General features: G+C 52.5%; 1 protein-coding gene across 1 annotated transcript; it reads left to right on the top strand.

The window, feature by feature from the left end:
- The first annotated feature begins 18358 nt into the window (after positions 1 to 18358).
- EDN3 (endothelin 3) lies at positions 18359 to 39440 on the top strand. Its single transcript, XM_081097733.1, has 5 exons — positions 18359 to 19033; positions 19657 to 19903; positions 35559 to 35732; positions 35934 to 36011; positions 37974 to 39440. Exons 1-5 carry the CDS (start codon positions 18982 to 18984, stop codon positions 38008 to 38010), a joined length of 588 nt encoding a protein of 195 aa, XP_080953859.1. The 5' UTR covers positions 18359 to 18981; the 3' UTR covers positions 38011 to 39440.
- Positions 39441 to 60948: the final 21508 nt, after the last annotated feature.

Raw genomic sequence — 60948 nt, 5'->3', positions numbered from 1 at the left:
CTGTGCCTGGCTGGGCTCCTCATATGTCCTGTGGGGACAGCAATACTCGGTTGGCCTTTGTCAACAGGTCCGCTTCCATTTAAGGTGATGAGCTTTAGGGTACACCGGGACAAAAAGAGTCCCAGCCCTCAAAAAGCTCCGCGTTAGCATATGGTGAGACTCCGACGGACCAAACATGTCAAAGGCGCCCTGCAATGGGGAACGCAGTGTGGACATCAGACTTCCGAACGAAAGGCCAAGTGGGCCCCTCGGTCTCTCCTGCCGCGTTTCCTCACCAGCATGGCGATCCCACTGCAGTTTCATCTCGGAATGTACGAAATGGGCTCGTGGGAGGTTTTGCTTGGCCGGCCTCGCAGAATGAGGGACACTTCTTCTTTTTGTAAGAAATGGGAATTTTAAAATGGCAGTCTTTCCACTGAGATGCCTCAAGGTGAGTGTGAGTGACTCTGGGAGACTCAGGCCCCTCCTCGTCCCCCTGTTGCATCTCAGAAGACAGCTCGGCTGCTTGTTTTCAGGCCGCCGGCCTGCCCGGGCCTGCGAGGCTTCTGGAAAGGTCCCAGAGCCGCTTCTCTTGGGTCCTTTTGTGGCCGCGATTGTCCAATTGAACCCAAATGAGCGTTTGAATTCTTTGGGCTGAGGTAGGAGTGGTGATGGGTCTGTGTGGGATCTGTTTTTTGTTCTTTGCAATGATTGGAACATTTTCATCATATTCTCCTCATCAGTAAAGAGCTCACAGCACATTTGGGATCGCGGGTGAAAGACGGACACCAAAGGAAATCCAATTATTTTTATTTTTAAGTACAAGGGGAGGATGCTGGCTTCGCATGGTGCTCTGCCCAGTCTCTGAGGATTTCTGCATGTTCCAGTGCTTACCAGACACCCTCCCAGCGTAGTGCTGATGGGCAAGTCTGCACGAAACCTCTCAAACAGGCATCGGACCACACGTGTGTGTGCTTAAGCTCCAGGAGTTTTAAATGTGCGCTGTGTATAAGTTGCATTTATTTCCACCCCTGTTTTCCACGGCAAAGTTCACACTTCACAGACCATCAGCGCCCTTGAGTAAGCCTAGGAGACAGCCGAAAATCAAAGGACTCCAGGGAGCCTCTTCTTCCACCTCCACTGACAAGAAGGAATTCTTTGGGGATCATCGATGCCTCCGGAGGACGAAGGTGGGGCAGGGAGTGCAGGCTTGAATTTTTGTCTGCGGACATCTGTTCCGTCTGAATAGCGTTGGGGTGAGGGCACCAACTATTCTCAAGTCCTTCAGGTTCCAGCCATAGATGTTAGTTACTCCAGCCAATGAGTTCCCTGTTCTGCCTGAACTTATTAGAGTTGGGTTTTGTCTCTTGTCATCTAAGAGCCCTCTCTGGCTTCCACACAGAGCGGAGAGACATTTGTTAAGGGGTCAGTTGTCTGAGCGACTGAACGCTTTCAAACACACCACCCAGAGGACCAGGATTCCCAGCTTTAGCCCAGTGACATCTACGCTCCTTTCTGGGGGAGGGAGGGTTGTCCTTGCGTGTTGAAGGATGGCCCTGGATGATGGTATGATGGTAGCCAACATCCCTCCCGAAAGCTGTGACAATCAAAAATGTCCCCAGAAATGCCACGTGTCCCCTGGGGAGCAAATCACCCCTGATTGAGAACCACTGACGTAAACAAACCTGCAGTAGCTCATTTTGAAGAATGGATTGACCAGCTCCTATAAAAAGAAGCGTGTGGGTCAGATGAGAACGCCCCAGACCAAGGTCAGGCGGAAGCCCAGCCCTTGCTTTTGTGTCACTCTGGCTTTGCAAGAGGTGTGCCACTTCAGAGGTCAACGCTGGAGCTGGTCCCGCCCAGTAACCTTCCAGGAGCTTCTGGGAGGCAAACTGGTTTCATTCCCCTGGGCACGTCAGTCACCGCTCACCTGCTGGTCTGCTTTGGTCATTCAAATTCTTGCTGAACACTTCTCGCCCTGCTCAAATTTGTGCCCTGTCTCTGCCTTTCTCTTTCTTCATAATGAAAGGGTTTCTGGTAGGTAGGAGTTTGCTTATCTTCCTGATCGCACTTATTTATTTAGAATGTCGCATTCCTCTCGAGATGACAAATTCACTTTCTGCCCAAGCTGTGTGGCTGAATGTTTATACCAGAGCCTACAATTAATTGGATTCTGTCACTAGAACATGCCTCTCCTTCCTGCGGTTGGCAGGTGTGAAATCTCAGCGATGGCCCTGCCAGGGGCGGTGTCCGCGCCTCAGCCTGAGGGCCGGCGTGCAGGCTGGCCCTTCCGTACCTTCGTTTTTAATTGGCCTTTGATGTTGGGCAGATCTTCTCTACTAAACAGTCATCTCCTCTGTTGAGTCTGGACAGCGTTGAACATTCATTACACCACAGAATTGGTCTCGGCTTACTTCAGAATTATGAGTTCTCAAAGCTTATTTAGACAACCTCTGGCCTCCCTCTCAGCTTATGTAAGTATTTTCTCATGAGACCGAGCATCGCTTCCCCGGGCGTCCAAGGCTACATCGAACCATGAAATCTTACTCATAATTCTATTGTGAGAGACAGAACCAAGGCACCACGTCGACACCTCCCCCTCAGAGGTGAAGAGCAATGCTGCCCACATCCCATGGCCTGCCCAATGTCGCCCACTTTCCCGGAACAGCGTCGAGTTCCTGCCTCTGTGGAAAGGGACCCAGGCGAGACCAGACCCACAAATCTCAGAGCAGACGGCTCTTCCTCAGCTTAGCTTTTACTTCCTTTACTCCTGCTTTATCCAGAGTTTGTGGGTTGTTGTTGTTTTTATCCCCTGAGACATATTTCCAGTGATGTCCCTACCTCCTTCCCATTCTGAACACACAAACTTCAGAGAAGACAGTGGTCGAGAGACAGTGTCAGGCAAGGAGAGAGACAATGCGATATTCCTCAGTGACACATTAGCAGGCTGAACTGAAACAAATTGAATTATCCAGCGCGGGAAGACAGAAAAACAGCGACTAGCTGCCCAATATGCCACGTTTTTAAACTGGTTTGATGAAATCGATAGGTGATCTAGAGGTCCTGCCTGGGTGGATGTGTGTAAACATATATTTAAAAGCTGATTTCTCAGGGAAATCTAAGAGACTTATACAGAATAAATATTTAAGGCAAACAAAAACCACTGCAAATAGCAAATCATTCTTGTTTCCTGTTTCTGACAACTCCATGGAACAATTTACCCTTTAATTTGCCTGAACATCAAAAGAATCCCTCAATTTGAAATATTTCCCCAGATGTCAGTAAATAACGGATCTTTTCCCAAACAAAGCCCAAGCTAGATGGAAGCCTTTGCTTCTCTACCTATTGGCATTTCACATTAAAATTCCCCTTACGAGAGAGAAACTCGGCAAAGCAAGCCTGGTTATGGTCAAAGGCACAGTAACCTTAAAGGCTACAAGTTGGGTAATGCCAACGTGAAGGATGTGAAACCATCTGGGGGGCCTCAGTCCCAACCGGGCACAGACGCCCTCCCTCTGCAGGCTGGGGCTGGGGTGGCGGTATTTTTTTGTCTTTGTGTGAAGAGGCCATGGCCCCCGGGGGACAAGCCTCCACGCATCTGTTGAAACAACATGACCCAGGTTTTCAATGTCCCGCCCGGAGAAAGAGTTTGTTCTGCAGCCAAATTGCATAGTTTGGGCCGTCTCTGCTGGTCCCAGAGAGCCTGCTGGCCACTGGTGCCGGGCTCGCGAGACCCCAGAGCACACTGGGTTCTTGCCTCCCAGTTGGTTACCCCATAACCTTTCTTGCCTTTTCTTTCTCCTGGCATTTTGTTGTCAATAAGAGATTGGGACCACTTTTTTTCACTTGAAACTTTTATTATCATTAAAACTCCTACCTCTGCCCTCCCTAAAACAGCTTTTGGAAAGATGGCAGCTAACCAGCGTTTCCTGAGCACAGCCAGGTGCCTCGCTCTGGGCTGGGCGTCACGTGGCAGCACTACAGGGGCCGGAGGACGAGAATCGCATGTCAGGGGCTGCTCGTGGGGGCACATGCTTGGCTTCCCCCACCCTCTGTTTCGGGAGTGGGTGGGAGAAGGACCCTGAGCGGGTCCCTGCAGGCCAGCTCTGCTCCGAGAGGCGCTAACAGGAAAGGGAAAGATTCGTCTCCCGCACTTTGGCAAAGGCTCCCGGGTTTCCGTCTCTGCCCGTCTGACCTTGGATTAAAGTGCTCTGCAAAACCAACTCACTGGCCGCTATTGCCATGAGTAACTTTTTTTGTGGGGGACATTTAGTAACTTTTCCTGTGTTTTTTTTTTTTTTAATTTATTTTTTAAAACTGTGGTAAAGTAACATAAACTGTACCGTTGTAACCATGTTTAAGTGTATAGCTCAGGAAGAACATTCCTGAAGAGCATTCGCACTGCTGTGTGGCCATCACCGCCATCCATCTCTGGAACTTCTTTCATCTTTCAAAGCTGAAACTCTGTCCCCGTTAACACTACTTTGCCATTCCTCTGGCCCTAGCCCCTGGCAACTACTATTTTACTTTCTATCTCCAGGAACTTAGCCGCTCTAAGTACTTCGTGTGAATGGAATCATGCAGTAGTTTGTCCTTTTGTGGCTGGCTGATTTCCCTAGCATAATGTCCTCCAGGTTCATGCATGTTGTAGCAGGTGTCAGAATTTCTCTCCTTTTTAAGGCTGAGTGCTATTTCACTGTATGGATGGACCATGTTACTGACCCATCCATCCATGCACATTGGGTGGCTTCTACCTATTGGCTATTGTGAATATTGATGCTGTGAATGTGAGTGTGCAAATATCTCTTCAAGGTCCTGCTTTCAATTCTTATTTTCTGGGGTTTTTGTTTGTTTGTTTGTTTAGTAGCCATCCTACTGGGTGTGATTTGATATCTCACGGTGTTGATTTGCATTTCCCTGATGATCAGTGTTGTTGAGCATTTTTTTAATGGACTTATTGATCATTTGTATATTTTCTTTGGAGAAATGTCTAGTTAAGTCCTTTGCCACTTTTAAGTGTTTGTCTTTTTGTTGAGTTTAGGGTTCTGTATATAATTTGAATATTAATCCCTTATCAGATGTATGATTTGCAAGTATTCCTCCCATTCTGTGTTGCCTTTTTACTCTATTGATAGTTTCCTTTGACGCACAGTTTTAAATTTTGATGAAACCCTAATAGCCTTTTTTCTTTTGTTGCCTGTGACTTTGGTGTCATATCCAAGAAGTCATTGCCAAGACCACCCACGGTCATGAAGCTTTTCCCCTATGTTTTCTACATTTTCACCCCCAGCACTTCTCTATGAAAAACATGCTTTTTGTTTAAAGTACAGATGGGGGTTGGAATAGGAGAGAGAGCTGGTTTTGGGCTAGAGGCGGGGTCTTTGGGAAATGACCTTCTAATTTTGGGAGTGAAACTGAGGGCTGCTTACCCTCTAATTTCAGCTGCTGAAAGGGCGTGAAGGGTTCCCTTCATCATATATTTCAAAACACTTCCATGTCCATCTCCGTACCAAGCTTCAGGCTCCAATCCTAGAAGGCACTGAGTCTTTTCCAACACCCTCCTTCCGCCTCCCACGTTTCATATGTGGCCATGCAGAGGAGCTCTTTTGTGCTCCTGCTTAGTATGGCTGCGGGGTGGGGTGGGAGGGCACAGGGTGCAGTGAGAGGCTACTCCAGAGAGGCCCTGGGGGAGCAGCGGTCCTTTCAGGGCTTTGAGATGGCCTGTCTCCGAGCTGTCTCCCCACTGTCTTCCGAAGGGCCCCTAGGTCTTCAAGCAGCCACAACACATCAAAGTTTTCAATTTTGTATGCAACTCCTACCCTTCACCAAAGGCATGACTCCGGGGCTGCTTCAGAGCAGATGCCTGGGAGCACCTGGCCTCAGGTCTGTTGCTGGGAGAAGCAAGGTTCGCTGGGCTATGAGAATGGAGGGGTGTTGGTAGCACTTCACCGAGGCAACTGGGGTCACCACCCAGGCAGCCCTTTGGAATGAAGGCAAGGCAGGCCTGCCTGGCCACACCCTCACTGATGATCAACCAGCGCCCGCCAGGGTGAGGCCAGCCTGGCTGTGGTCCAGAGGGACACTGAGTGGAAATCCCCAGGACTGATGAGGAGAAATGCAGCAGCCAGGTGCTTGGAACTGTTCTTCCATTGGCTGCCCAGACCCACTAATTTGCATGGCAGGGATGATCCCTTTACAGGGTCTTCTCTCTCCTTCAGGTCTCAGCACCAAGGGCCATCTCAGGGGGCCTTCTTCAATCCCCCAGACAAGGCTGCATTGTCCTGTTCTATTACCTTGGGCTCATTCTGGCAGCCATTGTCACAGTTGTCATTGTAGACAAAACTCAATGGCACTCCACCCAGAGGCACTCCACCCACAGGTGGGCTGTGGGTCTCCAGTGTTATCATTCTCATTATTGTCATTACAACAAAAATAATGACAGATTATATTTGTTGAATTATGGTGTATATATCATTGTACATAAGTCAGTCATTTCACTTAAAATCCTCCCAACAACACTGTGAGCCAGCCAGGTGTCATCATTGTCACCATTTTCCAAGGAGGATGCAGAGATTTGAAGAGTTAAGCGTGTTGAGTAACCCTGGGCCTGGGCTGTGATGCAAGCGCCCTCACCCATAGCCAGGTTGCGTGCATGTTCCATGGGGTACGTGTGATGCACAGGCCCATGACGTCAACACTGATTGCATAAGGACCAAGCCACTCCCTAGCTCTGTTTCAATCCCCATTGCCTCCAGGACAGTCTCTCTGACAGTAGCATATCTTGAACATCTCCCTAATGCCTGCTTACCTTCTTTTTTGCATAAAGAGAGGACCAGCGAAAAGCTGAGAGTCTGGTGCACAATTCTACCTGGTTAAACATTTGATCATCATGTCCTTGGCTTTCCTTATATTTAATTTTATAATTACTTTTTCTGTATGGCACGTGAGACTGGTTTCCATTTGTGTAACTGACCTCGGCTCTTTCTAAAGCAAAGAAATTGAGGGGAAACATTACAGGGTAAAAGAAAGATATTAAGTGAATAATGGTAAGGAAGCACCCAGCTATCACAAGAATCATGTGGGTGGTGGGATGTGTGACAGGCTCCCCAGACTTACAGCTGCTCCCCAGACTTAGCCTTGCTCATCGCCCATTCAGGCCCGGGACACCCCAGGACACCACGTAGACCTGATTGCATCTGCCCTGCATTGAGCTCTGACAATTCCTTTATCTCCCTGACAAATCTCAGGCTCTTAAGGAGCAAAAGCTCTGTCACACTCCTGCATGCCCCTGGACACCAACACAGTGGGCCTGAGTTGACGGCCATTGATGGATTCATCTCTTTCGGCTTATCTGCTATCATGTGACTGTACCTGACTTGAACATTTGGCACAAAGTAATCATTTATCCAGGGTATTGAGGAAAAGGCAGGTGTGGCTCAGAGTTTTCTTATTACAAGCATCTCCAGGCCTCTTATTCCTTCTTGAGATATGGTGGCCACAGGAAAGAGGGGATGGCTGGTCTGCCATGGGGAACTTTGAGCTGCTGAGAAGGTTGGAGAACATAGAAAGGGATGCAACCCATGGTGACCTTTCTAGAAAACTTGGTGTGTAACTAGGACTGGTAAAATATATACATATTTATATCTTAGTTTATTTCATAAAACAACAGCCCCTGTAATGATGGTGATGACTCTTGCCGGCTGGTTGAATCAATTAGAAAATATGGATGTTGCAAGTAAAAGACAGATTCACACTGCCGTACAACATAAAGGTTGGTTGCTCAGACGCAGGTCTGATCCTGGGGGGCTGGATCCCATGCCTCAAATGGCATCACCATGGACCTGATTCTCTGTCTCTCCGTTCTGTCTTCCATGGCGCGGCCTTCTCCTTAGGATCAACAGTGGGAAGATGGCTCCAGGAGTGGGGTGTGCTGGTTGGGTGTTGGAGCCAAACAGGCCTGGATTTAAATCCTGACCATCCCCCCACAGCTGTGTGACCTTTGGCAAGTCACTTCCCCTCTCTGTCTCAGATTCCTCATCTGTGAAATGGGAATAATGGCAGTGCCCACTTGGCAAGGTTACTGTGAGGATTAAATGGGAGGGAGCAAGTAGGCCTGGGATGTGTTTGCAGAGCACTTGCTAAGTGTCAGACCCTGTTGCAGGCACTGAAGCCACAATGGTGAACACAGGGACCTGGTCTGTGCTTTCTAGCAGCATTGTAGGGGAAAGCAGACAGCCACCAGGCTATCAGTAGAAATCAGAAGAAATAGGCATTTAGCCACAACTCTGAAGAGCGTTCTATGGGAGAATCCAGGTGTTCCTAGCGTTAACGTAAAAAACATTCAAACTTGTAAAGAATTTTTGTGAATTTATTTGAGCCAAACTGTCCATAATTGCCAAGAAGCAGAATCCCAACACATTGAGATAATGCTCCGGGGAATGGCGCTTTCACCTTGTTTTATACATTGCAACCAGAAGAGACATACGTGGGTTACAGGAAATCCATTGGTGATAGATTAGGAAGGTGGGAGAAAGCAAAGTGGGGAAACCTCTGGGATTGAATAAAAAGTAAAATGACAGACACATGCTTCTTTTACTTAGGTGGGTGCAGGACAGTTAATAGTCAACAGTTAACAGATAACAATGAGGGAATCTGTGGTGTGTGCCCCATGGCACCATTTGTTGTGCCCCGAGGGGTCCCGAAAAAGGGAAGTTACAAGTTACCCTGACAGTCCACAGGATGCAAAAAGACAATAGGCTCAGAAAAAATGGAAGTTGACCTGTGTCAGAGAAGATATTGGCCTAAGACATGACTACCACTATAAACTGCTTTCTAATTAAAAGGTTTTAATTTCAGACCATCCTTTGTAGTTACTTTAGGTCTCTGACTCTGTGAGGCCACCATGCAAGCCTTCCCTGAGCTGTTCAGGTTAGCATGTGGCCCCTTTCGTCCACACTAGGAACAACAATGGAGACCCAGGTGGCATTATTGTCAGATGATGCTGTGAAGAGTAACTCAGACTGATCTTATCACCCTTCCCGGGAGATGCCAAGTTCTTCCCACCTCTCAGTTCCCTCCATCTTGGATTCTTTCCCATCTCTTTGTGTGGCTTAGTTTTGTCCTTCAATTCTTTAGGTCTCTGCTCATATGGCATGTCCATCCACGCCATTCAACATAGGGCCCTCTCCCTGTCTCTTTATCACTCTATACTCCTTCCCTGCATTCTTCATAGCACTCGTCCCCACCCAAATCATGTTAATTCATGATGTGTGTTTTTATTGTTCACTGTTGGCATCATGGAGGCCTCTGTCTCATTCAAGGTCCTCATGTCAGCACTACTAGTTCTGGCTCGAATGGTTGTTGAATGAATAAAGGAACACACTTAGAACCCCTTTAAATGTAGGTTCATTGTGATACCAGTTGACATCTCCGGAAGCTGAGAGTTTAATCCTAAGGTTAAAATAAAAGTACCACGCATATTTATGCCCTCCCCTAACCCATCACTGCATTTGGCAGGAGACTTTGCGACAGCTCAGAGCTCCATGTGTCTGAGAAGGTATTAGGTCCAACTCCGCCCTCTCTGGATTTCTGCACTGGAGTTATGGCTCACAGACTCTACTGGATTGCTCTTTTGTTCCATGGGTGTCCTGCTGAGGTGGCTTCTCTTGTCTTTTAGAAGGAAATTGTTTTCACACGACAAAATGTGGAGCTCATTAAGAACTCGATTGCGAAATTTCTTTCAGAAGAAAACGCATCTGTGCCATAACTTGGGAAGCTCTGCGGAGTGCCTTCCTTAGTCTAACTTTGGAAGTTCCAGAATGAGCCCCCGCCCCGTCCCCTGAAACCTCTCCTCCTTCATCCCTTTTGTTTCCATGTCCTCTCATCCCTCATCTCCTTACTTCTCCCTGAAGTCTGGGTAGTTCCCCAGGTGTGAGGGAGACCTAGATGAGGAGAAAAAGTGGGCAACACACCAGGGGACTTAGGCAAATGCAATATATCTTTTTTCTCTGACCCTGGGAACAAAAGTTTAAAATTTCCATGTAAGAAAATACAGCTAGCTATTTTTGGGGGGCAAACACACAACCTCAATAACAATGAATCACCTGTACTCCATAAATTCCTGTATTTTTAATCTTTGATTCTGATATTTGCCATGTTGGCAACTTAGGTTTGGAGCCCAGATTTGTGTTCAACTCACTTAACATTTACAGATGTCTCATGATGAAGACATCATTTTGGACAGGTTGTGGGACTGAAGTTCCTCCCTGTGGTAGATTCCAAATGAGCCTAATTCTTCACGCCTCCCTCACCACGCCCTTGACCATGTAACCTTGCTGGGCCTTCCCGAGTCACAAGGGCTTGGCCATGGGAGTTGCTTTGGCCAATGGGATGTTCAACAGGAAACAGGCTATGCACTGGTCTCCTCTCTTTGGAGCCCCGTCCATTGCCATGGGGAGGACATGCCTGGGCTTGCCTGCTAGAGGACAAGGAACACATGGAGTAGGACTGAGTCATTTCCATTGTCTTGGCCAAGGTCAACCTGGATCCTCCCATAGCCAGTTAATCCTTGGCTATATGTGTGAGCCCAGCAAGCTCACAGAGCTGCCTAGGCAATACATGCTTTATTGACCATTGTTCTGGTTTGGGGAATGTTTGTTAGTGTGACAATGAATGATGGAAACACCACCCTCAAAGGTCTTCCATCTATTGGGAGAAATCATTCTTACAAGTACTACCACTGGTGAATAACACTTATTAAATGCTTATTCATTTTGTTCCAGGCCTATAGTCAACACATTCCTTACATTCTCTTATTTAATCCATACAGTAACCCTATTAGGCAATTACAACTATTATCCCCATCTCAAAGATGAGGAAATTGAGATCCAGAGAGTTGAAATGATTTGGCCAAGGTCACACAGTTAGGCAAGATTAGGGGAAGTCGGGTTTCAATCCAGGTCTGTCCGAGTCCAATGCCCACAAGTGTTACTATCATGTTTTACCTCAAGTCTAAATGTTTCAGCAGCTATAAGAGGGTCAGAAGTTATTCCCTTTAAATAAGCAAATTAGATAGAACTTTCTAGAAAAGGCAGCACTTGGGCTTTGAAGTGGCTCTGGGCAGGATCCATGCAATGAAGTGAAGGCATTGGAGAAGTGCTTTTGTGAATATCTTTGCTTTGCAAACAGATTGAAGCATTCGACAGCTGCTGGCATCGAGTTTCCCAAACCCAGCGACTGGTTGCAATGGGACACATGAACGATCCAGTTGGCAAAAAATTCCTCTGATAAAAGTCAAGGCTACTTCAAGGTGGGTGAAGCGGGCAGGTGTGTTTGTGGCATGTTGACTTAACTCGCTCAAAAGTATCTCTCCCATTAATCCGCCAGGATGCCTGAAATTCCCACCTACGGGTAAGGCATTGACGGCGCCAGTCAGCACGCACACGTGTTGTTGGAGATAAGCTGAGAGGGTGTGTGTATGAGAGTGGCCTGGGCGGGGACCCTGGGATGGGGAAAGCATGAGTTGGAGGCATTGCTGAGGAAAACAGGCAGAGAAATGTGAGGCAGAGATTTTCAAACAAAGGCGGCTTCTGAGAGGGCAGATGCTGTTGAAGATGCTGCCCTGGGCCGTGCTGTCAGGAAGCAGCCCAGCTGTGCCAGGCAGCTCGAGGCTCGGGCGGCATGGCACTGATGTTTGTATAGCATGCTGACTCGGGCTCGGATGGCCCCCTCTTCTGCTTTCTCCGTGTTGGCTCCATTCTTGAACAGACTTTTCTCCTCCTGGTGACAAGATGGCTGCCAACACCTGCAAGCTTTCTTCTGACCTCTCAGCAACTCCCTGGAAAACCAGAAGGGCCTCACATGGCAGTCCCAGACTCAATCCCATTGGCGTGGATAGGGCTGGGCTCAGCTCACAGGCCTGTCCCTGAACCCATCGCTGTATTCAAGTTGTGCCCATTTCCTCCAGCTGCTGTAACAAATTATCACAAACTTCGTGGCTTAAGACAACACAAATGCATTGTCTTATGATCCTGGTCTGCCTATCTCACAGGACATGCGATGCTCTGATTGGTTAATCCAGAGACACAGGCCTGGCCCTGGGAAAGGCTCTTCCCCAGGGCAGCAGGATGCTGAAGGGCCAACAGCAGCCAATGTCCACAACGGATACCATGGAGCTCTCGAACAATGCTTGCTAGACTCACTGTCAGATTTCCTTTTGAACTGGCCAATTTCTTTGAGCCCCAAGCGCATGTAACTGTCAGGGCTGAAGTGTGGGACGCACTGTGATCATTTTATTTCATTGGGAACTTTATATACAGTTTATGCTGCTTTTATTTTTTTGAATATATATTTTTATTGATTTCAGAGAGGAAGGGAGAGAGATAGAAACATCAATGATGACAGAGAATCATTGATTGATCAGCTGCCTCCTGCATGGCCCTCACTGGAGATTAAGTCTGCAGCACGGGCATATGCCCTGACCATGAATTGAACCGCGATCTCCTGGTTCAGAGGTCGACACTCAACCACTGAGCCACACCGGCTGGGCTATGTTGCTTTTAAAGCCATGAATTTGGAGCCTGGTCCCTCCTCCAGTTGCATCTCACTGGTACAATGAACCACATGATGATGGGGAGGCACACAGCTGAGACCTGGAAAACATGGAAAAGCACTTAATTATATGGTTTCTGAGTTGGTCCCGGGTTTCTACCGGGTAGGGTAGGCAGGAGGCAGAAACTCCAGAATAATAGAAAAGTACAGACTGTATTATGTTACTCTCACTTAAATCCCCTAAATTTTAAGGAAAACAATCTTCAAAGGAGTCATAAAACACAGGGAGAGCCACTTGAGGAGATGCTTACCCAAATACATCACTGTGTTCTTAAGGGCTGGATTTTGAATCAAAGTTGGAGCTAGAGGTACCGTCTCAAAGATACAGCTGCACATCTGCCAGCTTGGAAAAAGTTGATGAAAAATAAACAGAATGACCTAGCCATGCACTTGGCTAAGGCCCAGAGTGTCTTGATCTATGGCTTCTCTTAGGGGCACGTTGATGACAGAGAGAGTGAAGGGCCATCAAGAGTGTTGGCCGACTTTAGAAGAGGAAGGGGGAGGGCCATTCACTAGTGTCCTCTGCACAGAAAGCACGGGCCATCATTCCTCCACATGACCTTTCATCAGAGATTATGTGACTAAGGAAACTAGACCAGTGGAGAGGAATGATTCGTCACTGATACACAGAAAAAGCCAAGTGTGATTATAAATAAACCCAGGGTACCAGCTCAAGAACCAGTCTAATGGCTGTGAACTCTGACCCTCGAATTGAATAGGACTGAATTTGAATCCTGACTTTGTCACTTAACAGCTGCTGACCATCGGCCGGTCACTTTAACCTCGTGAATCTCAGTGGGGTTTTTCTTCATCTATATAATGGGGATAGTGATAGTCTGAATTTTGTTGAGTAGTCACAAGGGCAAAACAGTCACTAAAACCCTCACTGCCAGCCTGCCCTTGAATCATGTGAATTGTATGTTTCTTTTGCACACCGCTTAGCCTGGAGCCCAGGAGGACTGGGATTGTTCACTTGAAAGTGATAGAACCTCATATACACTCACACAAAAGAGAAATGATGAGCTATTACAAACAAAAAGTGTATGGATAGTGTGGATTTCAGGCCCAGCTGAATCCAGGGGCTAAATCAGGACATCAACCCAGTCTCCTGACCCCATTTTCTTCTGTATTGAGTCCACGTTTAGGCTGATCTTGCTTCATGGTGGCACATTTCCCTTCTTCTCTACAATTTCACTGAACAGGGAACTTCTTTCTCAAGTTCCAGCAGAAGTCCTGAGGTTGACTCTGATCTCATTCAACTTGCTCCTGCCTGAACCAATAGTTGTGGCCAAGTGGAGGGGATCTATCGACTGGCTGGCTCTCAGTCACAGACCTACCTTGGAGTCCCACCCACCTGACCACATGGGCCAAGAGTGGGTGAGTCCCCAAAGAAGAACCAAAGTGCTGCGACCAGAAAGCAGAGAGTAGGTGCTGGGTGGGCAAAAGTAGCCAGCGTCTTCGACAGCGGCCTTAAGGTTAACGAATCAATCAATGTGGCATTAAGTGGACAAATGGGTGCGGACGATATTGACTCGCAGTCTGATTCCCCCAAGTCCTCCTTTCTCCCACATCCAACCAGGTGGCTCCAATCGCAAGAGGACAGGACCAAGTCCTGGGGTTCCCAAGGCAGTGCCAACGGCGTGGAGAGGTGTCCCCCTGTCTGTTGGCCCTTTTCTTCATGACAGTAAAAGTTATCAGAAATCATCACCGATTTGGATATTTGAAATTCCTCTGTACCTTCAACTTGCCCAAATATATAGTATGTTTTATTAATTTCCACAGATTCTTTTCAAAAGCTCTTTTCAGGAACTATGAGCATTCTCTGGTGCTGTCCACTCTCCTCCTGCCTTCGGGGCCTGTAATCAAAATGCTCTGCTCCTCATCCTCCTTCCCATGTCCTCCCTCTGTCTCTCCTCCCCCTCCCCCTGCCTCTCCCCCTCCTCCTTACCTAGTTTCCTTTACATCTGAGCTTTCCAGAGTTCAATTGTCAGCAAACCAGCTTTGTGATTTTGCCAAGTCTCTGCACCACCTTTACAATAGCTACTTCATATTTCAATTCAGGTTATTTTTATTTTGCTTAAATAAACCCATGTAATTTATTTTATTTGCCACACATGAAAAACCAGCATCACTTGTCATAAATGAAAGGTAAATATAAAAGTAAGTAGAATGAAATAAACAATGTTACAGAAGTAGAACAACAAAAACCAATTCTATTCAATGATTGTCAAGGGGCTTGAATAGACATTTCTCCAAAGAAGATATACCAATGGCCAATGACAAGATGCTCAACATCATTGATCATCAGGGAAATGCAAATCAAAGCTACAATTCGCTATCACCTCACAACTGTTGGGATGACTACTACCAAAAAACCTTCAAAATAACAAATGTAGTGAGGATGTGGAGAAATTGAAACCTTGGTACACTGTTGGTGGGAAGGTAAAATGGTGCAGCCTCTATGAAAAACAGTATAGGGTTTCTAAAAGAAATTAAAAATAGAATTATCAAGTGATCCAGCTATTCCACATCTGAGTATGTACCCAAAAGATTTAAGAGCAGATAATTATAGACTTATGTTGATAGCAACATTCGCACTAGCTAAAGTGTGGACGCAACCCAAGTAAGTGCCCATCAATGGATGAATGGATAAATAAACGTGGTCTATTCATACAATGGAATATTATTCAGCCCTAAAAGGGAGGGACATTCTGACACATGCTAGAACATGGATGAACCTTGAGGACATTAGCTAAGTGAAATAAGCCAGACACGAAAAGACAAATACTAGATGATTCCACTTATATGAAGTAGTTAGAGTAGTCAAGACTATAGAGACTGATGCAAAGTAGAATGGTTCCAGGAGCTGGGAGGAGGGGAGAATGGGGAGACACTCTTTAACAACTATTGATTTAGGTGCAGTTTCAGTTGTACAAAATGAAAATATAAGGAAATGGATGGTGGTGATGGTTTAACAACATCACGAATGTATTTAAAACCACTGAACACTGGAAATGGTTAAGATGGTCAATTTTATATTTCAGGTATATTGCCACAATAAAAGAAAATGGTAGACAGAAGTTTAGCTAGATTCTGTGGTCTGCCCAAGGCTCTAAGCCGGTGGCCTGTTCTCTCTTAGCACAGAAAGGGGTTCTGTGAGAGGTTGTTAAAGACACAGCCAGCCAAGGTGTCCTCCTGGGCACAGTCCGAAGGACTGGACAGGAGAGAAGGAAAGAACTTCGTCACTGTGCGTGGGTATTGGTGACTGTCATGGCGGGTGCCACCTCCAGGCATGGCACTCAAGGTGCTGTGAGGACCAATGAAAAGTCTGCCTCCTTGGACGATCTTGTGGACCATGTTCTCTTCCCTGGACTTCCTGCTTTCAGCTGGGTTAGAAGACTCTCGGGCAAGGCCAGTGCCATCCCAGCTCTGCAGCCACCTGCCTCACAGGCTCACTCAGCGGGTGTCGGTGTTAGTTTGAGCTGCAGGAGGCAGTGGACACAGCGCGTGGCCTAGCAGCTCTGACATCTCATGGTCTGAACACACCAGGAAATGTCTTCTAGCCATTTTTCCCTTTTAGCTGATTAGTGTATTTTCTCTTTTTCCAGCCATCCTCCAATCTAATATTATTTTATATTGTGTGTGATGGATATTTTAATTCCAAAGAAATCTTACCTAATAATAGACAAACATGTAAATTAACCATCCCTCCACTACACTCACCAGCCAATCAGGGGAGTATGCAAATTAACCCAACAAAGATGATGGTTAATTTGCATATGTAGGGGCGAAGTGGCAGAGTGAAGACTTAAGGCTCCATCCGGAGCCATGAAGACTGAAGGCTCTATCCGAAGAGAAGGCCTGGGTCCCGGGTGCCAGAGGAAAACCGGTGCTGGCAGCCAGGGGAAGGGAAGGCCTATTGCACGAATCTTTTCTTGCAACAGGCCTCTAGTCTATATAATAAAAGCCTAAGCAACTATTACGGCAGAACAACCAGAACGACCGGTGGCTGTGGTGTGCATTGACCACCAGGGGGCAGATGCTCAACGGGGAGCGCTGCTCAGCCAGAAGCTGGGCTCATGGCTGGCGAGCACAGCAGCAGTGATGGGAGCCTCTCCCACCTCTGCAGCAGTGCTAAGGAACCCTGAGCCGAGAGGTAAGGATCAGTGAGTAGGTGGGTGGTAAGGAACAAGGGGTCCCAGACTGCGAGAGGGTGTGGGTCGAGCTGAGGGAACTAGGGCCCCCGCCCCCCCCACCCCCCCACCCCCCCCGACCCCCCAGTGCACGAGGCCTCTAGTAGATAATAATTAAGTGATCCAAATCCTAGTCCAGTGGAGAAGTTACTCACAGAAGAAACACTTTGGGGTTTTTCTAATTTTCAAAATATGGAGCACAGAAAATAAAGCAGAAGTCCCTACAGAACCCTGTCCTTTGGGCGGCAAGTGACCCTCTAAGAGGTGTCTATTGCTCTCCACTCCTTGACTTGGACTCAAGGGCTGGGCAGAATGGGAGGGGCCTGGGCAGGGCACTGAGCTGGTGCTTGACTACTATTTTAGTTACAATGGCTCTGCAACAAGTCACCCAAAATTGAGTGGTGCAAAACGACCATTCATCATGCCCATGGGTTTTGTGGGTCCGAATTCAGACAGGCACAGTTGGGGCAGCTGGTCCTCAGTTGGACGTTTTGAAGGCTGGGGCCTCCAGTCATCTGAGGCTCATTCATTTACATATTAGTGGTTGGCGTTGGCTCTTGGCTGGGAGAGCTCAGTGTCTCTCCATGTAGGTTTCTCCCATCTCCATGTGGATGCGCCACGTGGGGGCTTGTTTGAGCTTCCTCCCAGCATGGTGGCTGAATCCAGAGGACACATGTCCCGAGAGCCAGGTGAAAATTGTAGCACCTTTTATGACTTTCTCCCAGAAGTCATTCTTATCACTTTTGTTTCACTGCTTTTTAGAAGTGGGTCATTCAGGCTAAAGAGGATGGGGGTGGTATTCAACGCCACATTTTATGGCAGGAGTGTCAAAGGGTTTCAGATATGTTTTAAGTTGAAAATGGCCTGAGACATGAGGAGCAACTACAGGGCCTCAGACCTGTTTCTCTTCCTCCCCGTGGCCTGTGACTCCCTGCTGTGTCCTGGGTTCCCCTGGGAGGCCACCTCCAATCCAATCCAAGCAGGTGAGGTAGGCAGTGGCCAGGAGGCAACTGCCCGATGACATTGGGAGCGCTGCCCCTCCTTATGGTCCTTCCCTCTGGTCAGGGAACGCTGCTAAGGAGGGACGATAAGGGCTTCTTGGTGTCCTCAGGAGTCAGCATCCAGGGCCTAATCCATGGGAAGCATTCATTCATCCATCCATTCACCCACAAATCTTTCGTGACTACTTCCTATGTGCCCATGGACAGTTCTCAGCACAAATGGCCTTGGTAAAGAACAAAATAGACCAGCCCTCCTGTTCTGGGCATGCTCCATGCCCAAGACAGGTCCCAGGTGGGCTGGGAGAGCCGAGAGCCGCCAGCACGTGGACTCTGAAGGAGGGGACTTGCCTCTCTCTGAAGCCACCCATCTGTGCAGGGTCCATAAGCAAGTCCAGGCCACTCCAGGACCGCTAACCCTGCCTGGTTGACTTTGCTCTCAGCCAGTGCCCACACCCACTGGCTCTGAGCACCTGGGAGAGGCAGGGAGACAAGCCAGTGCCCTGAGTCATGAGTGTAAAGTACGGCCAGGGCCCTGGCAGGCAGGCCTTGTGCAAGGACGGTAAGGTGTCCTCAGGTGAACAGTGAGACATGTCGCTTTCCCTTAGCCTGAGGTGGAAGGCAGCAGCCTTTCTGCAGCAACCTTTTCTCTTGCCTGGTCCTCTGGGGGTGGGAGCTGCAGGTCCTGGGGCAGCAGAGCAGCAAGCAGAGGCAGTGTGAATGCAAGTGTGTGCCCTGTCTGTGTGTCTGTGTGTGAGTGTGTGTGTGTGTGTGTTCGCGTGGCCTCCCAGCAGCTGTACGGCCCCCACCCCACCGCACCCGCCTGCGCGCCGCCCCCACCCCTTGCCGTGCTGGGTGCGCTGCGGGGCTGCTGTGCTCAGAGCGCTTCCTCAGCGCTAGGAGACCCCCGGAGCGCCGGGTTCAAAGGCCCCGCGCGCAGCTCCAGCCCTCTGGGGGGCGGGGAGGCGAGGGGGTGGTGCGGGAGCCAGAAAAGCCTGAGCCCACAGCCGCCGCCGTGCGCAGGGATGGGCAGCGTGCTCTGAAGTTTGTGACCGCTGCAGCCAACTCCTGGCGGGAGCGGGGACCCAGCAAGTGAGAGGCCCTCCGCAAACCCCACAGCTGGAGGGTGAGGCCCGAGAGCCCTTCTGGGGCCACAGGAGTGCGTCCTCCAGGCCCGGTGCTCCCGCGCCTGATCGGGGTTCATGGAGCTGGGGCTGTGGCTACTCTTCGGGCTCACAGTGACCTCCGCTGCAGGTAAAAGCGGGGCGGGGCGGGGCGCCTCTTCTGGCGCCAGCGCACACAAAAGGACGCTGGGCTTGGGGGGCGCGGGGAAGGGTGCATTGCGGGGAGCAGCCTTTTGCCTGGGCTCGCCGTCCCTGGAAGCTCCTGGGGGAAGGTTGGGGGCCGAAGCGGGAGCACGGACTACCTCAGGGGCTCTGGAGGTTGCATGTAGCCCATGCACAGACTAGAGACCTGTGGCCTGAGCCGCCTCGGTCAGTTTTTCATTAAATTGGAAACTTTTCAAAAAGTTTGCAAACCCTTCAGAAACTGCAAAATGATTGCAAAGTTTTGAGAAAGCGTGCAAAATGCTTGCAAGTTTCCAGCGGGTGCAAATAGCTTGCAGACTTTGCAGAAAGTGAAAATAGCTTGCAAGCTGGAGTACACACATAGTTTGAGAACTTTCGGAAACTGGGCACATAGCTTTGCAAACTTTTCAGAACATTTGGTATTGCTTGGAGACTTTCTGGAAAGTGCAACTAGCTTGCAAACCTTGCAGAAAGTTTGGGGTCTTCCTCTGCCAGTATTTTGGAAGCGGAGGTGGGGGCGGGGGCATGCACACTCAGGAGCTCAGGGGCCCCTCAATCTGCCTCTTGCAGGATTGGTGCCTGGCGCCCAGCCTGCAGCCAGATTGGAGGGGGACATTGAGACCGTGGCCAGGACTGCAGCGCAGGGTTCAAGTCCCCGGAGCCCTGGGCAGGAGCAGGGACCAGGTTGGTTTGGGGAGCAGGTGGCCAAGGGGAGCCCTGCACGCCGCCGAGCCAGACGCTGCACGTGTTTCACCTACAAGGACAAGGAGTGCGTCTACTATTGCCACCTGGACATCATCTGGATCAATACCCCTGAGTGAGTGAGCCCTGGGGGTGGCGATGTGCCTGCGGGGGGGCGATGTGCCTGGGGGGAGGGGCTCCTGTGCCAAGCTACAGCTTCACATCCCAGAGGACCTGGTCCCACCCCAGCCCCATCAGCCCAGAGCCTGCCCTGGCCCAGAGTCCAGCTCTTGCTGGGTCTCCTGCCACCCTGGTCCCATCTGTAGGTCAGAGTGTGACCCGCATCCCCTGGGAGGGCCTGGACTGGGAGAAACCCAACCCCAGAGTTTCTGCTCCAGTGGAAGGGGAGCCCCCCTCCCGGTGAAAGGAGCCAGCCAGAGGGATTAGATACCTGAGAAGCCCGCTGAGGCAGAGGAAGCCCCAAAAGTATCTCCTGCCCCAGGGGCTGCAGGGCCATCCCTGCTGCTGACCCTGCCAGGCTCCAAGGAGTTTCAAATTCCTTGAGAGCAGCCTGTGGTCAGGGAACAGGGAACTGGGGGTGGGTGGGTGGGGAGTAGGGGGCTGAGGGGTGGATGGGGGCTTGCAGGGTTGGCAGGTCAGGGTGAGATTCCCCAGGCTCCTTTCCTCTTAGGGGCGGAGGCGGAGGGACCCTCCCTGTGCTGGCTCCTATGGCCCCTGCACCCCCTGCTGCAGACAGGCCCTAAGGATTCTCGGTCCTGGTCTGCCCTCCCTAAAGCTGACCCTCGCCCAGGCCATGGCAGTGCTCTGCTGGGCGGGGCTGCTGGCTTCCCCGCTCACTCCCTGGGGCAGAGGACCTGTTTCTCCTGGGCTAGCCCTCCCAGGGGATGCGGGTCACACCCTGACCTACAGATGGGACTGGGCTGGCAGGAGACCCAGCAAGAGCTGGAGCTCCGTCCTGCAGCGAGAGGGCTGGGCCTTGCCCTCCTGGTCCCTTAAATCTGGTGCGTTCATACCCTGCGTGGTCTTGGGATCTCCCGGGACTCCCGGCTCCCTGCTGGGCATTCTTCTCCACTGGCTGCTGTGAACGCGAAACCTGGGCGGAAAGGCAAGGCTTTCACTGTATTGGGAGCCACATTGATTCATGCCTCTCATGGTTTCCTCCATCCCCAAGTCAATTCACCTCTGAGCATCCGGGTGACCCCTTTGATGGGCTTGCTTGCCACCTTGTTCCATGGACTCCTGGAGAAGGAAGTGCAGAGCAGGGTAAGCCCAGGGATCGGATGTCTTTCAAACCAGGTGACTTTTCAGTGAGACCTCTCACCACATCTGGGATAGATGCAGAAAGCCCACCCCATTATGCCAGAATGGCAGGCGGGGCAGCTCACCCAGCAACCTGGACTCAGGCACAGGCTCCCGGGCGCGGAAGGATCCATCCGCGGTTTGATGCTCTGTTGTTTCGTCTTGAACTTCTTAATTATTTCTGAACCAGAGGGTCCGCACTTGCATTTCATCCTAGGCCCTGCAAATCACATAGCCCTTCCTGGTGCGGAACGGGCTTGCCGGGCTGTGTGTGCTCCTACACACAGCCAGTCAGCAGCAGAGAGGATGGCGGCCGCCCTACTGGCTTCCCTTTGAGGGGCTCCCAGCCCAGGCTGCCAGCGATTGCCTTCTGCCCCTGAGAGTGGTCAGGGTCACCTTTTCTTAGAGCCCCATCGCCCTGACACTTGTCACGCTTCTGATCCTCCTGGCATTGCGATCTGGCTAAATGAGCGTCTCAGAACCCAGCACTCAGGGCGGTCAGCTGTGGGGCTGAGTCTTGCCTTGGCAAGTCTCCCAAGCTGTGGATTCATCTAGAAGGAGAAAGAAGGAAGCCCAGGAGTTAGGGGCAGGGGGCTGGGGCAGAGGGGAGCAGGAGGGAAGAGGAGAGAATTGGGAGACCACCTTGGTTCTCTGCCCGTTCCCGAGCCCCCAGCCATCACTGATCCCTGACATGCACCGGAGGCGAGGCAGCCCCCTGCCCTGTGGGAACCCTGCCCCCTAATTTCCAGTGGCTTGCATGCCAGGCAAAGCCTGGGTCTTTGACTTTCCCCGGACAGCCAGCGTGCTAACTTTCCCTCGCTGTGTGATTTACATCTTCCTCCCTCCCTGACCCTGGCCATTTTAAACACGAGGAGAGGGATTAAATACGGTGTTTGGGAGTCCGGTGAACTACTAGGGAAACAAAAATGACAATAGCCAGACTTGAGCAGTTTGAAGTTAGACAAGCAAAATTATTTTTATAAGGAAGATTTTTCCAGATGGTCTTTCTCTTTTCCTCCTTTCCTCCCTTCCTCCCTCTCTCCTTTATTCTTTCCTTGCTTTCTTCCCTCCTTCCCCAAACCATTCCTTGATATGTAGACTGGTCCATTTGTTATCTTTAAACCAGGGGTGGGGACCTTTTTCCTGCCAAGGGTCATTTGGATATTTATAACTATCATTCGAGGGCCATACAAAATTATCAACTTCAACATTAGCCTGCTGTATGCGGCCACACATTTAATGAGCTCACCCCTATGCCTTGGCAGGGCCAGACCAAATGATTTCAAGGGCCCATGGTCCGGACGCTCCCGCCCCTGCCTATCATCTGACGAGTTGCAATGTGAGAAAACGGGCTGTGGGGACAGGGGACGTGGGTTTTGGAGAAATGAAAGCATCGGAAAAGTTCGTCAGTCACATTGAAGGCGCAGCAGTGGCACAGCGAGGTCCTCTCCAGGCCTCTGCGGCACAGCCCCACGTCTCTCTCAGCTGTCACCCCCCCTCTCTGTCAGACCCTCCGGGCGCTCAGAGCTCCTCCAGCGTGTGATTTCCTCCCTGTGCCAGCTGCTGGCTGCTCTGGGAACCCAGAACGTCTTGATCCTCATGCTTAATAAGAGTCTGGAACTTGGGGTGATTCTGAGCTTTGGGTGTCTTTCCTCCTACTGCTCGTCCAGTCGGCAGCAGAGATGGACTCGGCCGCCTCCTTTATTCGGGAAGGGTGCCTGCAGGCTGCAGGCTTGCTGTGAGTGTAGTCGCCCACGCCACAGTTAAGGACCTCAAAGCCTTACCCAGCACGAGGATGCTGGGGTTTGTGCTGAGATCTGCTCTGCATCTCGTGTGGAGAGTTGACGTCCGGTTCAGGACCGAGGGACCCGTTATTCCCTGACTATCTTCTGGGCGTAAGATCCGAGGCTCTCTGGTTCTCCCATGCTTTCCCACACACCTAGCTCTCCGGACTGAGCTGGTCAGCCCTCTCTGCCAGCACGTGGCCCGCAGGAGAGCTGCGGCCTGCAGGAGAGCTGCGGCCCAGGCCTGTGGGTGCTTCCCTGGCTTTGCTGTCGCCGAGCTGCTGGTGTGCAAGGCTTTCTCCCACAAATAAGGCTTCTTGTTCCAGGGGCGTGGATGTTCCCCACAGGCCCACGCGCCCCTGCGGACCGGTGTGGGAGTGGGGATTTTCCCAGTGATGGTGTGCATAGCTTCCATCATATCCCCCAGAAGGTCCGTGGCCCCCAAAGAGGAACCCAAGTTGTCCTGGGCATCTGCCCTTCTTGTCCCTGTTGGAGGCAGCTGAGACAGCCTGCTTTTCATGACTTTCCTTGGCCACTCATCCAGCTGGAGAGTGGCGCTAGCCCATCAAATGGCTGATGGAGCTTCAGGACACCCAGCAGATCCCACTATGTTCCTCCCCACTTTGTTCCCCAGGATGGAGGGGACCTGCCATCTGTTAATCCCGCCTAGGACACAGTGAGGGGAGCACCGCGATGCTATCACAGTGACTGTGGTTTTCAAAGCTCTGAGCCACATGGGCTGGTGAGTAGGAATGAATTTTAAAAAAAGAGCAGAGCAGGGTGTTAGAAGTCATGACTGTGCTGGACAACGTGGGATGCACAGACCCGCAGGGGAGACCCAGCCCCGGGAGCTCTGACTCACACATGGCCGGGGGGTGCCCCCTCTCGCTGCAGCCCCTGGAAGGTGCAGACACCAGTCCGGCTCTAGGGTAGTGAACAGCGTGGCCACCTCAGCTGCTCCAAAGTGCGTCATGCTGACTCAGCCCAACAGGAATGACCTTCGTTTGGGGTTTTTTATTCTTCCCAAAGAAAGAATAATCATAATAACTAACAATTCAACAGATTCACCTTTGCCCCCTGTGTTGTCACAGAAAAGTGTGTCAGCATGTTTCCAAGAAGGGACCTTCCAAATTGTAGGCCATCCCGGCGGAATGGAAGCACCTGGAGCCCCAGCCTCCTGCTGGCATGAGGTCAGCCGTGCACCCACTGTGCGATTTCAGGGACCCAGTAGCAGTCACCCCACCGTGAACCAGGACAGGATATTGCTGATGGAGATGCAGGTGTGGAGGCAGAGGGACAGTGTTTCTGGCTGTGATGATAATCATGGCAATGCAGATGGTGATGGGGGCAGCGCCGACGTTGACTGTGCTGCCTACGAGGAAAGGTGCGTGAGGACGGCTGTGAGGGTGGCATGAGACAGTCCCTGGGACATGCTCAGACTGTGTCTGGAATGTAGTGAGCACCGACACCTGGAAGATAGGACCGTAAAGTAACTGTACACCTCTGTGGCCTGCCTGCCGAATCCCACTCTGGTTGGAGGACGCCAGTGAGTAGAAAGTTCTTTCTCAAGTACCTCTGAGGTTGGCCTCCTTGGACCATCCAACCATGGTCTTGCCCAGCCTCCTAGAGGGCTCGGTGGGAGGCCTGTTAGCATCCGATTTGCATACAGACCCTGGGAAAGGTGTGCCAGGCTGCCGTAGCTGATAAGCAGCTTGATAGGGATGCTGGTGGCCAAAGGTTATTCCGGGCTCACTGAGATCAGGCCCCACCCTGTGTGTCCCTCCTTCCTTGTTTTCTGTTGCTTCCTGCTCACCTGGGGACACACTGGAGTGTTTGTGGAAGGGGACCTGGTGTTCTCTGAAGCCACTGGCCTGGGTTCCCCCTGCTAATGGGGGGCGGGCAGTGACTGGGGTCTGGCATTGCAGGCAAATTTGAATGATCCATTGAGAGCCCTTTCGGTAAAGGCCTCTCATTGAGATCTTGGTCAGGGGTCTGTCTGCATTCTATGCTCATAGCTGGTGACTCCAGCAGAGCAAATGTAAAGCCTTGTGATACGCAGACTGGGGGACCTCATGGGGCCCTGGGGCCCTCATTTTCAGTGACACCCAACCCTGCCCAGGCTCTGAAGTGTGGGTCACCAGGAAGAGGTCCCAGGAAATACTATGGGCATCTGTTTGTGGAAAATGATAAATATATAAAGATGTATAAGAGAAGATGATGTCAGTCAGGCTGAGAATGATCTTGAACTCAGGGCCTGACTGATGGTGGTTTTATTTGATGAGTTTTCCCCTCTGATTCCTCCATTTCTGTCTCCTCCTTGGAAATCTAGTACGTATTTAGATCCTGATTTTGAGTTCGAGTAGTATATCTCTTAGAACATTTCACGGCAAAACCTGTCTTTAAAATGTGAGGGCCTTGGGGCTACATTTCAGAGTTTGCTACGGAGGTCTGCTCATACCATGACCTTTCTGCTGGGGTCACTCGGCCTGAAAGCCCCCTCTTCTGCCCCAGAGGTGTCTCAGGAGAGGAGGGGCCGTGCAGGTGCGAAGCCAGGCCTAGTTGAAAGGTAGCTGATCCCTCCTCGATGAGAAAGAGTGGCTCGAGGCTGGAGCTGTTTCATTTGCACTCAGAAAACTTGGTACAAAAAGGTCGTGACCCTGTGTGACCCCAGAGGGCAATTTGGATTTCTGCTAGATGAAAGGGACGTTGCAGCTCGGAACTTGGCCTTAAATCTGAAGGCAGATGAAAGGCTGTGACATCTCTGGTGTGGTTTATTCCTGCAGGAATTTAAAACAAAGGACGCAGGGAGGCAAACTGCTTTCCTCAAGTAGGCCCCGCGGCCGCACGGGTATCTCTGTGGGTTTATCTCTCTGGCTCTGGGTCCTGAACTGGATATGAGCACCTCAGCGCGTCCCGGCCGCCTGGAGCAGCCCCTTCCTCCTCCAGGTGCCCAGGAACCACCGCTCCGATTCCGAGCACAGGAGGCTGTTCCAAAGGAGGCAATGACCCGCTCTCCTTCTATGTCATGCTTCGTATGCAAATAGAATTCTTTAAGATGAGGCACACATACACACTCGCAGGCACACACACTGTCTCACTATTTTTGCATAGGAACCAATTTTATTTTAGAAAAGAAATCCAGATAGTGGCTGTAATATGGATGAGCTGCTTGCCCAGGCAGTTCCTGGGTGCTTCCAGCTCCTGCTCATCTGTGAACTCCCCCAGGAATGGACAAGCAGGAGAAGTCTTGGAGAACTTGGCCGTGGGAGGCCCAGAGGCACAGACCTCTGGGCTTGTATGGCCTCAGGGCCAACGCAGCAGCGGCTTTAATGAACAGCAGCTGAGAGCAGGGCGGCTGGGCCTGGGCCCTGGCCAGTCATTTCAAAAGCAGAACATTCCTTTCAGGAGGAAGGTGCGGAGGCCGGTGCGTGGGGGCGCCGTGGCCTTTCTCGGCAATGCCACGAATGGCCCACAGTGGACAGTTTCGCCCACGGCCTGGGCAGCAAGTCAGCAAGCAGGCGGGCGCCTTTTCTGGAGTTTTATAGCTCTGCTTTCCATGGGTTTTTTGCGGGGTCAAGAACAGGGTGAGGCGAGGGACTCTCTCTTAGGAGCAAACTAAGAAGATGCCAAGAAGTCAGCAGCAAAGAAATAAAAGTTACTGTATTGATTAGAAAAAAAAATCAAAATTAGTGCAGAAATTTCACGATTGATAAAATATCAACATTTTTAATAGCGGCAGGATCTTCGCTTTCCCGGCTTCCCTTACCCGCCCCACTCTAATCCCCGTCCTGGTTCTTGTTAGGAGGTAAAGCGTGTATCTCGTCAGGGACTCAAGTCTTCGTTGGAGAGATGGCCAATGGCTCTCAGCTGCCAAAAGGACATGACACCAGCCAAGAGCTCCTCCACTGAGAGGACAGGGAGTGTCTGCGTGGCCCTTGGTTGCAAGTGTGTCTAGGACTTTTATCTTCAGAATCTCATGCTTCCTGTGCGTTATTGAGAGGGATGTGTGCTGGCTTCTGCATTATTGAAAAACCCCTCTACAAACATCCCCGTCTTACAAACAATACCTGCTCCTTCTTTTACCCTTTCTGTGTCCACGGCTGGGAACTATTTCGGGCCCCATCTGTCTGCAGCTTTGCATAAAGTTATAATGAGGCTGTGCCAGACAGACGTGATTATACACTGGACCTGGAATTCCTCAGGGTCACTGGGCCTGGGGTGAAACTCCAGCCTGCCTCAGGGGGGACACATTTGGGTTGTACCAGCGGGAGGGAGCCCAGCTAATCTGGAGGGTTCTGTAGACATTGTCATTTCCCCAGGTATCAGAGCAGTTTGTGGCTTTAAATTTTTTTATGAGCTGTAGCACTTCAAAGTCCCACACTGCACAGCAACCTCAGGAGGGTTTTCCTTTGACCTCTGTGCTTCCATTAAACGTCCCTCCGTTCGTGGGCACCGCATTCAGGGAAGACCGTGTCTGTGTCCCGGTGAGCCACGGATGACACAGTCTGGCTTTGGGGTTATTTTCAGCTCAGTTATACGGTAACAGGACCTGGAAGCTTTCTCAATACAGCTGTGGGGACCCCGGGGAGCTCTTATCTCGACGGGGACTGAACCCCACACGCGGCTATGGCAGGGCCTGCTCTGTGGTGGCGCTGTGCTGGAGGATGTTTAAGTGACAGTGAGGGCCTTTGAGAGTTTGGAGCTGGACGACCTTTCCAGGGATCCAGCCCTTTCATCCCTCCAGCCCGTCGGAAGCTGCTAGCCCAGGGACCCTCAGGGAGCTGGTCTTCCATTCGGACCAGGAACCTGGGTCTGCAAGCCGGGTGAAGCCTCTGGTTTCGCCTCTGATGCCTCCCTTGTCTGTGCAACCTGTTTGTTCCAGGCACTGGTGTGGCCTGAGGGGTGTCAGCAAGACACCGCTCCTCTGTTTCGCTTAATCTAAAGACTGTGTTCTCTCCAGGAAAACCCTCCAAGATGGGCCAGGTGAGGGCAGCAATAGTGGGACACCAATAAATGAGCCAAGAACTCGATAACTTGAGAGATTGGGCGTGGCCTAGAAGTCATGGGTAATTCAGACTTCCTTCCTTCCTTCCTTCCTCCCTTCCTCCCTCCCTCCCTCCCTCCCTCCCTCCCTCCCTCCCTTCCTTCCTTCCTTCTTTCCTTCCTTCCTTCCTTCCTTCCTTCCTTCCTTCCTTCCTTCCTTTCCTCCCTTTCCCTCCCTCTACCTCCCTCCCTCTCTCTCCCTCCCTTCCTTTCTTCCTTCTTTCTTTCCTTCCCTTTCCCTCCCTCCATCCCTCTCCCTCCATCCCCTACCTTCCTTTCTCCCTTCCTTTCTTCCTTCCCTTTCCCTTCCTCCCTCTACCAGCTGTCCTGGATGCAGAGGTGAACAAGGTAGAAACTGTGCGTGATTCTGGGTGGACAGGGTCCAGCTGTGTCCATCCTGGGGACAAGAAGGAAGCCACCCCTGCGGGACAGGTGCAGAAATGACCCCTGTTCTGGGTCCGTTGGTGGGGGTCAGTGCCCAGTTCTCTTTGAACATGGATATGATTCTGGTAAAATTCCCAAACAGTTAAGTCCAGCATAAACCCAAAAGTTTTTTGTTTTTTTATGGCGGGGGGGTGGGGGGGTGGGGGGGTGGGGGGGGTGGGGGGGTGGGGGGGTGGGGGGGTGGGGGGGAGGGGGGACCCTTTAAAAAGGTAACCACTAACTCACAGCACATTGCTCACTCTTTTGATATTTTCTGATATTTTCGGCTTTTTCAAGGGCTGAGTGGGGGTTGGATGAGTAGTCTGCCTTGAGGTCTTCCAACCTAAAAATGCTAGACTTTTCTGCAGTGCAAGTAAAGCTACAAATGGCCAGTTCACGCTATAGTGTCTGTGGGCAGAAAGTTTGGATTATGTTCTTTAGAACCAGAGAGTGTGCATGTGTGTTTTCTGTTTGTGAAGCGAGGTCACCGCAGAGCCGTATGTGCCGGCCTGCTTTCCTTTCCCGGTGGCTGGAAGGGTGCCGAAGGGCTGTCTGGCATGAGGCCTAGCCCCAGCAGACGTTCACAGCCTTTGGTGAGTGGACAACAAATACATTTGCTGGAGGATAGGACTTCGACGGTCAACCAAGTGTTGGGGGCTGGGGTAGTATGCTTGCTTCCACCTGCATAAAAGGCAGCCTGATCCAAACCAAACATTGCACAGTGGGCACACCTGGGAAGGAAGGACTCCAGCCAGCTGAGGGTGCTGAGCTTTGTTCTGATACTGAACCACTTTGTGTGTGTGTTTTGTTGCAATGAAGGAAATCTCTCTTGTCCCTGGCACCTGGGGAGAGCCTGGGTTTTGCTATGAAACCCAAGAGATTCTGGTTGCATCCATCTGAAGAAAGTGAGTTCCAGGTCAGCTAGAGGTCACTGGTCACAAGCAACAGAAACCTGGTCCAGCTAACACAGCTTAAAAGAAGTTGTAGGAAAGACACATGTTACACACAGACAGTTGGAGAAGCAGCCCCAGGCTCAGAAGGGAGAGGTACTAGGACAGGACTCGGGGTCCAAGGATGCAACTAAACAGCACTGAGTACTTTCTGATCTTGAGTTGCTCTCTACTCACTCGTCTTGGGAGAGAGAGGGTCCAATTGCCCTACATGGGTCACCTGATGAGTCTTCAGCCAGGGGAAGGTTAGGCACAATGATTGACAGTCTCACCAAGACCTCATGCAAGGATGGAGGGGTAATTCCTGAGGACAAAGAGAAGAGATTGAATTTCCGGAGACAAAAACAACCAAAGTTGGCCCCAGGCTCTAGAGAATCCTGGGCTTTTAAGTCCTTTGAGAGGGGACTCCTATCTCAGAGCTTGTGTTGTCCTGTCTCGGTGCAACCAAGCCCACTAGGTGCTGGTTGGAGCGAATGGATGCTTCTATAGGCTGCTGACTGTTCAGCCACTTCCGATAGTGACTCTATCTTGTCTTTATTTTTTTAAATATTTTATTGATTTTTTACAGAGAGGAAGGGAGAGGGATAGAGAGTTAGAAACATTGATGAGAGAGAAACATTGATCAGCTGCCTCCTGCATACCCCCTACTGGGGATGTGCCCGCAACCAAGGTGCATGCCCTTGACCGTCTTGTCTTACTTTAGAACAAAATCTTAGCCAGCTGCTCTTTCTGGGTAAGGTTAAATGATAGCAAACGAAGGCAATCCACACCTCCTTGCCCAGGAAGATATTGCTAAGCTCAAAGAGCAGGTGCCTGCCAAGGAAGGAATTTAATAAAATCTGAAATCCAGGTGTAGTTAGAAAGTGCACTGGAGTCTGAAGCGCTTACTCTGGGGATTGGTGAGAGGTGGTAATGACCGCTGGTGCCCAACAGCTGTGGCTGCCTCCTGACTGCCTGCCTCTCAGCCACCAGGACGCAGGCCCACAGGACCACTGGCCATCAGTGCCATGCCTTCTGGGCAATATGTCCCCTGGACCCAAAGGAAATACAGCCTTTACTTCCCCTTTTCAGGAGGAAAAGTGACTGAAGGAGGTGCCGGTCACCTTGACATTCTGCTTGTGGTGTAAAGATGTCCTATATGTTGAGGAGAACTTGGAGTTTTTAAAATCGAAAACAACTCTATTTTTACAAATAGCATCAAGTGCTAATTTTGTCACTGTGTCATATGACCTGTCTGGCTTTGCTTTACGGGACATCCCACTAGACCAGGGATTGAAAACTCAGATGTGCATGAGGGCCAGACACAAAAGTGAGCAAAGAAGGACGAGTGTAAAGCTACTGGGAGTGGTGGGGACTGGGGCAGAATGGAGTGATAGAGTTCCAGATGACTGCCACATGTTGGAGAGGGGGGTTGGTGTTAGCATAACTTCAAGTTAATGAAGAGAAGCTAGATGTTCATGTGAAATTTTCAGATTAAAGAACCCCTCTGCCAATTGAATGAAGCCCATAAAATGCCAATTTGCTGACCTCTGTACTAATTTAAGACTGTGTGGCCCTGCCCAGTTGTTCAGTGGTTAGAGCATTGGCCCAAGGACCAAAGGGTCACAGGTTGAAGTCCCAGTCAAGGGCACATACCTGGGTTTCATGTTTGATACCAGCCCAGGTTGGGGTGCATGCGGGAGGCAACCAATCCATGTGTCTTTCTCACCTCTCTCTCTCTCTCTTTCTCTCCCCTCCCTCCCTCCCTCCGTCCCTCCTTCCCTTCCACTCTCTCTAAAAACCAATAGAAAAGAAACATCCTCAGGTGAAGATAACAAAACAAACAAACAAAAGACTTTGTGTGTACAAGGCCACTTGTCTGTCTTGTTCTAAGATATTCACCCAGAGTCTAGTCCAGGGCCTGCTTATCAGACACCACTTGGCAGTTGCTTGTTGAATGCCATTCAATATGAGGCTGAAAGTGGGTTTTTGAGAGAGTGACAATTTGATAACTTTCCTGAGACTTTGGAATTTGGCTAGTGAAGCTTTGTTGCCTCTGTGAATATCGGTACCTTTCCTTTAAAATTCTGATCAGAAGGATGGAGAGCATTAATTCATTTATGAAAAGGCAGCACTGAATTTAAAAACAGAATCTTAAAAAAATAAAGTCAGCTTCCCTTATTTAAAAACTTCTTGCAGAGAGGAAGAAATTGTTTTCAGTATGATGCTGCAGATAAAGAATGAATATGGGAGATTTCGAAGGTTAATATTTAATAGCGTTTATATGTGACATTTGGGGAAAGGTGGTGAAGAAGGAGCACAGTGATAAATAAGACTCCGACATCACCATCACCGAGCGAATAATGAATGTTCTGACGATGTTGGGGGGCAATTTATCACGTAAAGACACCGCAGGAGACAGTGCATCTGCACGTGCTGGAGGGCTGTCTTGTTTTGTCTGAGAGCATCTGGGTTCATCTCACCTGCTTGTCTTTAGTATGGAGCTCTGAGTTACAACCGAAGAACTCGCAGATTGAAGAGCTGCCCACCTCGATTAAGGACTGCGTGCTCCAAACCCTATCGGCTAGGACAATTGGGCAGAGAGTATGCTAGTCAAAGGTCTCAGCCGTTTTAACTGCATTTTCATGGTTCCACCATTACGTCTTTCCAATTCACCATTCAAAAAGCAGCAAATGCCAAAGAGCAGCCAGACAACCGAAATACAAGTGCTTGTTAGACAGGCCATGTGGATGATGGACCAGCCGAAAGGAAAGGTGGCTAAGAACGGCATTGCAGTGCCAAGTGGCTCTCCAGTTCTCTATTGCCCTAACCCCGCTTTATTGCTTAGTCACACACCTCAAATGCAGGCTTGGTAGAGGGGATATTTCTGCCTGATACAACTGACTTGAATTCCTGGGTCAAATAAGCAACAAGAGTAGCTAACATTACCTTACTGGTAACTCCTGGCACGTATTTCCCATGCAGTGACATGTCTCAGCCAATCTGTCCTACAACCCTTTTGTAGATCAGGAAACTGTCGACAGGGTGGAGTGACCATCATGTAAGTGTTTTACAACATGATGATTGAGTTAACAGATAACCTTTCTCTGTGCTCTGTGTACCTTGCGCATACCTGTATGTACTGGCATATAATGTTACCTTACCTGCTTTCCATACTCCAGTGACCTGTGAACTCCTGAAGGCACAGACATGCATATGCCTTTCTGTATGTCAAAAACACTTAGAATGATACTGGGTCTCTCTCTCCATATATATATAATGCTTGGCTAATGTTGGTTGGAGTTCTTTGTAATGGAATTTTGTGGTTATTGGACATTTTAGGTTGGAAAGAATCTTGAGTTGTTGGACTAGATTATCTCACAATTAGTTACCAGCTGCTCAACCAGGGGCCTCCGTTTGTCCAACCTGGTGCTAAGTTGATGGAAGATACGAAGGCAAGACCTGCCTCCTACTTGTGAGCTGGTCAAGCATGACCCACCCTGGTCCCTATGGGCTCAAGGGCTGCCTCTGCCCCTCCTCTGGCCATGTCTGCAACCCCACTGCAATGAGTCTATGGGACTAAAGGGACATGCTGTCCCTTCTAGACCATGTTCCATATGCAGGGTCCTGGCTTCTCCTACCCAAATATCCCCATGTCCACTTCCAGGGTCCGACACCCAGGGACAGATCAGGGCCCCAGGTACATAGCCCGAGGCCTACAGAGTGGCCAAGGGGCAGCGGAAGATTGGGGTGCGTCCTGTGGGGGTGGGTGAGCCTCCCTGGGCGTGGGATGGAGCAGCATGAAGAGAAGGTGCTGAATCTCCTTAGTCTGCCGGCTTTCGACACAAGCTCCAAGGGCCCTTGGAGCTCTAAATTCAAACCTGACCTTGCAAGGCATTTGAAACTATCTCTGTTCGGGTACAAGGATAGAACAGTCTTACTTAGAGCTTATCAGATTGATTTACAACCAGTCCATTTCGTAGCTGTGGGAGGCGGGCGCCATGGAACTGGAACTCCCATTAGGGATGGGTCCCGGGTCGGCCAGCAGAGCGCACACATCAAACACCTGGGCTGGGAGCAGGTCCCGCCTCTCCCTGTGGGAAAGGACAGAGTCCTGCCCTAACCCTTTGCATACCAGCTCTTCGCCCTTGGTGGCTGGAAGAGTGCCTAGCGCAGTGGTTCTCAGCCTTGGCGGCACATTAGAATCACCTGGGAATCTTTTTAAAATCCTGATTTCTGGGCCCCATCCTCCGGAAATTCTGTTTCTTTGTTATGGGGTGAGGCCATGACATTAGTAACAAAGAAACAGAATTTCCGGAGGATGAGGCCCAGAAATCAGGATTTTAAAAAGATTCCCAGGTGATTCTAATGTGCCGCCAAGGTTGAGAACCACTGGCCTAGCGTCTCTCTCTTAACGAAGGCCACATTGCCTGCTTCTTGCCTGAAACCCTACAGCGTTTTCACTGAGGTTATGGAGCTCCACACACGGAAAGGCATGGCCGGCTGAGGGCAGTGCCAGAAGGAGGTCTCGCTGTCGATGGGAAGGCAGGAGCTTTGCTGTTCCTGTGTGTGACTCTCACCAAGGAAGGGCGACTGGGCTGAATGTCAGCACCGGGAGATTTAATGTGGCCCCATGACTGGGAAAAGGCTCCTCGCACCAAGTCCTGCCTCACCACAGTGTCTGCACTGTTTGCCTCCCCCACCACCACCCCCATTTCCCATTCCTGAAGAAAAATACTGTGTTTTTCTTACAAAGGTGACGCTCAGAACAGGACTGGACCCCGCCTGCTTTCTCCAGCCGGTGGCTCAGGCTGTCCGCACTGGGCCGGCCTCGGTCGGAGGGAGAGCTGCCACGGGCGACAGATAATGCATGGCCTTGCCCCACGGGGAGGCAGTGGGGTCCAGGTGTCAGGTCGAGATGGGGCACCCCCCACTTGGCATCACCATCCCAACAAGGCTCCATGGCATGTGTTTCAAATTAAAGTCAATTCAGTTTGATTTGACTCTGACAGTGGGGCGAGGACGTCAGACGCCCCTTTGAGGTGGATGATTGGTGAGGCTCTGGGGGGTCGCGCTGGGGACTGGCAGGAAAACTGAGACGGATTGGAAAAGCGACTTTGGGCCACATAAGTTTCCTCTACTTGTTGGCAATTTATCCTCCAAATCTCGTTCAATGGTCCTAATGAGCTGGCATCTGCTCTGAGCGTCCCCGCGGCGCTGCCTGGCCCTGCCTGCGCTGCACAGGGCAGTGTGGATGCGCTCGAGCGTGACAATGGTCTAACCCTTATTGTTCTGAACGGCGGGTACCTCCTCCCAGCTCCAACCATAAACGAAACTGGTAACCGGTCCCAGGCTTTTTCTTCTCAGGCCTGCTCCCAAGGCGGGTCCTAGCATCGCCGCCCTCACAGGCACGAAGGGTCCTCTGAAGTCGGTCTCTCTGAGGCAGTGACGTTCAAGGCCAGGATGCGTCTCTGCGGCCATGTTCGCATAGTTGTTGTCCGGTCAGTGCCGGCTGCAAGGCTGGCGTGGGCGCTGAAGTAACTCCTGGGCAGCCCTGGCCGGTTTGGCTCGGTGGATGGAGTGTCAGCCTGTGGACCGAAGGGTCCTGGGTTTGACTCCAGTCAAGGGCATGTACCTCGGTTGCAGGCTCCTCCCAGGCCTGGACTCATGCAGGAGCCAACCAATCGATGTGTTTCTTTCATATCGATATTTCTCTCTGTCTCTTCCTCTCTCTTCCATTCTCTCTAAAAATCAATGGAAAAGTATCTTCCAGTGAGGATTAAATAAATAAATGAATGAATAAGTAAGTAAATAAAGAAATTCCAGGACAGGCGGGTGGTGCCAGGCTGGCCTCGGGCTGCAGGTTAGGAAAGCGTCACTTTGGAATCGTTGGGCCCGGCATGTGGGTCAGTGGGAAGGTCTGTGTTGCGGTTTGGGTGCAGGAAGGAAACTGGAACTACCCAGCGAAAACCGTGACTAGGAAAGACCGCAGGGGCCAGGTGCCCACAAGAGGCATCTGCTGCCCCCCCCCCCACTTCCCGCCCCCCAGCCTGGCTGCGGGAGGATGTGGGGATGTCCTCCTCTAGCTCCCCCAGGCCCTCCTCACCTCTCCATTTCGGGGCCCCAGCACACTTTCTGGGGGTTGAGCGGTAATAAGGGGTGGACAGTCCACTGCAGAAGCAACCTCAAACCCCAAGTGCAGGGGCAGGGTGTGGACCCAGGTCCTGGGACATGGCCATGCCGCACGCTTGTTCGTCCTGCCATGACCAGGGCACTGCTCTGTGCTTTGCAGACAGACGGTGCCCTATGGACTGTCCAGCTACCGAGGACACTCCCGCAGCAGGAGGTCCACAGCGCCCTTTCCGCGGAGCCCACAGCCCTCCAAGTGGACGCTGCGCTGTGCTTGTGCGGCGAGCCACGACCCCGCCTGTGAGCGCTTCTGCACCGGAACCCTGGCTGTCGGCAGGTACGGCGCCCCGTCTACTTGAATCATTCCCAGGTGTCAGTGGTCCTGGGGCGGGTGAGGCCGGGGCACCTGGCTGGTGTGAGGGGGTGGCTGTGCCCTGACTGCGGTACGCCTGCTGGGAAGAGGAAGCTATAACTTGACACTGAAAAATCAGCCACAGGAAACTCAGGTGGCTTCATTAAGCCAGCTCTCTCTCCACAGGCACTCAGGGGCCGAAGAACTGGACCAAGGAGAGGCAGTGCTGGCCGGCGGGGTGGACAGAGGCCCGCATCCGAGGAGGTGACGCAGCCTTCCCAGGCATTGCACCATCGAGGGCACGTCGGGGAGGTTGGCATCTGGCCTGCGAGATGGCCAGTGGGAACCTCACTGCACATGGGGTGCCCCATATCAGGCAGGCAGGGGTGCCTTTGGTAAGTCATCTCTGGGGACAGAGCAGGCCAGGGCTGTGGACAGCCACTCCTTGCCCTGCCCCTGACCAGCCTGCCCTGCACCTTAAGAGCTGACCCCTGGCATCCCTTGTGGCATCAACACAGTGATGTCCAGCCCTGGAGCTCATTGGACCCAGCAAGCAAGCCGACCACTGCCTCTCGGAGCCCTTGCCCCTCTCCCCGGGCCTGCACAACCCAAGGTCTTATAGAAAAACACAAACAAAACATTTCTTCTTAAAATATATATATACATATTGCTTTTAGAGAGGAAGGGAGGAGAGAGATAGAAACATCAATGATGAGAGAAAATCATTGATCAGCTGCCTCCTGCACACCCCACAGAGGGGATGGAGCCTGCAACCCGGGCATGTGCCCTGATGGGGAATCGAACCATAACCTCCTGGTTCATAGGTCAATGCTCAGCCACCGAGCCATGCCGGCTGGGCAAAACAAAACCTTTCTTACTTTTCAGCTACTGCCGCAGGATAGAGGTGAAGTCCGTGGCTCCCCAAGTTCCTTTTATTATATTCTGTACCCGCTTGTCTTTTTCATCTGAGATCCTCAGGGTTTCCTGCAGCCAAACTGGATGTATGTGTCAATCTGTCGGATGACCCGCCCACACGGCTGCAATGGGTGGTAATTCATGTTCCTGGGAACAGCCTGGAGGTGGCTTGGTTCCTACAGGGACTGATCAAGGGGAGATTAAACCATGCTCGGTATCCAGGAGGCTTTCCAAATTGGTGGCAGATCGCTCCTCGTGGCCCAGAGAGGGATCTGTCAGCATTCATAATAAAAGTGGAGAGCGAGGAGGGGGGCCGAGGCAGCAGAGAGAGGTCCCTGGGGAGCATGAGTCAGGCCCCAGCTGGTCCTGTTTTGCCTCTTTATTCTTACTTCTCTTCTCTTCCTCGCTCCAAACCCAAACTCCTCTTGGCAAGGGAGGGATGTGATTAAAGCCATCCATCCATTGCATCATTTATACATCCCCTCATGCATTTGCTCAGCAAAGAATTGTTGAGCACCTGCGACACCCCGGGCACTGGGCACTGTTCTTGATGCTGGGGCACAGCAGGGAACAAGGCAAAGAGTCTGCCTTCATGGAGCTTAAATAGTGAGGGAAGCAGACGGCAAAGAAATATATAAACTACTGGGTGAGATGCGTGCAGGAGACCGGGGGACCAGGACGGGGAGAGGAAGTGTTAGGGAAGGTTGCAATTTGGGGTTGAGTGGACAAGGGTATTGGCACAAAGACCTGAAGGAAAAGAGGGGGTGAACCAGAGGGATGAGCGAGGGAGGGAATATCAGGCAGGAAGCAATAAGTGCAAAGGTCCTGGGGTAGGAATGTGGGGTGTGTCCAAGGACACAGAGGACCCTGCACAGGAAAAGCATGGCCTTGCCTTTGCTGCTTTGGTGGCACAGGTATCCACCGGGATCTGGAAAGCTCCTGGAAGAAGCTCCACTGGGGCAGAAAAAGTCTTTCCTCATAAACCAGGGCCCCTACTTTCTTGTAAGACTTGAGTTAGTAATCCCCAGAGTCACATTGTCAGAGGGGAGGCTGCGCTGTCCTGAGCTTGTGCTAATCAGAGATGGAACTAGGCTGGGAGAGCTGCCGGCGGCAGTGCCTGCTGGTGTGAAAGTCACACCTTCCTCCGCGTGTGGCCGGCACTGAAATTGCCGAGAAGCACTGGCGAGGAGGATCGGTTCAAAATGGGGAAACAGTGAGACATGGGGTGTGGAGAAGTTGCCTTTTTTCAGCCAGGAAAGAGACCTTCCGTAACACTCTTCCTCTTGCTTTTGCCCCCTTTCTCCAAGGTAGGTTGAAGTCAAGGACAGACAGACAGAGCCGTCTTTAGACTTCCACCATCACAGGCTTGCCCAGCGTGGGCCCCGCCTCCGCCTGCTGCCGCTGGAGCCCCCCAGGAGGCCTGCCCGGCCCGTGTTCCTGCCCCGACACGGTTCACATTTCTGCCTCTTTGAGGACAAAGAATGAGTCCTGCCTGGGGGAGAAAACCCACCCAGAGGGTCCTCACCTAAACAGTACATCCTTCCCCAAGAATCCCCATCCAAACAGCCCAGTTTCCCTCTGGGGACAGTGATCCCAGATGTGCCCTGGGCCGGCACCCTCCGTGGCCTTCCTGCTGGAGAGGGTTTGGAGAGTCCTGGCACATTTCGACTTGACTCCTCTTGGCGAGTCAGTAACTCCAAGATAACCCTTTGCAGGTAAACACATGTCCATCTCACAGCTGCTGCCACACACTTGGATCCTAACGTAGCGCAGGATGTGCAGGGCGGAGCTGTGTGCTGGCACCAGGAGGGGCTGCTGTAGATTCAGTGCTAGCTGCACAGGACTCGAGGAGTTGGAGGCTTATAAGACTTAGACAGACAGGTCCAGCTGTGCTTGAAGAAGAAGAAGGAAACGAAGAAGGAAAAGAAAAAAGAAGCTTTGATGTTTGTGACAAGGAGAGACTGGTTAGCTGGGAGGGGTGGCCTGGGGAGGAGCAGTGCGCCATGAACTTGTCTGCAGGAAGCTGCTGGAAAGCCGCCCAGGGTCAAGGCCATTAGGTGAATCCCATATTTGCTTTCATGAATAAATGTGGGTCTTCAGGAAATGGCTTCAAAATAAGACCCGAACACAAACTATTTGTAAATTATGTAAATTTCTATTTATCTGTATGATTGGGAACAACTGGGAATTGTGACGCCCGCCCGAAGGCTCCCCATCTTGTTCATCTGCGCGGTCCCAGCCAGGCTGAGGTGACTGCGTCTGAGCATGTGATTGGGTGTGAGACCCTCTGGGGGCCAGGCCACCTGCCTCCCCTCCACAGCAGGCATGAGGACTGGCACTGGGGTGTGTGTTGAGGTCCCGACCCGGGGGAGTTTAGGGGGATGAATGCCAGAGCGTTGTTGGCCTTGACCAGATGTTAATTCTCTCTGAGTGCCCTGAGTTCTGACAGGTGTGGAGGTGAATGTCCAGCCCCCGGAAACGGAGGGACGGCTCGCTGGCAGGCTCCTGGATGGTGTAGAGAAGCAATTATTTATTGTGCAGCTCTTCTCTCCTCCGAGTGCTTTATGTGGCTGTTCAAAGGAAGCTGCTCTACATAGAGAGATTTTACATTGTGTTCTGAACCCAAGCTCATGTTCCTTGGAGTTTGAATTACATTTTTAAAATGCAACTCACTGTTTTGCTCAGTGGCAAGACTATCTGGGCGAGAATTCCATGCATTGTGCTAAACTCACGAAATACTGCCGAATGCATAATAAAAACGTCTCGATGTTTCCTCAGATTTGTGGGTTTTTCTCACTGGTGTTATATGCTGGGTATGCATCAGCGTTCCCTGGACCTCGGGGAGGACGGAGGCTGTTAGCGTCCAGGAAGTAGACTCCATCTAAAATCACATTTGGAGCCAGACGAGCTAGGGGCTGCTTGCATACTAAGGCTGGAGAAGGATTTGGGGGCCATCCGAGGGAAATAAAGCTTTCAAGGTGGTCGGGAGGAGACAGCGTGGGGAGAGAGCTGGCTGCTCCCTCGGCACCACCGTTCATCTCATAGGATGTGGGGCTTTCTGTCCTGGGACCGTGAGGGCCAGCAGGTCCAGGACAGGCCCCAGAGCGAACAGCACGGCCAGCAGCCCAAGACTGGCCTCTCCAGCTCTCAGGGGCATCTTGTTGTGCTCTGCTGCTCACAGTTCTTGATAATTAGTAGCCAGGATTGACCACGTTTTATTTGATCTTCTCTACCAATTGCAATGTTCTTAAGCCTTCGAGACTTAGAAGACATCTCTGGAAGTTGGGAGTGTCAGGAAGGAGGGGGTTTTCTTCATTTTAGCCTGTCCCTCCCCTCCTCTTCCTCCCTCTCTCCCTCTTTCTCTTTTTCCTTTCTTTTCAGTCAAGAACCAGAGACCATCAGAGGCAGGGAATTGGACAGAGAGCCCCAGCTAAAGAGCAGAGAGGAACCCAGTATTCTGAGTGGGTTTCATCACGTTGAATCTGAGAAAACCCAAGAGCCTCTTGATTTAATTGAACTCATTTTAGAGGATTTTGACTTTGATGAACTGATGGAGACAGGCGCTAATTTATTCTGCAGGAGGCGAAGCTGCACGAGAAGCTGCCATGTTTTTTGTTTTGTTTTGTTTTGTTTTTTTAAATATATATTATTGATTTTTTTTTTTGATTTTTTTTTACAGAGTGGAAGGGAGAGGGATAGAGTCAGAAACATCGATGAGAGAGAAACATCGATCAGCTGCCTCCTGCACACCCCCTACTGGGGATGTGCCCGCAACCAAGGTACATGTCCTTGACCGGAATCGAACCTGGGACCCTTCAGTCCACAGGCTGATGCTTTATCCACTGAGCCAAACTGGTCAGGGCTGCCATGTTTACGGAAGGCCTGGGACCTGGAGCCGACAGACCCTGCAGACCCCGACACTAGGGAGGGAGCTGGGAAGTTCCAGGAATCTGGTTCCAGACGTGCTGGCCTTGCTGGGTTCTAGGTGGAGGCCAGAGGGGAGTCCATGGAGCTGTGAGCAGGACCGGCAACAGGATTTGCAGGGCTCTGTGCAGAAAGCAAACACAGGGCTCCTGGCTCAAAAGTACTGCGGATTTCAAGATAGTGACAGCACAGCACTGAACCAAACATGGGCCCGCAGAGCATGAGGCCCTCACCTTCCCATGTTGCACCCTGTGAGCCCCGGCAGAAAGGGCTGTTGAGTCTAGAGAACTGGCTTTGCCACCAAATCCCCAATGGGGACAGGCCTTCAACTGAGCCTCAATGTCATCACTTATAAAAGGAGGGGGTAAGCCCGTCTTGCCTACCCCACAGCTCCATCCCGGAGTCAAATGGAAAAAGACGATGGGATGCAGCAAACGTCTTGAAACCCTGAAGGCACAGGACACAGCTTTCCACTCTGCAAGTTTGCCTCTAACTAGTCACCAGCTCCTATTGTTACTAAAAGTTTTGCATGGAAGCACATCTTTGAACTTAGAATGTTCCTCAAAGTAATAGAATTTGATTTATCAAAATTGTCAGGATAATTACTTTTTACCCCGGAAGACAGGTATTCTCTAAATCCCAAAATTCTTTTATATGACTCTTAAGTATCTCAACGCTTCAGAGAGATCAAGTTACCTGTTATTCAGACCATTATAAACCCACGGGTCCTGCAGTCACTGAATATGCAATTCCTTTATTCTTTGCTGGCAGGAGCACTCAGAATTGTTGGGATCTGAGTGGTTTTCAGTGCAGGGAAATTGAGAAAACCAGGAACTGTCAGGGACCCGAATGAATGAAGGCAGCGCCCTGTGCAAGGCACGCCTCATTCATCCTTCCAGAACAATGCAGCACTGAGCGAGTGACAAGAGGTGGGGGGATAAATGGGAGAGGCAGAGGCATTAAAACTTCATGTAGGAGAGGATGCATCCCGTGGGACAGAGGAGGTGTTTAATGAACATGAAATTGCCGCCTCCACTCTGTTCCTTCCTCTTTCCCTTCTCCTTCCTCCCCTTCCCCGTTTCTTCCCCCGTCTCTGCCAAAGTGAAGCTACTTAATGCCAGTTCCTAGTGATATACATGATTGTCAAGGGCCAGCAGGGCCGAGTCTGGCCCCGCGTGTTGGCAGGGCTTGCACCTCTGTAGGAGCACCAGACCCTTCTCAGGGCTCCTGCTTTGCTCATCTTCTTGGGGAAACTCACCTCGTCGTCTCCACTTCTCCCTCCCTGTGACCCTCGTGACAAATGTCCCCTTTGGTTATCCTGCCGTTGGGTGTGTACAGCCCAGAAAGAGGATGGAGGTGGCACTCTTACCTGATTCAAGATGAGAGCTACAAGAAAGTTAGACAGAGGGAAGTCCTGCCCCTCCCTGCCTCTGCCCACCCTGCTCTAGGTCACCATAGTTATGGCTTCCTGGTCTATCCTCCCACTGTCTCATCGTGAAAACACAGGGACATACCAACATGCAGTCCTGCTTCTCTCTGCTTCTCATGCAGAAGCTTGCATACAGCACTGCATGACTGTTTTCTGGTGCCGCTTTTTACTAGTACACCAAGAGTGTATTTTGTTTCCTGAACAACAAATATATGCCATTTTCTACACCCATTCTCTGACACCAGGCAGGTGGCCAACAACTCAGTTCAGTTTTGACACTCCACCTGGTGAGCCTCAGGTCACCAGTGAAGGGCTCCGTCCCACAGGACTGCCCTCTGCCGACGCCAGCACATGGGCCCGGCTGGCTGCAAATGTATCAGTTCCCCCAACCCTTGCCCCCGATCAGGTTGGCTAACTCGCTGGAATGACTCACAGACCTCAGGAAAGTTCTCTGTTTCTGATTTTAGCTTTGTTATCAAGGCTACAACTCAGGGACAGCCAAGTGGTAGAGAAGAAGAGAGCAGGTTACTGGGGGAGGAGGCAACAAAGGGCCAGACCTTCCATTCCCTCTCCAAGCCCACCTCCTGCTCAGCACATTAATTTACTCACCAATTTAGAAATTCCCAAGCTCCATTAGGGGTTTTTATCAAGATTTCATTACAAACATCATTGATTAAACAACTAGTGATTGATGTATAGGGGCCCCAGACTCAGTCATCTCATTAGCATACAAAAGATAATCAATTCTGAAGGTTTTAGGTTCTCTGTGCCAGGAATTGGGGGCGAAGACCCACTACTGATTTTTTATTACATCTTAAACCCACGCTTTTTTTTTTTTTTTTTTTTTGGCCTAATAGATCTGGGAGATGAGTATGGCGTGGCGTATGCAATTTGGCCCATTGATGGCAATTGGATGGCTTTCAATATTTTGTTATGACAAAGAATATGAAGAATAACCTCACAATTGCCAATTCGCATGTGTGTGGGTCTATCTGTAGAATAGATCCCTAGTGAAATTGCTGTGCTAAAGGGTAAATACTTCCATATTGGGGGTAGATATTATCAAACTTCAGGAATGTATTCTTATTACCCCATCTTCAAATAAGTAACCTAGTTGAGGCTCGAAAGATGAAGCAATTTTCCCAAAGTGGCACAGCCAGAGGTAAAAGTGATCCCGACTTCTTTAGGAGACAAGGGGGAGTGATGGGCGGGAATGGGCGGTGGCTGGGGCAGAGGAGGGGAGGGAGCTCAGGGAGCTGGACCACCACACCAAAGAGCAAGTGGAGTGAGGGCCGGTTTGGAGGGAGGTGGGAGCCACTGAGGGCTGTGGATCATCTCCCCCTGCCCCCGTGCTCCTGGAGGGGCGTGACTCCTTGTCGGAGTTGTGACGTCATGGGGAGGGACTGTGGGAGCGTTTGGACCAGCCCCTTCTTTTCTTTTTGCTCACTGTGGAGTGCGTGCCCCACAGGGACTTGGTCAGAGCGGACCATGTGCTTGCTTATCAGATGACCCCCATCTTCCAAAAATCGCCTTTACATCTTTTTACCGAGAGGAGAATCTTTCACCTCAGTGAGAATGCCAAGACAAGCTCCATAGGCGTGTATACCAGGTATTTGGGGCTGTCTATAAAGCGTATTCTTTGAAAATAGCCCCCCACACCCCAGGGTAGATCTCCGTGGCCAAGTGTATAGCATAGGGCCCCACTGCTCTGGTCAGATCAGCTGGATCAGGGCTGGGTGCCTCAGCAAGCTGTCGCCAGGAGTGAGAAGTGGGTGGTGTGAGTGAGGTGAGCGAGCTGGGGGCTTTGTGCCTTGTCCCTGGAGCCTGGCGGAAAGCGGCCTTGAACAGAGGGACAAGGAAGCTGCACCCCTGGGAGAGAGACGAGACAGCATGCAGCCTCACTCTTGGTGACGTTTGGTCTCTGGTTTAAGTTCTGAGGACTGACTTACTGTAAACTTGGATTTCATGCAATAATGCATTTTCCTCTCCAATAACACAAAATCCCCCCACTTCCTGAGCTCATGTAACGGGGTAAAAATTCTCATGGAAACACCCTCCTCTAACTTACCGAAGAGAAGCCAGTCATTACCAGCTTTTATTGCTTCAAGTCCAAGGAGAAAGAAAGAGCTTTGTCCTCAGCTGCTCCTGTACAGTCCTGGCTCCACTGTGATTGGGCTGACCTGGGCCACATGCCCATCCCCGAACCAACCACTGGGCAGGAGGATACGGTGCAAGGACCGGCCTGGGCTCTGGTGCTCACTCAGCTCTTGGACTGAAGGAAGTTTCCACGATCTTTCCAGAAGAAGGGAAACGAGGTGAGGGCCTAATCAACCCACAATGGCCTATGGCAGGTGCCTGGGAACCCCAGGGCTCCAGCGAAGACACCAGACCTGTCTTGAATGAAGTGATATAAGTGCTCCTTCCAAGAGAAACTGTGGTTTCCGTCAATTTCCGGCCTGTCACTCCGAAACGCATCTCGACAGGCTTATTCAGAGCCTCCTCGTCAAGCACACCTCCCCCAGCATGGCTCACAGAAGGGCCTGGGACATCGCCCTCTCCGTGCCCTGTGGCCCAGGACGCCGTCTAACACTATGAGCTTGGGACATGCATTCTTCCCAGCATGTGCTAGGGGAGACTGCCTCCCAGGTCGCAATGCGACTCTAAGTTTGAGGCCAGTGTGTGTGAAACCTGATGACAGGGGAGCCCAGGAAACCGTCGCCCACAAGCATCGCCCAGTCATACCCAGGCCAGAGCATCTGAAGTTTCAGCTCTGCACCTTCAACAACCAGGGGAAACATTTTTGTAGTTATTGATTGATTCACTTGGGATCCAGGAGCCCTAATTATAGTATAAGTTAGCAGTAAGGAAACACTAGTGCACATTAGAATTGCTGTTGAACCTTCTCCACAAGTATTTATTAACAGAGGTACTTCTTACTGGCGCAGGCGGTTTAAATACGACTCTTCCTTAGAGCTCGGGTGGCAAAGGGTGAGGGAATGTCACTGGTGAGGCGGAAGCCCCTCTTCTGAGGGACAGTCGCTGCTGGAAGGCAGGTGGGCGTGACTGCTGCCCGAGGTGGGGGGCCTGTGGGACAGGATTAACATGTTCTCAGGGAAGGAAGGGGCTGTGAGCGGAGTTAACATTTGAAACCAGATGCTGGCTCATGAGAAAGCTCTGGGCATGGGAATCCCTGAACCCAGATGGTGGGAAAATTCTCAGAAATCTTCGGGATTTGGGTCTCTGCAGCTGAGCAGCAGCTGTGGGCCTGGAATTGGAGCCAACCACAGGTGGTGCCACCTGGTGCCGTGACCACATTTTTCTCACCCTCTGCAGGGAGGCCCAGCCGTCTCCCACTCCAGTCTCCAAGACCATGGAAGATGCTGGAACGAGATCCTTTGTTGAAAGGATTAGGGAGATGGGCCTCCAGCCCAGAAGCCTCCCAGAGGCTTGGGGTGAATTACCGGAAAGGCCTGGAACAGCAGAATCTGAGCTGCTTTCAGTGATGCCTCAATCCAATCAGCCTCTGGCGTCACAGTTCCCGCACCTGCAGAGCTGTGTGCTCAGTGCTGGTAGTGTGGGCTCCATAAACTAGAGTTGATAATTGTTCTGACAGGGCATGGATTGGATCTTCTCTTCGAATTAAGAGAGTAGCCCTGATTGCATGGGACATGCCTGGCCTGTTTCCGGGAACCAGCTCCGGGGCCCTGCAGAACATCTGCTACGAAGTCCTACAGTAATAAGGTAATTCCCAGCGACTTTCCCTGCCTGCCCGGATTCTGCAGGGGACATTCTCTGGGTGTTTCTTGTGCCTGAAGTCATATGTTAGGCCACACAGAGCAGCATTCGAAGCGGCTAATTACAGCTGTTCCCTCTGTGATGAGCGTGGAGGACATCTTCGCCCACAACAAGGCGTGAAGGAGCGAAGAGCGCGTGTCTGGAGCCAGGTGGCCTGGGTCCCAGCCCCAGCTCCTCCACTTGCTGCCCTGGTTGGTTCCCTCATTTCTCTGAGCCTCAAAGTTTCCGCCTGTAGAATGGGATGATAATAGTACCCACGGCTTCCTGCCAACACTCAGAACAAGTGTGCCAGGCATGTGAGTGGATCACCTGGAGGTGGGTCCCCCGCCCCTGCAAGCCTGGATGCCAGACCCCAGGCTCGAACCCCAGCTTGCCACACCTGAGCCCGACTCACAGCAACTTTTCAGATGGTCAGTGTTCCTTGTGGTAAGTAAAAGAATGCCACCACCGGCAGCATGGGCCTCAGGGTCCTTCTGAGGATGAACCGAGAGGATGCAGAGGAAAAGCTAGGCATGGGCTGGTGGCCAGCGAGTGCTCGTGGGCACGGAGGCACGAGGCCTGCCCTGACGTGTGAAAGGGGAGCACATGAAGTATAAGTGCTGACAAAGGGCTGGCCCACCAGCAGGTCGATGACAGGAACCCCAGTTCTAACTGCGTTTCAGATAAACAGTAAATAAAAGGGGGAGCTTGGTCTGTGTGTGTTCCGTGGGACAGTTCAGACATATGATGCTGGAAAATTATTCATTGTTTATCTGTAATCAAATTTCGCTGTGTGCCCTGTGTTTTACCTGGTGAGCCTAAAGAGAGGGATTTAGTCCCTCAGATTCTGACAGCTGTCTGTCTCAGGTGCGGTTCATCCTTTACCCCCTAATTGGAAAACAACAACTGATTTTAGCAATTACCAAGCCTGACATGACACAGAGGGACCACCATCCTGGTCCATCCTGTTAGCTGACGGGAGCCTCCTGGAAACTGTGTCAAAGTGGTTGAAGGACTTGAGACTGTTTCCACAAGAGGGGACAGGAGGCTGCCCATGCAGGGCCGCGGAGGGCAAGGAGGCCTGGGGAGGAGCCCTGGCTGATTTCAAAGCAATTGGGGGCCGAGGGGAGGAGAGGTGACAATTAGGTTCTCATTTTTAAAGTTGTTTTATTTGATTTTACAAAGAGGAAGGGAGAGAGAGAAACCTCGATGTGAAACATGTGCCCCAACCTGGAATTGAACTGGCCACCTTTCGGTTTACGGGATGACACTCCCACCAACTGAGCCACACCGGCCAGGGCTAGGCTCTCATTTTAGAAAGAGCACTTGGGTCACCCACTGGAGATGCAGGGGGGTCAGACAGAGCCCCGGGGAGCCCGAGGCCCTGGATCAGCAGCCCAGCAGGCAAGCAGTGCCGAAGGTTGGAGTCGCTGCTGCCCAGTGGCTCCCAACGCCACCCACACGCTCGCTCTCAGGAGAATCTGCTCGGAGAGATTTGTGGCTGGTGACGTCCCCTCCAGCACTTTCCTTTGAGAGGGAGCTTGGCTGCCAACCTTGGGGAACATGGAATGCGGATTCTTTCCCAGAAAGCTCTGGAGCCTCAGCCAAGCTGAGTGGCTGGGCAGCGCCCGAGTTCCTTTGTCACGGAGAGTGTCGTGGGACAGCTGTGATGACAGCCGGCTGCTATCTGACAGGGTGTCGGGACACCCCTCAGATGGCCCGGAGCTCTGTCCACGGTGCCCCGTCATCTGGCTGGTCACGGCTACGCCCGGCAGATGGGTGCGCCACGCAGAAAGAAAATGAGGATGAGGTGCTTTGGGCCCACAGGGTGGTGGCAGCGGTGCACTCGCTTTGCGTTGGGCCCTCTGGTTGCTGGGCCAGCCGTGAGCTGCTCGGACACGGGTGTGGGCATGGAGACAGCGTGGTGATGAAGGCCATCACGCACCTGTGGGCTGAGATCTTAGCCACCGTCCCACTGACCCTCACTGCACACGTGTGGGGACCGTCCTGGGCTGCATCCTGCAGAAGAGGAAGCGAGGAGGGGCCGGGCATCCGGAGGAAGGGCTGGAGGCTGCTCCTGAGCTGCGGGCCTTTGAGCCCACAGGCTTAGCTCCACCACCATCTCCTTGGACCAGGGCTCCCGGCCTGGGCACCGCTGATATCCTGGCCTGTGTCCCTCTGCGTCGTGGGGCCGCCCTGGGTGTCGCAGGATGTTCAGCAGCCCCAGCAGTGACAGCCAGAGGTGTCTGGACACGGCCAGATGTGACCCGGGGTGCAAAATCGGCCCTGGGTGACCCAGAACCACTGCCTCAAGAAGAGGCTGAGGTGACCTCAAAGTGTGGCCAACTGCCCCTTCCTCCAACCCAGCCCGGGCTCAGGCCTGTCTGCGGGTGGAGCTGCTGAAACCGTACCTGATCCCCCTGCCGTGCTCGTATTATCAGATTTTCTAGCCTGAAGTTACTCTTTGTTTTTCTCCCTCCTTCCCATGGTGTCCGCTCTGGAAAGAACCCACAGTGCCAGGCCCACACGGAAGGGTGGGCTCCACGTCCTCGAGGCCGGGACGCGCCAGCCGAGTGGAATCCTTCTCCGTGGACATCTGTCTCTCCTCCCCGAGCAATTTACTTACTCAGTCATCTACTTCGTCAGTGTGGGCCCAGGGATGTTTGTTTTTAGTTTGGCTTCTAATTCAACAGCACATGATCCAGTCTGTTCCCACATTGCTCCAGCTCTGACCACTGGGAGTCTTCCGTTGGCTCCCATTCTTTCCTTTGCCATAGCCCATCCCTGTGGCTGGTTATTATTATTGCTGCAATTGTTCGTTATTGTTATTAAGTGTGTCCTTCCTTTCTGCACACTGTAAGGGGCCCCAGGTTCCTGTCAAGAATAAGCGACATGTCCCAGGAGCCAGGCCACTCACTGGGAAAAGGATTGGAGCCGAGACCGGGGTGCCGTGTGCTCGGTGCTCGGGGTGTTGCAGCTCTCGCTCTCAGCTGCAGAGGAAGGAGAGGGAGGCGTGTATTCCCACCTGGACATGCAGCTGCAGATATTGTATATGTGACCACCCATGTCCACATCCACTCCAGCAGGAGCTCATGTCCACTCCTCGCTTGTCTCACTCTGACAGAGACGCCTGCGGCTCAGAGCCTCTGAGTCCCATCTGTACCCCGGGGCTTAGAGGAAGAGGGGGTCACCCAGCACTAACACCCCAGGACAGGGAGTTCAGGAAGCATGGAGAGCAGTTGCTCAGTCAGCCCTGTCTTCCCCAGAGACTGCAGGCTCCTCCCACGGGGCCTGAGACACACACTGGAAGGGCCATTTACCTTCTCCAGGGACTATGTTGGCGTCTGAATGGATACGAAAAATCAGCAAACATGTCTGCAGCGAAAAACAGACAAGAGCATTTCATGGAGTGTGAGCATTTCATTCCCAGGCTGGGCTGCTGGTCACTGTCCCTGTGCTCGTCTCCTCCCCCAAAGAGCTTTGGCTGAACAGGTCCCTTTCACCGGGGAAGCGTTTCGTGCGCAGGGAAGCTCTGCACCTGTGCTCAGCAGGCCACCTGCAGGCCACCCAGCTCTGAAAGATGTCAGCGAGGACGGACGCTCGAAGGGCAACTGCGAGCTGCCCTCAGTTCTCTTGCAGGAATCCCCCCAGGCTGCCCTTTCAGGGGCTGCTGCTGCTGCTGAACTCTCTGGGAAAGGTCGCCATGCTACAGCTCCCCGAGTAACCCTGGGCCGCTCAGAGCGGATATCGTCATGAAGGTGGTATGTTTACTATTTTCATTTCAGAGAGGAGGAACCTGCACACTACATGGGAGAGGTGCTGGTGTAATTATTGACAAATCATCTATCCTTCTCTTCTGCCCTCTCTGCCTCCGTCATATTTCTATCCATCCATCCATCCATCCATCCATCCATCCATCCATCCATCCAACAATCACTGAGTACCTCTGTGATGTGAAGCCCTTAGTAATACAGCAGTGATCCTTCTAGAAGCCCTTAGCTAATCACGGTGGGCAAAGTTAATCAAATAAATACCTACATTCAGCCCAGTCAGACTAATGATGGTTACAGAGGTGCTGGGGGGTGGGGGGTGGGGGGACGCTGGGAATCAAGGGCCCCTTCTCCTGTGGTGGGAAGGAGGCAAGGGTGTAGGTGGAGGGTGGGAGGAGCATGTTGGGGTGGTGTTTGTGCGCCAGCTTGTTGAGTTTGAAGGGAACTCTAGCGCAGGCCTTACCAAGTGACGCTAAATTCTAAGAGCAAAAAAGAAACAAAGGAAAAACAACTCCAGCCGCCTCTGAAGCAGTGGCAGTCCTCCCAGCCCTGAGGGCGCGGCGTGCACCGATGGAGATGGCCATGGCATCGCCGCACCTTTTTGGAAATCTTTCATCTGAACAGAGGCAGGTGCCTTCCCCAGCGGGAGCTGTTTGTCCACCTGAGCTGTGACATCAGCCCTGTGTCAGCAAAGGACTCTGGGGCTGGTCGCACTGCACTGATCTGGGAACTGCTCGACAGGGGAAGATGGCGAGCTCCTAGGGCAGTGATGGCAAACCTTTTGAGCTCGGCGTGTCAGCATTTTGAAAAACCCCAACTTAACTCTGGTGCCATGTCACATATAGAAATGTTTTGATATTTGCAACCATAGTAAAACAAAGACTTATATTTTTGATAGTTATTTTATATATTTGAGTGCCATTTAACAAAGAAAAATCAACCAAAAAAATGAGTTCACGTGTCACCTCTGACACGTGTGTCGTAGGTTCGCCATCACTGTCATAGGGTCTCCGTCGTGATGGTGAGATTTCTCCACTGCCCTCCAAGAGCACACCTCCTTCTGAACTTCCCTCTGGCCCACTGGATTCTGATGTTCAGAGATTCTGGGGCCTCCTTGGATCCCCCCCTCTTTTGTAGCTGGCCATTTCTTTAGTCACTTGAGCTGGATTTCCTTATAATTTCTCTCCCCTGCCCCATTTCTAGAAGCTCGCTGAGCCTGTTGCATTCCTTGCCTCCTGGCAGGTGTGTGTCTCACACGCCCAGGTAGTCCCCTGCTGGAGGTCTCCCCCTTGTAAAACAATACCCACTGTGAGCTGGAGTTCACTGGTTTCACACAAAACCTTGGATCCTTGCTTCTCTTGGGGAACCGGCTAATCTGGACATCCCTGTTCATCAACAACAGCCTGGGGGCCAGCTGCCTCCTCTGTGGGGCATGTTCTGCCTGCCTGCCTGCGTGAAGGATGGGGACATCTCCTCCCTGGTCTCCACCCATTCTGCACCCATGGCATCCCAGGCCTCACAGGTCACTGACAGGGAGGCCGAGATGAGCAGATTGAAATGATCTCAGGGTCCTGACCCAACCTGGGGCATTGGCCAAACTAGAGCTGGTGTCCTGGATGAGTTGGAGAGAGAGGGGCAGGGCAATTTGGTGGAGATCAGGGGCCAGGACAGGCCAGAAGAGGGAGGTAGGGAGCTCGTAGGGGCCACCAGCCCCATCTCCTGGGCTGGCACAGTGGGTTTTTTGTGGGTGAGGGATCTTCCCTACACTTGCAGCCTGTGGAGACCTCAGCACAGCCCTGGGAGCCACAGTGCCTTCAGCTGGCAGAACAGGCACCCGGCAGTGAATTTTGGTGATGACAAGAATAGGAAGAGGGCTGTCTCTGGCCTCTCTGACTTGTGGCCTGAGATTCTCACTGGCTACATGGCCTGTAGAGCCCTGGGGAGCAGAAGGACCATTTCTCCTGCTCTGTGTGGCCCACGGGCTCTGGCTCGGGTCCGCCTGGACTGGCAGCCATCGCCTGGGGGTGGTAGCAATTTTCTCGTCTTGCCAACCACTTCCCCTGGGGCTGATGGACGCACCGGGTCTCAGAGCCTTGCCCCAGGTCACGTGGACTGGGATTGGACCCCGGGGTGGGCCAGGCCCAAGCTCACCTGCTCCTGGTCAGCAGCTGCTATGGTGCATCTGTTTCGTTCTGCCTGAAAGGGGCAGAGATGGGAGGTGTGTGGGTCCTGGTCCCCATGGGAGATTCGCACCTACTCCCCTCTGCCTGGAGGGCTCCTTCCTCCCCTCCCCTGGCCAGCTCCTTCCTGTTTCAGCCTGGACACCCACCCTTAGGCCTTTTGTTTTGCTTTTTAAATGAATGGAATTTTTAAATTTAAAAAGCAAAATCAGACCTATGTCTTTTGTGATAAAAAACCATTTCCCCCCCCAATTAAGTATAATTACACAACGGCACTGTCTTTCCTGACAAGGCTGAGATTGGCCGTAAACAGTCTGGGTTTTGGCTGCCGTAACTTCCTCGCGCCGCCCCTCGTGGGCTGGGGGTTCCTGTTTTCAGTGAGTCCCCAGGGCCTGGGAGGTGGGCCTCTCGGATGACCCTGCAGAGAGGACAGCCCTCCACCACGTCGCTAGTCCCTGGGTGCTCACGTGTCTGCTGCTGTGGGTCTCCTCTCGGGGGGCTGCCACCCCGAGAGTTGAGACGCCCCCAGCATTCCTTGTGCATAGGAGGAGCTGAATGAGTAAAGCACCTGAAATAGGGCCAGGAACCCAGCGGTGCCAGTCCTGGGCTGCTGGCAGACGACCTTGGGCGGCGGGCCCTGGGCTCCTGGAGCCTCGGGGATTCTCGCATTTGAAGAGTGGATGGAACCACGCTGCCTCTCCCCCGGGGGCGGACGTGAGCATGCGCTGGGACAAGGCCCATGCCCAGGGCATGGCAAGAGCTCAGGAAGCGACTATTTTTAATTTCCTCAGTGTTATTATTATTCGGAGCGCATGTGAGGAAGAAGGAAGAAGGCCTCCGGGGGACCCCCATTGTCACGGGTTTATCTCCGGGCAGCAGGGCCTGGGGGATGGCCCCCCGAGAACCGTGGGGACATCTGCCAAGTGGCTCTTGGGATCCAGGAAGGCAGAAGGGAAATGCTGCCTCAGGCTGTTTGACCTCTGGGTAGGGGGGGTGCGGGCGGGGGTGGGGCAACCTTCTCCTGCCATGGAGGGTGGGGTGGGGGCTGCAGACTCCAGGTCACGCTTCCTCTGCCTGCTGCCCATTGTCTCTGGGACAGATGCGCCTCCCCCTCTCCATCCCTCTCTGTCCTCACCTGCTCACAGGGCAGGGCCACCCCCTGAGAAGCACGAGGCTACGAGGAAACGCAGCAGTTTCCTCCGGGTGGAGTGACCTGCATCCTCCTGGGGGCCCCGCCGTGCGTGGGCTTGCGGCTGCTCTGGGAAAAGCCAGGGAACCGGTGTCTGGGTTCCGATGTGGCACAGCCTCGGCGCTCCAGAGGGGACCCCTTCTGGGCGCTCCCCCAAGGCCACGTCCCGGATATGGCTGGAGCTGGGGTGAGGTCACCCGCAGTGTGTTTCATGCTGACTGGATGAAGGCAGGCAGGTCCCTGCTGGGCCTCAGAGGGAAGGAAGGAAGCAGTCATGAGCCTGGCTGTGCCAAGCCCTGGCTTTCACACATGGGGCCCAGCACATCCTCGTCCCGCCCGTCCTGAGAGGAAGCGGGATGGTCAAGGGCATCGGCGTGCAAGTGAACACGGTCGGAATCAAATCCCACCGCGTTTGAATCTTAGCAGCTGCGTGGCCTGGCTGTTCTCAGACCTCCCTGAGCCTCCGTTCCCTCGCGGGGTTGTGGGGACAACCTGGAGCCTATGGCTGGTGGGATGACCATCAGGGATAAAGCCAGACAGGGCTTCGGGGAAGCCTGGCCACGCGATGCTCACGCTATTCCATCCTCACTGTAGAAATAAGAGAGGCCCAGAGGGTCTGCGGAGAAGGAGGGCCTGGGTCAGAGACCGGAGCTCCCCAGCAACAAGGGACAGGGACACAGCACTGAGCTCCGGGCTCTGCACTCCAGACCTGAGAAGCTGGTAAAAACTGGCAGGCTCCTTGGCAGTCTTCCCTGGCCTTCACCTCGCGCTGTTCCCTCGTGCTACTGCCATTGTGTGTCCAGGACAGTTGGAGGGGGGCCTCTTGAGGGGACTGCCTGCCCCTTTCCTGCCAACGGGAGGCATCACTGAGCTGAGCTGCGTTGGCGGCTCCTCGCCACAGCCCCCAGACCCAGCACTTGGCAGGAGCCATACAGGTGGATGGATGAAAGAATGAATGAATGAATGGAGGTCACATGTCAGGGCCACTCCATCCTTCCCTACAGGGTGTGAGCCTCATGGAAACAGAGAGGTTCATTCACTGAGGCAGGAAGACATCCCGAAGGCTTGGCAAGGTTTGGGCGTTTCCTAAGTGCAGTGGGATGCTGCCACTGGAGCCACATCCCTCTGGGCACAAGTTAGAAAGCCACCTGCATCTTTCTGCCTCTCAGCCAGTGTCGGGCAGCGGGACCTTCACTGGGATGGCAGGTCCCATGAGGGTGTCTCCCCTGCCTCCAGCCAAAATCAGGGAGAGGGGCGTTCTCTTCATTCCCACGCGGAAGCCCAGCGACGAGTAGGAGCGTGGACTCTTGGCGTGGCAGCGGAAGGCGGCTGCAGGTGCGCTTTCCACGGCGACAGAGCAGTGGGTGTTCATTCTTTCAGGTGAGCATCATGCGCATGAAGACAGCAGCCGTCAGTTACACACACAGTCGGGCAGTTGCCAGGCCGGGGCGAGAGCAGCCTTGCCGTTGGCCTCTGACCTGGGCGGGTGTGGTCGGCGCAGGCCCGGGTGCGGCTGTCCCAGGAGCCGTGAGGCATCTCACCCCATCCGCTCACTTCTCCGCTGGGGGTGGAGGTTTGAAAGGCAAACTTTCAATATAATTATAAAATACTCTGTTTACGACAGTGCAGAACAAATGAATCCCGACAGGAAATACCATGGAAGGAAAGTGTCCCCATCCTTGACACCGACGGTCCCTCTCCTGGGAGTTTCCCACGTGTCGCCACAGGTGTGGGGCGACTGCAGTGGGTGCTCCTGTGTGCCGGGCAGGTCAGCACCTGCTTATCTGCGGGTGCTCCTCGGTGGCTCCGTGAGGGGCGAGGGCCCATCCATCCTGGTCGCTGCCTCGGTCGCTGGCGCTTCGCGGCCCCCAAGGAGTAGCTGTACTGAAGGAAGGAACAGGGAGGCTCCTCCACCTGCTGCAGTTCTCACCGTGTGACACCTCGGTTTATCTCAGGGGCCCTCGGAGCCCGGGGCGGGGGGAGGGGGGGGTTGTGACTATCCTGCTACTGAATGTCCTTCCTCTCAGACACAGGGTCACTTGGGAGGGAACATTCCTAGAAGCACAGTCCCTGAGTCCAGGGTACGAGTCGTTAATGCTGATGATGTCGGACTGCTGACCTGTCAGGGGAGAGCGGGTCCTTGATGCTTGGCGTGGCTTTGGGTTGTACGCTCTTTCCCTCCAACCCTCTCAGGCCCCGGAGGCTCAGTGCCTGGTGAAGGTGGTCCCCGCTGCTCCTCTGCTGGCAACGACTGTGCCTCTGGCTCCGCATCTGGTCACAGACTATTGACTTGGAGCCCACAGGCCACGGAGAGACAGAAGGGAGCACAGGCCCTGGGGTCCAGGCAAAAACTCACCCAAACAGCGTGCACCTCCCAGCACCAGAGTGCCCGAGTGCTCGTTGGAGCCAGCAGTTCTGAAGGCTCTTCATTCCAGGACGGCGAAGGGCAGTGAGTTGCAATCTTGGGATGTGAGTTTATAGACGCTGGAGGCCTGGTGGTTATGCCTGGGCTGGCATCCCCCAGATTCGCTGAGGGGTACTGGGGCGGATCTGCTGCTGAGCAGGGCCACCCTCTGATGGTTCACTCCCCTTTGAGGCAGTTTCAAGTGCCAGGGGTGAGGCGGTTTGTTCAATGACAGGCAGACAAATGGGGCCCAGAGAGGCAAAGCAACTTGCCCCAGGTCACACAGCTGTCGAAGTCCCAGAGGGAGCCCCACCACTTCAGCTCTTGGCTTTCAAGTCAACACGTGTTTGTTTCTTTTTACATAAAATAAGAACCTTGTTGTGGCTCCGGACCCAGACAGCCTGGGTTCAAATCCTCACCTGCTGATCACTGACTTCCCGTGAGTAGCTTCACCTGTGTACGCCTGTAGAGTTCAAAGACAGAGGGCCGGTGGGATTGGCTGCTCCTAGCACCGGTGAAAGGGAAGATGCTGCTTGTGCATCCATGGCCGGGGTCTCGCGGGGTGAGGGCTGCGCGGGGTCTCGCGGGGTGCAGCTGCCGGCCGATGCACAGGTGGGAAGAGGGCTGACCCTCCACCTTAATGGGAGATACAGGCAAAGCCAGGCCCCGATGATGTGCTCATTGCAAAGGCCCCTGAGTTGAGCAATGTTATCATCGTCTTGTAACTCATCCACTATGTCTGACCTTTGGATTCAAAGAATCATTAATGGGGCACTTTGGACGGTGGTCGGAGTGTCAGCTTTTAATTAACACACCGGACTGAATATATTTAGCTGGACCATTCTGCCCGGTCCATCCAATTACCCACTCATTATGCAACTCGATTGCATTTTCCATTAAACAGTGACTTTGCTAAATGGGCGGCCATGCTGCAGGCAAGCGGCCGGGGCCAGTGAGTGCCACCTGGAGGCGATGCTTGGGGCCATGAATCTGGGGCTGGACGGTTTCCCTGCAGCCTCCGGGTGGGGGACAGAATTGTGTTTGGCTGAAGCATCTCCCTCATCAACCCTCCTTCCAGGCTTCCCAGTGTCCTGCCTTTTGTTAAGTGGAATTGCCTCTCCCTAGCCAAGGCTCCCCTGGAATCAGGGCCCCTCTGGCTTCGATAGTGGAAATGGAGGCAAGGTGCTGGTCACCCTCCCCGGGTTTGGGTGCCAGAATGACGCAGAGTGCTGTGCCTGCCAGGGAGCCTCCGGGTGATCCGCCAGAGGAGGCTGAGAGCCTCCTCCATCCTCGCAGCCTAAGAGCGGGGCCCGTGCCAGTCCCACCAGCCCCTGCCTCGCATGGCCCAGGGGACAAGGGGCCGCAAACCCTCAGCGTGACAGTGAAGCAGCCCGCAGTCCCGGGAATTTGTTTTAGAGCCTGGAATTGTAATTCAAGAGCCCCCCCGCCCCCATGGTATCGGGCGTATTCCTTCATACACGATAACCTTCCTCCACTTCTATCGCTCCTCGCAGCTGGACCGATGTTTCCCTGCTCTGAGACATGGAGGGGAGAGAGCAGGGTGAGTAGAAAAAGGTGAAGCTACAGTTGGGCTGTTTTCTTCTGCATAAAAGCCAGGGAACACCAAGTCCATGGCAGGCACTGCGCAGCCATCATCTCCAGTCCTCAGACGACCTAGGGAGTCAGCGTTGTGGTATATGCTTTTCTTTTTATTTTTTTAAAGATTTTTTTAATTGTCTTTTAGAGAGAAAGGGAGAGGGAGTGAGAGAAGCATCAATGTGAGAAACAATGATTGGCTGCCTCGTGCACCCCCGTTTCAGGGATTGAGCGTGAAACCCGGGCATGTGCCCTGACCGGGATCAAACCGACAACCTTTCAGTGCATGGGGAGATACCCAATCAACTGAGCCACACCAGCCAGGCTACTTTTTCTTTTTAGATAACCTCAGACTTACAAAAGAATTGCAAAAATAGTAGCAAGGGCTCCCGGAGACCCCTCACCCAGCTTCCCCTCGTGTTAACATTGAAGGAAGTGTTTTGATCGGCAGTCTTAACAGAGAAAGCTAGGCCCAGAGAGGTTGAGAAAGCCACACAGTGTCACAGAGCAATAGTGGGATTCGAACCTGGATCTGGGTGTGGTTTTGCCTGTGCTGTGCCTCCTGGGTGCCTGTAAGCATCCTATCCTACCACCTATCCAAGAAGGAGCAGGTGCGAGTCACGCAGCCACCGAATCAGGAGCAGAGCTCGGGCTCTCTGCAGAGGGAACGCCTGTGCCTGCGAGCCACGGGGAAGCCGGACTTCATGTGCCAGATGGGTTTGGCTTTGCAAAGGCACAGAGGAGTCCTGGCTGTGTAGGGTTCCAGCAGAAGCAATATGGCTCAGGCACCCGGCGGACCAGCAGCCTCGGTCCCCCTCCCTTGTTTAGATTTTACCAGTCTTGTTCTCTGGGCCCCAAACTCGACCGGGCAGGCCTGCATCCAGCCCACGTGGCTGGAGCCCATGAACAACCAGCACATCTAACTGGGCTTGTGCGACAATTCTGTTGGCGGTCCAATGGTGTGATTATCAACAATTAACCTTACAAATAAATGAGCCATCACAAAAAAGGGCATTTTGCTTTTGCCAAGTTCTTACCATTTGATTTTCTGAGTGCTCCAATGAGGAGAGGAGCACAGCGGTTTAAAGACATAGACAGGTGAAGAATATGTCCCGCCATTCAACACACCTATGCCAGGCTCGGCGCTCAGCACTCACCGTGGACTCAGCTCTCTGAATCCCCTTGAAAATCTGGTGAAATAGGCAGTTACATCCTTAAGAAAAACAACTTTTTAATTTTGAAATAATTGTGGGCTCACAAATTGCAAAGTTAGTACATAGGGGACCGAGCTACCCTTCCTGTAGCTCCCCCCAGAGTGGCTGGTGACTGTAGCATAGGATTGAAGCAGGATATTTGAGCTGATCGATCCACAGCCCTTATTCAGGTATCACCGGTTTCGCATGCACCATGTGTGAGTGTCTGTGTGTGTGCAGCTGGTGGAAAAATGCTAAGTTATCTCCTCTAATGATGCTGTACAAAGGGCAAAGCTTACCCACCCCCCTCTTACACACACACACACACACACACACACACACAAAGTATGGCTCAAAGTATGGTCCTGTCCGTGCGTGGCCTTGGAGCGAAGGCCAGGTGGGAGGCCACTGAGTGGAGGCTGCTCTGTGCTGTGTAGTTGGGATGTGTGGACAGAAGCACGTGGAGGCCTGAGCGGGAAACCCACCTCCCCACAGCACAGGGCCTCACACACTCCAAAGAGGAGGCAGCCGCTCACATCCCAGGGCTGCAAATTAATAACAAATTGCAAAGCCTTTGCACCCTGGGGGCTTGCCTTTGTTCTTGGAGCCGTTAGGAATTTAAAAGGTCACTGCACTGTAATAAATAACGGGGAGGTGCCCGTGTTGTGCTGGGAGATAAGGAGAGGCGGTGGGCGGCGTTCAGCAGCTCTGAGGAGGAGGTCTGAAATCATCCCGCACTCTCCTGCGCTCTGGGTGGCAGAGGGGGTGAGAACTTCCTGCAAGTTAAATTAAAAATAAAATCAATGGCATTTCAAGTGGTTGTGAATTAGGGGTTATTTGCTGAGGTGTAAAGGGATTAAGGTTCAAACCTAAAGATGATCAATGGGCAATTACTGCCCAGGTGGAGGTGGGAGGTGGAGGGTGGGGATGCAGGCAAGGGGGGCAGGAAGGGAGAAGGCCCCCCTCCCAACATCACAAGTATGCTGTCTGTCTGCTGAGACGCCAAGAAGCATGGCTCCAAAGCATCAGGGAAGCCACAGCGGGGTCACCTGCCCCTGAAGACCAGGCCCTTTGCCCTCCCTCCTGACACCCCCCACCCCCACCCCCGAGCCACCCCACCCACCAGGGAGGAAAGGAGAGCAGCTCGGATTCAGACCTCAGCAGACAAAGACCGAGGTGCGACCGAGGCCGCCTCCACGCCAATCAATCCTGGGGCCATAATAACTACAATTTTCTGATTTGAAGGCAAAACCAAATAACCCAGAGGAGTGATTCAGGCCACATGCGGGCCTCTTCCTGAGAAGGAGCACAAATTGATTTTCTTTTCTAAGCCCAACTTTATGCTGCTCATCGACCCCCTCCGTCCCTCCCGAGCTCCCCTTCCTTCCTTCCTGCTGGGGCGCAACGAACGGAGGCTCACAGACTTTCCCGCTTCCAGCTTCTCAATGGAGCAGCTTCACTTTGGCTAAGGCCGAGGTGAGGCGCCAGCAGCCCCGGGCTGACCTTGGGAGTCTCGGTGTCTTGACACAGGCTCTTGACCAAAGTGCACCTCCACCTCCTTCTGAACGACCCGGGAGTCGGGACTGTGCCCGCTGGGTCCTCCCTCCTGTCTCTGCCCGCACACCAGGCCCCTCTTCTCCTCACCTGCTCGCCGCTCCGGCGCCCTCCAGGTTGGTTCCCACCCCAGGCCTTTCCCCTGCTGTTTCCCTGCCCGGCAGCTCTGGTCCGCCCGTGGCCAACCCCGCCATATTCCTCCATCCTTAGCTCAGCCGTCACCACCCCCTCTTAGAACATCACCCCACTTTTGTATCTTCGTGGTCCTCACCCTGGCCTGGAATTTTCTCCTTTTTGTTTGGTAGCTGCTTTGGAAGCTCCGGTCCCACTGGGACATGTTCTTTCATCCCAGCCCCTCGTCTGGCCCAGAGGGTGTTCAACTATGTCAGCCGAGTGAGTGAGTGGGTGTGTTCTGTGATGGACGAGTTGCGGAGGCACCGGGGCAGAGCAGACCCTCACCACAGGCCTTTGCAGCTGCGACGTTTTCTGAGCCGGCTCATCTCTCTCAGGCTCCTCATTTCACACACGAGGGAGCCGAGGCCGGGGGTGGATCCTGCCGAGGTGGCTGCTCCTGCGGCCCTTAGCGGGGTCCTCAGGGTGACCCCTTTCCACTCAGGGCACCTCCAGGAGGCTTTGGATTTCAGAAAAAGGTAGCTGGCACCTTGTGGCCTCTGAGTTCAGAAAAAGGGCCCTTGGGGGCAGATGGGACCCCTTGTCGGTGACTTGCCCCCACCCCAAAGGGAGGAGTTGAAACTGGCGTAGGAGCTGGGTTGCTCCAGTGAGAGCCCTTCCTGACAGACAAGGTCGGAGCCGTTATTCAGAGGCCTGGACGTGGGCCTGGCGCCCTGCCCCCCCCCCACCCCCCCATCCCCAGCTCTCAACGTGCCCTCCCTCCTTCACTAAGAGCTGCCCGTCGCTCATCCCTGCACATTCAAAATGTTTTAGAATCACTTCTCCCCTCTGGTGAGCTGCACTCAGGAGACTGAGCCCAGCAGCCCCCTCCTCCAGGGTGGTGTTCGGGGGCAGAGGGTCCGCCAGAGCCTCCGGTTTCTGATTCCAACCACTGGGTGGTGTTTACTTCCCGTCAGAGCCAGGCCTGCTGGACTTCAATGCACAGCACCCACTGAGACAATCCGTGGGGGGTCCTGGTACTCCCCTTTCCTTCCCTCTCTCTGACCCACTGACCGCCCATCAGGGCCTGAGCTGGGCCCCTTCCCCTGCCGTCGGCCCCCTGCACCGCCTCCACCGCCAGGAGAGAGGAAATGCTAGTCGC

This window comes from Myotis nattereri (genome assembly GCF_964212035.1).
Source record: "Myotis nattereri genome assembly, chromosome: 8".
NCBI lineage: Eukaryota > Metazoa > Chordata > Mammalia > Chiroptera > Vespertilionidae > Myotis > Myotis nattereri.
This window is presented reverse-complemented; position numbering and strand designations above follow the sequence as displayed.

What these genes read in the sequence shown, in the direction of transcription:
- EDN3 (XM_081097733.1), top strand. Translation starts at nt 18,982, where the DNA reads ATGGAGCTGGGGCTGTGGCTACTCTTCGGGCTCACAGTGACCTCCGCT. An exon ending in GGAACCCTGGCTGTCGGCAG is followed by an intron (nt 35,733 to 35,933) that starts GTACGGCGCCCC and finishes CTCTCTCCACAG; the next exon opens with GCACTCAGGGGCCGAAGAAC. An exon ending in AGAGGCCCGCATCCGAGGAG is followed by an intron (nt 36,012 to 37,973) that starts GTGACGCAGCCT and finishes TCTCCAAGGTAG; the next exon opens with GTTGAAGTCAAGGACAGACA.